The 72,089-nt window shown below is 32.6% G+C and overlaps 5 protein-coding genes and 1 pseudogene across 6 annotated transcripts in view; 4 read left to right on the top strand and 2 right to left on the bottom strand.

Annotated features, from left to right (window-relative positions):
• The first annotated feature begins 230 nt into the window (after positions 1–230).
• Positions 231–1,687, top strand: LOC142644485 (SKP1-like protein 1B; annotated as a pseudogene).
• Positions 1,688–11,715: 10,028 nt separating this feature from the next.
• Positions 11,716–13,798, top strand: LOC142643846 (SKP1-like protein 1B). The gene is made up of 2 exons (XM_075818567.1): positions 11,716–12,011; positions 13,319–13,798. The coding sequence occupies exons 1-2, from the start codon at positions 11,736–11,738 to the stop codon at positions 13,490–13,492; spliced, it is 450 nt and encodes a 149-aa protein (XP_075674682.1). The 5' UTR covers positions 11,716–11,735; the 3' UTR covers positions 13,493–13,798.
• An 8,914-nt stretch (positions 13,799–22,712) lies between these two features.
• LOC142643853 (SKP1-like protein 1B) lies at positions 22,713–24,818 on the top strand. The gene is made up of 2 exons (XM_075818572.1): positions 22,713–23,057; positions 24,330–24,818. The coding sequence occupies exons 1-2, from the start codon at positions 22,764–22,766 to the stop codon at positions 24,501–24,503; spliced, it is 468 nt and encodes a 155-aa protein (XP_075674687.1). The 5' UTR covers positions 22,713–22,763; the 3' UTR covers positions 24,504–24,818.
• Positions 24,819–25,597: 779 nt separating this feature from the next.
• LOC142642454 (ABC transporter I family member 6, chloroplastic-like) lies at positions 25,598–32,751 on the bottom strand. Its single transcript, XM_075816810.1, has 7 exons — positions 32,372–32,751; positions 32,239–32,289; positions 30,220–30,441; positions 28,613–28,735; positions 27,067–27,243; positions 26,291–26,397; positions 25,598–25,997 (listed from the first exon to the last, which is right to left on the bottom strand). Exons 1-6 carry the CDS (start codon positions 32,711–32,713, stop codon positions 26,311–26,313), a joined length of 1,002 nt encoding a protein of 333 aa, XP_075672925.1. The 5' UTR covers positions 32,714–32,751; the 3' UTR covers positions 25,598–25,997; positions 26,291–26,310.
• A 12,095-nt stretch (positions 32,752–44,846) lies between these two features.
• On the bottom strand, positions 44,847–45,700 carry LOC142644486 (S-adenosyl-L-methionine:benzoic acid/salicylic acid carboxyl methyltransferase 2-like). Its single transcript, XM_075819085.1, has 3 exons — positions 45,656–45,700; positions 45,331–45,585; positions 44,847–45,209 (listed from the first exon to the last, which is right to left on the bottom strand). Exons 1-3 carry the CDS (start codon positions 45,698–45,700, stop codon positions 44,847–44,849), a joined length of 663 nt encoding a protein of 220 aa, XP_075675200.1.
• A 24,603-nt stretch (positions 45,701–70,303) lies between these two features.
• Positions 70,304–72,089, top strand: part of LOC142642119 (uncharacterized) — a 7,268-nt gene continuing 5,482 nt past the window's right edge. For both annotated transcript variants that reach the window (XM_075816472.1, XM_075816471.1), the window contains exons 1-3: positions 70,304–70,534; positions 70,854–70,991; positions 71,864–71,945. In XM_075816472.1, coding sequence (XP_075672587.1) covers positions 70,439–70,534; positions 70,854–70,991; positions 71,864–71,945 — 316 coding nt within the window. In that variant the 5' untranslated portion in view covers positions 70,304–70,438. The remainder of the gene's footprint in view (positions 70,535–70,853; positions 70,992–71,863; positions 71,946–72,089) is intronic.

Consider the following 72,089-nt stretch of genomic DNA (forward strand, 5'->3'; position numbering starts at 1 on the left):
AAAAAAATTCTCTTAATTTCCTTTGGGCTAGGGCCCAATGTTTTCCCTTTTTTTTTTTAAATTTGGACAGGGGGGGCCTAGGCCCCCTTGGCCCCCCCTGTGGATCCATCTTTAAGCCTATGTAGTCCCTACGATCCTTTATAAATACCTCGCTACCTTCACTTTCCTTTCCTACACTTTCAAACTCTACAACTCTCTCTTTCTTTGTGTTTGTGTGAAAACTATTGACAATGTCTTCGGTGAAGAAGGTGACGCTGAAGAGCTCAGATGGCGAGATTTTTGAGGTGGAAGAGAGCGTCGCAATGGAGTCACAGACGATAAAGAACTTGATCGAAGATGACTGTGCTGACACTTCAATCCCATTGCCTAACGTAACAAGCCACATACTCTCACTCGTCATCCAGGCAAAGAGCACAAGTCCTCCTCTGAGTCTATAAGTCTTCCAAGTCCAAAGAGGAGCTCAAGGCCTGCGATACCCAGTTCATCAATGTCGATTGTCGACCAGAACATCATCTTTGACCTCATTATGGTTTGTATACAGAACCAAACCTTGTCTTTATTTTCAAGAAATTAAGACCCTTTTGGCCATTCACTCTGCTTTCACTTTTTTTACTGCTTTTCATTGATTGTTTTTCTTTTTGATTGCCATGAATTTTTGTTGTTGTTTTAAAAAAATATTGTTATTTTGTTTTTGGGTTTTCGTTTTTGCTTTCAATTTTGATGTTACTCTTTTTCATTGATGCATGTGTGTGTGTTTTATTTCGGGGTTGCTATGCAATTTTTGCTGTTGTTTTTTATTTTTATTTTTTTAAAAGATTGTTTTTTGAGAAAACAAGAGGGTGGCGACTGAAGAGGAAAAACATGGGAGTTTGAGCAAAAACTGTTTTTTTCATGAATTGTTATGCTTTGTTTTCAAAATTTTGGTATATACTTTTTTTTTTTATAGTGTATGCTTCTTTTCATGAATTGTTTGTCTGGTTGTAGAGTATCTGTCTCCTATTTTTTTTCTTTCAGGGGCAGAGAAAATTTTAGAATATATTGATTAATGTGGGCTTGTTATTTAGGTGCTATTGAGACAGCATGATTTTTTTTATTTTTTTTTGTGGTTTTAATTGATGAATGTAAAATAAACATTTAGAGGTAGAAACTCTGTAATTTATTTTACCTAGACAGATGTCATTTAATTGCAAAAGATTGCTCGCTACAAAAGGGTAACAATTGTTGTTCAATAATGATACCAATTCTCATTGACTCTGTTTAGTTTCTGTTTCTCATATGTTCCCTTCTCTCTTGATGGTTGAGGCAAATTGTATTTAGAACCTTGAAGCTTAACTGATTACGCTCATTGCTAGTTGCTATTTAGTCATGAATCCATGTGGTGTCAAGAAATAAATTTCTGTATTTTATATGTTGTGTTGGGATATTGACTGGTTTCATGTATTTTCACTCTTGTTAACAGGCATTATCATTATCTTATTTAATTTTGTATTCATTTTCTTACTTTTAATTTCAGGCGGCCAACTATTTGAATATTAAGGGACTATTGGATTTAACTTGCCAGACTGTGGCTGACATGATAAATAGAAAGACTTCTGAACAAATTCGTGAAAAATTCAATATTGAGAATGATTTCACTCCAGAAGAATATGAGAGGATTCGAAAGAATGCAAGGATATTTGGCTTTTGAGTGAAAGAAATAGAAATAGAGCAAGTTTCCCTTCTTTCTATATATATTATAGGAACGATGATCTAATGCTAGGGTTCGGCTTTTGTTTTGTCTCAAGAAGTAAAATAGGTTTTAAAGTAGCAAAAATGTGAAACGAACTTTGAAAAGAAAAGGCTAATTTGTATGCCTCTAGGGAATGTTTTATTAGCTTATTTTGTTTAAAATATAAAGTGACCACAATTGTATTACATAATTGTAGTTGAAAATAAGCAAAAATGTGTCTGTTTGACATTGAATTATAAGCTGGTTGTTTATACTTCAACACAATTTTCTTAAAAAATTAAGGGAAATGTTAACAAGCTGTATGCGGTGCTTGTTAAAATTTTTCTATATGGGTCTCACTTAATAAAAAGGACAAAAAGTTGTTGAAAGGGTTATAAAAAATTGCTAAAAAATTATCAAGAAGGACAAAAGGTTGTACAAAAGTTGTTGTTAACGGACACCTTAATTATGGTGTCCGTTAACACAACCCAAAAATTAAATAGACTCTTATTAACAAATTAATGACATTTTATTATTTTATTACATTTTCTTTTGTGTATAGACTTGGACCGTCTCAATGTATCACGCGTTACAAAGGTTAAAAAGTATGCTAGTCTATTAGTAGTTTAGAATAAAGAAAAGGACTATTAAGGAATGTATGTTTAGGATAAATCATATTTTAGTATATGAAGGCAACGAGCTTTATACTTTTGATGCTTTTTTGGTGGGTAGGTTAGATTAATTGGTTGGTCGGCATTTGTGTGTAAATTTTTTGTGTTTGATTTTTATTAAAAGTTCATAATTTTGGTTTTAAATAAATGAACTAAGATGTACATTATAAGTTATTAAAATTTGAGAGAATGTTCATAATCATGATGGTTGGAAGTTGAATGCATTTGTTTGGCCAATCATATATATTTTTTAAATTGCACACAATAAAAAATGTAGCAAGTGCGGCATCCTAAATAATTGTCATGTTCATCATAGTTGTTGTTGGGTTTTTGTGGAGACTAATTATGTTTGATTCGGTTGATGACCCGACCCAACCCGAATAATGTTGCGTGGTTTTTAATGGGAAATCTTCTGAGGCTTAGTCCATGGAGCGGAGGCTTGGGCCGACATACCCAAATCGAAGTGCTCATGGAAATGCATCTTGGGAGTCATGTGCGCAGGATGTAGGAAACATTGTTTTGTGATTAGGGTTTTGTTGTTGTCGCTTTTGAGAGTGAGAAAGATTGTACTGCCGCACTTTGTATTTTTCCCTAATAATAGTGAAATCTCTGCAACTCCGTGGACGTAGGCAAATTGCCAAACCACGTAAATATTGTCTTGTGCGTATGATTTTTTTTTTCTTTAACGTGTGTTTTCTCTATTTTTTTGTTTCTCACAGATTTAGGAATTCATGGAAATTTCCTACAGTTGTCACAATGACATTGTTAGCCAAATTCATTTATTCACAAACTCAAAATGTTTGGTGAATGTACACTAACACAATGGCAAAGATATATGAAATACACACTTAACTCTTATTATCCAATTGTTGAATTGATTGAAACCTAAAATATATAAAAATAGTTCCGTCAAATAAATTTCTTTTGTTAATGTATTGGAAAATAAATGAAAAGATTTCCTTTTTCAAAACCCTAATAATAAAATCTCTTCTCTCCCACTTTATGTCTCTCATCAATTTTAGGCGAATGAATTCTCGACTAAAAAGCAAGAAAATTTTAACTTGGTTAATTTAACTTATTTCAATTTTAAAATTAATAACATTGAGCTAAATATTAATATTAATAATAATTTCAAATATAATATAATAAAATTCACATTAATAATATATTAATATTTAATATTATGATAACAAACACATGTTGACCATGCTTAAAAAAAATCATTACCCCCAACTACATATACAACAATTGGTATTTAATTTGCTTAATTAATATATGAATTAAGAAATACTTTTTTTATATACAAGTTAGAAATTATACTATAATTTAAGTGTATATATATGTGAGTGTGAAGTTCCCTCTTAGAGACTTGAATCCCGACATTTGCCTTCCCTCACCCCACAAGAATTTTGTACTTATGATGTGACCATCACACCAAAAGTGTGTGGTATTATAAATTATGAAATACTAAAACCACAACCTTGCTTATTTGAATATTTTTCTTTTAATTTACATTGATTTGGAAAAATAATGTTACTCCTATCCATTTTCATTTCTTTATCCGCTTAGAACTTTTTTCTTCACGTGTTATATTTTCCAAATCAAATTTAGTTTCAGCATAAATTCTCAATATTTTATCTTTTATTTGTATAGTGTAATACCCAAAAAAAAAAAACTGCGCATATGGAAAAAATGTAAAAAAAGTTATTTAATTTTATCTCATATGTTTAAAATGCAAGTTTATGTTTAACTATATGTTTATAGTTATTTTTTAAAAAAATTTAAAAATCATTAAAGATTTGATTTGTTGTCTCTAGGATAAGGAATTTTCAGAGCTGGTGGCCTTATTCCTTGGCTTTTTTAAAACAATTATATTCTAACATCCATTAATTATAAATATATTTTGAGAGAGAGAGAGAGAGAGAGTTCTATTTACAAGATTCAAAATGTTTAAAAGATGATTGAAGTGAATAGAAGTGAGGCAAGGCAAGGAAGGTATTAGCTATAAAAGGAAGCCTTTGGAATTGTCATAAATTTGTGGCTCTTTGCCATTTAAATTGAAAGATACAATGAAAATTAGTACCCACTTCAAATCTTTATTCAATGATGGTGATCACGTTATAACACTCCCATAAAATATAGATAATTGGTATTAAGTAATTTATTTGGAAGTTAGTCAAATAGCGTTGTAAGCGTAACTGGGCCCCGTGTCCTATTTAAAATTTCAAAGTGTAAGACCTATTATTGCTCTTCTAATGCTATACGTCGATCAACAAGAGACAATGGACACAACTTTTAAATCAATCATAATTCATATTCCTTTCCGAATTGAAAATTTGAAAAAACGTTATAAAATGTTAAAAGGATTTTTTTATTTTAATTTATACAATTTTTCAATATCAGATATTTGCTTTAATTTAAATTTTTTTTTTAAAGCCATTTAATTGATATGGCATAATTATGTTGGCATGACATGAATTACTAGGACTAACAAATAAATATGACAGGCCTAAGTGGCATTCAATAAGGATATTGGCATTGGACATAGACAAAAGAGCTTGTACTCACATATAGTATAATTAAGTGGTTAAAATTTAGCTATCAAGTAACCATATCTCAAAATAAGAAAATAGCCATATAATTTTTTATTATTCTTTTAATCACCCACAAATCTGCTTCTTTGAATATATATATATATATATATATATATATATATATATGTATGTATGTATGTACACTCTTATTCTGTTTCGTTTTGTTTTTCCTTTGTATAATTTTTTTCTTTTAAATGTTTGATTTCAAAAAACATTTTGTAATTTAAATTTTGGATCAAGTAGAAGTTCTCAATATTTTCTATTTTTATATGTATAGATCGATAAAAAAAGGTACACAAATAAAATGAAGATAAACAAGTATTAAATTTATTTCTTATGTGTTTATGTTTAAGTTTATGTTTAAGTTTTTAAAAAAATAATTGTTCAATTCCTTCTTTCTCCATCAAATAAAACAAAATGAAATTGCTTCCAAATTCTTTTATTTTAGCACGAATTCAAGTAATAATATAAAAATTATATAAATAAACAAATACCCACAAGCTTTACAATATCTAAATTTTAAAAAAGGGAGATATTAATATGTATGTTGAAAAAAAAAAAAAAAAAAAAGAGGGGAAGAGAGATCTTACCTCAAATCAAAAGATGACCTTAGTGTAAAAAGAAAATAAAAATGGGTTTGAATAAATATGAAGAGAAGGAAAAAAAGAAAAGAATGGAGGGAAAGTAAAAAACATAAAAATCTACATCCCGCCTTGATGGAAAGAAGAGTCCCACTAGATGAAAATATAAAATAAAATAAAATAAAAATCCGATTTGTTTAGATTAGATTTAGAGCCAGTATTTGTGGGTCATAAATTTCAGCGATAAATTTCAAGGGAAAATTGAGAATTTTCCTCTTTATTTATTGTGTCAAACCATGGACTTGATAAATTCAATCTCCAAAATTCTTACTTCTCACCAAATGCCAGCTCCATATACCTCACCCAAACACATGGAGGAATATTTCTCAAATGTGTTATTTTGGCTATAGTAGTTATAATATGTAAATAGTAATAATCCATAGGTAAGTTGATTTTGAATAACTTTGTTTAATTGGCAACCACGGAGTCACCTACGGCCCTTACAAGTGAAATTTTTAGGAATGTATTTTCGTAGTAGCATAAATTACTTTCCTTTATTAAGAGAAACAAGATTTGTACTCCCCTTCCTTATTGTCAGATAGGGCTGTCCACGGGTCGGTCCGGGTCGGGTTTGTGCCCAACCCGGAACCGACCCGCCGGAATCGGGTGGAGAAAAAACGCACCCGTCGCCGACCCGCCGGAGTAATCGGGTTGGGCGGTTCAGGTCATCAACGGGTGGCGGGCGGGTCGGTCGGAATCATAGATCTGAGAAGACGACGAGTAATCGGTGAAAAAACACACAGTCCGGCGAAGAAACCCAGATTCCGGCGAAATTTTCCAGATACCGGCGATATTTGTCTTAGATCCGGTGAGATTTCGCAAGATCCGGCGAAAATCTCACCGGATTTGATGAGATTTCGCCAAATCCAGTCAAAATCTCACCAGATCTAAGGAAATATATCGCCGGAATCTGGGTTTTTCGCCGGAATCTGGAAAAAATTCGCCGGATTCTGGAAAAAACTTGCCGGATTCTGGAAATTTCGCCGTGATCTGGAAATCTCTCGGTCGGGTCGGTTAAAATCGGTTTCTCAGCCTCAAAACCGCCAACCGACCCGCCGTTTTCGGGTTAAGGAAGCTGAGACCCGCCGCCGACCCGTCACCGACGTCGGGTCGGCCGGTTGTCGGTCCGGATCGGACGGTTTTTGCGGGTGGGTCGGGTCCCGGTTTTGCTTGGACACCCCTATTGTCAGATAACTTCTTTTCCTCGATTGTTTTATTTTTAAAAATGTATTATGGGTATGTAATTTTGATGGAATATTTTGATATATATAAATCTACTGTTGTTGGTATTTTTTTTTAGAGAGTTCCAACCTATGACGTCTGCTCCTAATGATAGTTTTTTATCATCAGACCAAAACACCAATCAATTTTTGGTGTAGACGGAGATTGAACCATAAATCTCTTATTCAACCATTAGAGACCTTACTAGTTGGACTAACTGGAACCTACTCTATTGGTGTCGGTATTTGATTGTGATGAATCAGTTTATGGGATAAAGGGCTATAGACCCTGCATAATTATGATATGATCAGCAGATAAATTACACTAATATTGGGGTTTTCATTTGTTATATTTACCTCTCCTCTAATTTGGCACAAAACACTCACCTCTCCTAAATTGCAGACTACTTACATTGTCCTCACTTGAATGGCTAAAAAAAGTTTTATTTTATTTTTTTAATTTTCTATTTTACCATCTAATTAAACTACTATCCATATATACATCCAATTAAACTACTATCCATATATACCCCCTCTAATAGAAAATTCAGTATTTACAAAAGCCTCTTTTTTTAGGGGGATTTTAAAAGCATTTTTTAATCATCCGTGTTAGGTTAGTGTAAATATTTTACATTTTAGGGGAGATGAGTGTCATATTCCAAATTAGAAGAGAGGTGGGTGAAATAACAAATCCTTAGGAGAAGTTAGTGCAATTTTCCCTATGATCATCACTGAAAGTAAATAATTGTAACAATAAAATATGAACAACTCATATTTGACCAAGAGTAGCCAAATTAAATAAACTATATATAGAAAATATAGGAATAGTATCTAGCACCTGAAAAGTAATAAACCACTTAACCTATCCAAAAATTAAGTTACTCATCTAAAAGCATCACATCTAATTACCACGCAATCTATGCAAAATGTGTTAGTACTTAGTAATTTGACCTTAATTGAATAAATTTGAAATTTAGAAAACTTGATTCTAATTGAACAAAAGTGAAAATAGATTCGGAAAAAAAAAATGTAACTTAGCATTAAAATTTTGTTTTAAATCCTGAACCATAGGATTTGGAAAAAACATGTTCAAATTAAAATCCACTAGATTTAAGGAATACATGATGAGAAATTGCTCCCTTTCTATTTCCCTCATAAGAATTCATCTCAGTCTTTCCGCATGCTCCCTAAACAAAGAGTAATGTTACTGTTATAATAATTTTCACTACATTCAATTTTTCAGGTTTTTATTAGTTCTCATTTGAATCTACTATTCACATTATTTTTTTTATATATCTTTAAGAACTTGTCACCTTGACAATCATAAAATACTTTGTAAAAGTGTTGTATCTCTAAAGTACTTGTAAAAAGAAAAAAAAAAAAAGTAAAACAGAGAGTAGTATTTATGAATTATGAACTCTCTAATGAATCTTATCTTATTTCACCCCAAATATAAATTTATTTATGTACATTTTTTTGAACCCTATCTTTCCTAATACAAATTTTCTTACTTTTAAATAAAATAAATCAATGAACATAAACAAATCTAAATCTAGGACTTGATCAATGATCATCCAAACACACTCTTAATCTAGATTTTTTGGGTCAAATAAATATATATATGTGGGGAGTAAAAAGATCTTAATAGGGATAAGGGCCGTTGGGCCTTGCTAAGGAAGGCCGACCTGCTCTTGGGTTTAGGGCTTGTTGGTACTTTAGGTCGGCCCATATGCCGAGGATCCAAGGATCCAGCCGAGGATCTTTTTCCCTCGGACTGACACCAGAGAACCCGGGACTTCATGGTACAGATTAGGGAATGACACGGTCAAGACCAGTGGTTAAAGGGGGTGAACCCTTGAATGTCCTAGAAGCACCGATGTTGGGAAAATGTCAAAGGTAAAGGCTGCTACCTCCACATTAAAGACCCTGCACCTACCACCCTGGCCGCATTAATAGGGAGGTGACACTTGAACAGTGGAAGGGAAACTTCTAGTTACTGTTCAAAGGCACTAAGAAAAGAAATATCTAGGCTAAGGGAGGAGTTGGGGCAACACGTGTATAAAGTATTAAAAAGAAGAGTATTTAAGAAAGGACCTAGAACAGAAATGGAGGAGGAAAAAAGACGATTTTGTAACTGAAAAGAGAAAAAAGGGAAAAGAAAGAGAGAAAGATAATATAAGAATAGCTCTCGGTTTACATCCGAGGAGATCTATTCACATTACTCCTTGCTGTTTCCAAATACTTGTAATCTTTAGTTTGTCATTTAATCTTCATTCACTTCTAACCTGGGTTTCAAGCCCACGCTCTTACAAATTTTTATTGTTTAAGGCTCATTGGGCCTGAGCCCATAATTGTTCTTGGGTCCAGGTGCAATTGTGCTCTTACAATATATATATATATTTATATTTTAAAGATATTATTGAGATGCATATGCTTAAAGTTATTTAGTTATGTAGGCCTTTTTAAAACTTGAGTTTACTAAACTTGAGATCCAAGTAAAAATTGAGTTTAGCAAACTCCAGTTTCAAGCAGATAACACTAACGTGGATATTCTAATGTAGTATTTTAAAATAAAATATTCCACGTGAAAGTGAAACTCGAGTTTAGTCAATCAAACACTTTATTCAAAACTAGCCTTATCACACGCGCTTCGTGCGTGCGATGAGACTTTTTTTTAGTGGTCTTATTTTGTAGCAAAAAAAAAACGTGTTTTTATTTTATACATATAATTTTTATTTTGAAATTTTAATTTATAAATGAGGCTTATTTTTTAGTGGTCCTATTTTGTAGCAAAGAAAAAAAGACGTTTTTATTTTATAAATATATAATTTTTATTTTGAAATTTTAAATTATAAGTGGATAAATCAATTTGAAAATCAACCGAAGAGTGATTTTATTTTTTAGGCAATGTTTTAGTAGAAGTTAGAATTGTATTTTTACCAAATTATTCTTTAGTTTTGTCTCTACTTAAACATAGGGATGTAGAAGTATTTTAGAATCATGAAAATGAGGAATCTAAATAGGAAAAGCCCTTAAATAATAGCGCGTGCAATAAGGCTTTTTTTATTTATTTTAGAAATAATATGTCCACAACATTTTCACAATATTTTTACAACAAATCATAAGTGGCAGGTTGTTACTGGTTGTTATTGTTGGGGCAAAAAAATAATTTTCATGTTAGGTTCAAATTTGAACCAATAACAACTAACCATCTGTGATTTGTTGTAAAAATTTTGTGGACATAACATTTTTTTTTTTTTAGTGGTCTTATTTTGTAGCAAAAAAAAAACGTGTTTTTATTTTATATATATATAATTTTTATTTTGAAATTTTAATTTATAAGTGATGTTTTTTTCTTAGTGGTCCTATTTTATAGCAAAAAAAAAGTGTTTTTATTTCATATATATAATTTTTATTTTGAAATTTTAATTTATAAGTGGATAAATCAATTTGAAAATCAACAGAAGAGTGACCCTATTTTTTAGGCAATGTTTTAGTGAAAGTTAAAGTTGTATTTTTATCGGATTATCTTTTAGTTTTGTCTCTACTTAAACATAAGGATGTAGGGGTATTTTAGATCATGAAATTGAGGAATCCCAATAGGAAAAACCCTTTAAACAATAGTATAGATTAGGGGTGGCAAAATTTGACACGACCCGTGAACCCGACACGACACGACACGAAATTAGCAGGTTATGGGTTGAAGCTTAACGGGTTCGTGTCATATTCGAGTTGACACGGCTAACCCGTTTAATAAATGGGTTGGGTTAGTGTTGAACACATAGAACCCGTTTGACCTGTCTGACCCGTTTAATTAAATGATATTTTACCAATATACCCTTCAAACTCTTGGTATATAAACTTATTAGTTGTTGTGATTTATTTTCTTTGACATATTGTGATTAATTATTTGTGATATTGTGATATGTTTTAATTTTGAATGATTATTTGTGATGCAGTTACTCGTTAGTTCTGAATTTTATATTAAAAATATTTATTTGTTTGATTTTCATTAATTATTATTTTTCATTTTGATAAAAGCTGATAAACAGGTCGACACGACTAACACGTTTAATAAATGGGTCGTATTAGGGTTGAGGAATCTTGACCCGTTTAATAAACATGTCGGGTTAGTGTTGACCTATGTAGTCGAATACTCATGACTTGACACGACACGAACCCGACACGCGAACTCGAATTGCCACCCCTAGTATAGATAATGTCATGTTAATAAGTGTCTTTAAAGCATTTATTAATAAACAATTTCAGTAAAATTTTTATACCATTTTTATAGAAAATATTGAAAATGTCAAAAGTTAATTTTATTTTACATAAAATATGTTCAAAAATATCTTTTAAATCAATGTTCTTAGGACATTGGTTAACATTTCTCCTTTAATATAAAAACCACAGTCCGTCCTCTTTCTGCAATTTTTCAAGTGGAACTCCCTAGAAAAAATTTCAAGTAGCAATCGGGTTTGCTAACTAAATAACTCAAGCAAAGACTTTTCAATAGTATTTTTTTAATTATAAAAACCAACTATTTTATCCAAAAAAAGCTCTTAATCTGAAGGTTTGTTTGGTTAGCTATTTTGGGAGTTTAAAACAGTGTTTTTAAAATCTAAAACTCTGATTTGCAATCAATTTTAAACTCAAAACCTGGATTTTGCTCCCAAAAATCAAACTTGGAATTTATTATTATTTTTTCTCATTCCCTTGCTTTTGAGTTTTGACACAGGCTCAAACATTTGCGAGTCCTACGCGATATAGGAAAAGGTTCTCCGAGTCCGAACGCAACACAACAAAGATTGATATAAATACCTCACTACCTTCACTCTTTTTTCTCACGCCTTCAATCTCTCTCTCTCTTTTTGTGTTTGTGTGAAAACGATATATTGACAATGTCTTCGGTGAAGAAGGTGACGCTGAAGAGCTCAGATGGCGAGATTTTCGAGGTGGAAGAGACTGTGGCGATGGAGTCACAGACGATAAAGGGCTTGATCGAAGATGACTGTGCTAACAATGCAATCCCATTGCCTAACGTAACAAGCCACATACTCTCACTCGTCATCCAGTACTGCAAGGAGCACACGTCTTCCAAGTCCAATGAGGAGCTCAAGGCCTGGGATACCCAGTTCATCAATGTCGACCAAAACGTCCTCTTTGATCTCATCATGGTATGTATACAAAACCAAACCTTTTCTTTCTTTCTTTCTTTCTTTTCAAGAAAGACCCTTTTGGCCATTCACTCTGTTTTCACTTTTTATGTTACTGTATTTCATTGATTGTTTTTCTTTTTGGTTGCCATGATTTTTTTTTTGTTGGGTTTTCTTTTTTGCTTTCACTTTTGATGTTACTCTCTTTCATTCATTGTGTGTGTGTGTTTTTTTGGGGGGTTTGCTATGCAATCTTTGCCGTTTTTTTTTTTTTTTTTAACGATTGTTTTTATTTGGGGTTATGTTTGGATGCTGAGAAAACAAGAGAGTGACGACTGAAGAGGAAAAACATGGGAGTTTGAGGAAAAACTGTTTTCTTTGATTAGTATGTGTGTTGTTTGTGGGGTTATGCATAGAACATGAAAATCTTTGAAAAATAAAAGTTTGTAATGAGCTGAGAAGAAAAAAGATGGGGAATTTTAGCCCATTGAGTTAAAAAAAGAGATTTTTTGTTGGATGCTATGTTGATTATTTTTATCTCTGCCCCCGCAATTTTGCTATATTTTAAAGTTGTGTTCTTGTTATATTTCATGTAATTATTGGTTGGTGGGTCCTGTTGTTAAGGATTTTGGTGAGTTATGTTTTTTTTTTCATGAATTGTTTGTTTGGTTGTGGAGAATCTGTCTCTTTTATTTATTTATTTTTTCTTTCAGGGGCATTGAAAATTTTAGAATATATTGATTAATGTGGGGTTGCAATTTAGGTGCTATAGAGACAGCATGGTTGATTTTTTTTTTTTTGGGTTTTAATTGATGAATCTAAAATAAACATTTAGAGGTTGAAGCTCTGTAATATATTTTATCTAGTCGGATGTCATTTAATTACAAAAGATTGCTTACTACAACAGGTAACAATTGTTGTTCAATAATGATACCAATTCTCTTTGACTCATTGCTTTTAGTTTTATTTTGTTTGGTTTTTTTTTTGGGTGTTGAACACATTTGGTTTCTCATGTGTTGCCTTTTCTCTTGATGGTTGATGAATTGTATTTAGAACCTTGAAGCTTAACCGATTACACTCATTGCTAGTTGCTATTTAGTAATGAATCTATGTGGTGTCAAGAAATAATTTTTTGTATAATATATGTTGGGTTGTGTACGATTTGAGCTTTAGTATCTTTTTGGTCTTTGTTGTGTAATGCCCTTTGTAGGAAGTATATTGACTGGTTTCATGTATTTTCACTCTTTTTATCATACATTATCATTATCTTCTCTAATTTTTTATTCATTTTCTTACTTGGATTGGTGTTCCCTTTGTTCCAATTTCAGGCGGCCAACTATTTGAACGTTAAGGGGCTATTGGATTTAACTTGCCAGACTGTGGCAGACATGATGAAGGGAATGACTCCAGAACAGATTCGTAAGAAATTCAATATTGTGAATGATTTCACTCCAGAAGAAGAAGAGGAGGTTCGAAGGGAGAATGCGTGGGCATTTGAGTGAAAGAAATAGAGTAGTTTCCCTTCTTTCTATATATATTTTAGGAATGTTGATGTAATGATAGGGTTCGTCCTTTGTTTTGTCTCAAGCGTTAATAATAGGTTATGACGAAGAAAGTTTGTGTTATGATTTTAATTAACCTTAAATACGTAGCTTAATTTACTTTGTGGTCAAAATGTGTTAAGATTACTTATCATAACAATATAGGATTTTGTGTTTGCTATTTGCATGGTCTTCTGGCTTTCCTATAAACACATAGCTTGAAATTGTACTTGGCTGATCGGATGGTGTGTATCTGTTAATTAAGTTAGGCTGCTAAATATATGCTTAAGAGCTCATTTTGATGTCATCTTCTATTATTTGGCTTGCATGGCAAGATCTTATATTTTTCATATGTATTATGCTGATCTAAGTAAATGAAATTTAATTTCGGGTGAGATATAATTTTGTGTGATAGTGTGGGTGTGTCTTCTTTACTTGTGAGCTTATGCCCCATACCACATACCTTGGGTGAGGCCATGTGTGATAACATTGATGGGTCACCGCTTTGCAAGTTGATTGATGGAAATTTTATAATTGTTTCTTTTCCAATTGTGAATTATCTTTTCTTGCTGCGTCCACTTGAGTCCATCTTGCCCAACTTGTTTGATTTTTGCATACACAAATCAACAAGAGCTGAGACGTCATTTGATTGTCAAGGCTGGCAGCAAAATGTTAGATGTACAAAAGATTTTATTAAAATGTTTTTTCCCCTGTTTTGATGATAACAAATTTAACTAAATCCGTCTCCAAGTAAGTTTTAAAATATGTATTTGGTTGTTTGTTTAAGGCATTTTTTTTAGGACAAAATTCTTCTCTAAACCAGTTTGGAAGAATGTTCATCTTACCCATTATATGGCAACTTGAAAGATTATTAAACTTTGTTGTTTGTTAAATTTGATATCAACTTTTCAAGAGATACATGATGCTAATGATTAAATGTGGTGTATTCACTCTATTGACATTATATCCTAATTCCTTCAAATTTAACATAGATGATCAAACAAAACTTTCTTACGGAAGTTGATGCCCAATTTGAGCTCATTGTGATTCAAAATCTCATTCTTACATTCACTTACATTTATTATTGTTGATTGTAAGTTGCTTATCACCTAGTTGGAGTATCATCTGACTAGCCATGCCTATCGAAAGGAAATCCTTGTGCCAATTTCTTAAGACTTGAATGCTTTTGTTTTGTATGCTACTTCCCCTTATTTTGTTGTAGGTCAACTAGAGGCCAATGCATAAGAGGTGTTTGTTATCTTAGAATATTATCTACTTGACTTTCCCATATGTTCAATTTTTGTAAGCTATCTTATTATTCAACAAACTACAGGGGTTTCAGAATATAGATCCCATACCATTGGGATGGTCTTCCCAAATTTTAATGTGCATTTGATGATCTTGTCTGGATATTACCTCTATGTAGAAAAATAAATTGAGGTATAAATCCTCCCCAAATAAATTGAGGGTCTTGTTTTCCATTTTTTAGAAGGAACAGGGTGATTAATCGTTGCAAATCATCTTTGTCTCTGAATCAGTTGTAAGTAAGCTTGAAAAATTGGTGTCAGATTCCAAACCTCAGTGCATGAAATATGTTAAATTATAGTGCTGTGTACTGCTAGGCCTATGCTGTACAGAACACTAGTTCTTTGAGCCTTATCACTTATGCACAAGAAAAAAAAAATGGCATTGCTTTGATGGTGCAACATATGTAACACTCAAAACAACGTCGGTTTGGACACGGAAATGAATCTAAAGCCGCGTCTTTGTAGTCTGTTCATGTAAAATTATGTAACATATTTATCACCAAACAAATAAGTTTTCATTCTCTCCACTTTTCCATCCTCCGAACCAAACACAAATAGGAGAAAACTAAAATTTTTCTATCTCACTTTTTTATCTTCTCCCCATTTTCTATCTTCCTACTTTTCCACTCCTCTAACCAAACAGACCCTAAAATAAACATTTAGAGGTGGAAACTTTGTAATTTATTTTACCTAGTCAGATGTCATTTAATTGCAAAAGATTGCTTGCAAAAAAAGGGTAACAATTGTTGTTCAATAATGATACCGATTCTCATTGACTCATTGCTTATTGTGTTTGGTTATGTTTTAGGGTGTTGAACACATTTAGTTTCTCATATGTTCCCTTCTCTCTTGATGGTTGACAAATTGTACTTAGAACCTTGAAGCTTAACTGATTACACTTATTGCTAGTTGCTATTTAGTCATGAAATAAATTTTTGTAGTTTATATGTTGTGTTGTGATTTGACTGGTTTCATGTATTTTTTCACTCTTGTTAACACGCATTATCATTATCTTCTCTAATTTTTTATTCATTTTCTTACTTCCAATTTCAGGCGGTCAACTATTTGAATATTAAGGGACTATTGGATTTAACTTGCCAGACTGTGGCTGACATGATAAATGGAAAGACTCCTAAACAGATTCGTGAAAAATTCAATATTCATATTGATTTCACTCCAGAAGAATATGAGAGGATTTGAAAGAATGCAAGGATATTTGGCTTTTGAGTGAAAGAAATAGAAATAGAGCAAGTTTCCCTTCTTTCTATGTATATTATAGGAATGATGATCTAATGATAGGGTTCGGCTTTTGTTTTGTCTCAAGAAGTAATAATAGGTTTTAAAGTAGCAAAAATGTGAAACGTACTTTGAAAAGAAAAGGCTAATTTGCATGCCTCTAGGGAATGTTTTATTAGCTTATTTTGTTTAATATATAAAGTGACCACAATTGTATTACATAATTGTAGTTGAAAATAAGCAAAAATGTGTCTGTTTGACATTGAATTATAAGCTAGTTTTTTATACTTCAACACAATTTCCTTAAAAAATTAAGGAAAATGTTAACAAGCACTATATGGTGCTTCTTAAGATTTTCTTATATGGGTCCTACTTAATAAAAAGGACAAAAAGTTGTTAAAAGGGTTATAAAAAATGATAAAAAAAATTGTTAAAAAATTATCAAAAAGGACAAAAAGCTGCAAAAAAAAAAAATTATTAATGGGCACCTTATGGTGCCAGTTAACACAACCCAAACATTAAATAGACTCTTATTAACAAACTAATGACATTTTATTATTTTATTACATTTTCTTTTATGTATAGACTTGGATCTTTTCAATGTATCACATGTTACAAAGGTTAGAAAGTATGCTAGTCTATTAGTAGTTTAGAATAAAGAAAAAGACTATTAAGGAATGTATGTTTAGGATAAATCATATTTTAGTATTTGAAGGTAACGAGCTTTATTCTTTTGATGCTTTCTTGGTGGGTAGGTTAGATTAATTGGTTGGTCGGCATTTGTGTGTAAATTTTTTTTGTTTTTGATTTTTATTAAAAGTTCATAATTTTGGTTTAAATGAATGAACTAAGATGTACATTATAAGTTATTAAAATTTGAGAGAATGTTCATAATTATGATTCAATTGTTGAATTGATTGAAACCTAAAATATATAATAACAGTTTCCTAAAATAAATTTCTTTTGTTAATGTATTGGAAAATAAATGAAAAGATTTCCTTTTTCAAAACCCTAATAATAAAATCTCTTCTCTCCCAACTTTATGTCTCTGATCAATTATAGGCGAATGAACTCTCAACTAAAAAACAAGAAAAATTTAACTTGATTAATTTAACTTCAATTTTAAAATTAATATCATTGAGCTAAATATTAATATTAATAATAATTTCAAATATAATATAATAAAATTCACATTAATAATGTAAGTGCACAATTTGTACCCGGACCCAAAACGAGTGATGGGTTCAGGCCCAAAGAGCCTTATACAATGAAATTTGTAGAATATGAGTTTGAAATCTAGGTTAGGGATATTAGAAAGTTGATAAACAGACTAGAATGCCGCAGTCTATGCAAGTAATAGATAAATGGGACAAAAAACCCTCCTCGGACGTAAACCGAGAACAATTTGTATAGCCTTTCTTTCTCTAAGCAAAAGATTACAATTTTTTAGTTTCCAAAAAGGGAGCCCCCTTTTTCTTTCCTCTCTCATCTTCATATATCTTTCTTCTTCTTCCCTGTTTCATCCACGTGTAACACAGATCTTCCTCCTACATGCTTGTCCCATCCATCACCTTCTTAAAATCTTCAAATAATAGCTCGAAGGCTGAATACTACTATTCAGAGATCATTTCCCCATTAATGTGGCCAGAGAGGTAGATGCAGGGCCTTTAATGCAGTGGTAGCAGCTTTTTCCTCAGATATTTCTCCCATGTTCCTGCTTCTAACGGGTGCTTGGATCACGCCTTTACCCAACAGACCATCCAGAATTCAGTCTCTAAGCCCTTTAGCAAGTCTCATGGCCTTTACTGGGCTTGTCCGAGGAGGTTCTCTACCTCGGACTGCTCCTCGGACTGCTCCTTGGACCATTATAGTGCGGACTAATTTGTGGGCCTAGAAAACTCTGATTGAACAGACTTATACCAACTAACCAGGTTCAAGGACTAAACGTGCCTTCAAGCATTTTTACCCCCCACAAATAATATATTAATATTTAATATTATGATAATAAACACATGTTGACCATGCTTAAAAAAAAAAATCATTACCCCCAACTACACATACAACAATTGGTATTTAATTTGCTCAATTAATATATGAATTAAGAAATACTTTTTTATATACAAGTTAGAAATTATACCATAATTTAAGTGTATATGTGTGTGTAAAGCTCCCTCTTGGAGACTTGAATTCCGACCTTTGTCTTCCCTCATCTCACAAGAATTTTGTACTTATGATGTGACCATTGCACCAAAAGTGCATGGTATTATAAATTATGAAATACTAAAACCACAACCTTGCTTATTTGAATATTTTTCTTTTAATTTACATTGATTTGGAAAAATAATTTTACTCCCATCCATTTTCATTGCTTTATCTGCTTAGAATAAACTTTTTTCTTCACGTGTTATATTTTCTAAATCAAATTTAGTTTCAGCATAAATTCTCAATATTTTATCTTTTATTTGTATAGTGTAGTACCAAAAAAAACGTGTGCATATGGAAAAAATGTATAAAAAAAAAAAGTTATTTAATTTATCTCATATGTTTAAAAAGCAAGTTTATGTTCAACTATACGTTTATAATTATTTTTTAAAAAAAAATTAAAAATCATTGAAGATCTGATTTGTTGTCTCTAGGATAAGGGAATTTTCAGAGCTGGTGGCGTTCTTCCTTGGCTTTCTTAAACAATTATATTCTAACATCCATTAATTATAAATATATTTTGAGAGAGAGAGAGAGAGAGAGAGAGAGTTCTATTTACAACATACATAATGTTTAAAAGAGGATTGAAGTGAAATTGAAGTGAAATAGAAGTGAGGCAAGGCAAGGAAGGTATTATCTATAAAAGGAAGCCTTTGGAATTGTCATAAATTTGCGGTTCTTTGCGATTTAAATTGAAAAATACAATGAAAATCAGTACCCACTTCAAATCTTTATTCAGTGATGGTGATCACGTTATAACACTCCCACCACGTTATTTGGAAGTTAGTCAAATAGCGTTGTGAGCATAATAGGGGCCCGAGTCTTATTCAAAGTGACAAAATATAGTACTATAAGTGTTCCTTTAATGTTTTGAGTATGTCAACAAGAGACAATCGACACAGCTTTTAAATCAATCATAGTTCATATTCCTTTCCGAATTGAAAATTTGAAAAAACGTTATAAAATGTTAAAAGGAAAAAAAAAAAGAATTTTATTTTTTAATTTATACAATTTTTCAATATTAGATATTTGCTTTAATTTTAAATTTTTTTTTAAAGCCATTTAATTGATACGGCATAATTGTGTTGGCATGACATGAATTACTAGGACTAACAAATAAATATGACAGGCCTAAGTGGCATTCAATAAGCATATTGGCATTGGACATAGACAAAATAGCTTGTACTCACATATAGTATAATTAAGTGGTTATAATTTAGCTATCAAGTAACCATATCTCAAAATAAGGAGATACCATATAATTTTTTATTATTCTTTTAATAACCCACAACTGCTTCTTTGAATATATATATATATATATATATATATATATATATATATATATATATATATATATGTATATGTATGTATGTATGTATGTATGTATATACACTCTTATTCTGTTTCGTTTTGTTTTTCCTCTTTGCATACTTTTTTTTTCTTTAAATGTTTGATTTCAAAAAACATTTTGTGATTTAAATTTTGGATCAAGTAGAAGTTCTCAATATTTTCTATTTTTATATGTATAGATTGATAAAAAAGGTACACAAATAAAATGAAGATAAACAACTATTAAATTGATTTCTTATGTGTTTATGTTTAAGTTTTTTTAAAAAATAATTATTCAATTCCTTCTTTCTCCATCAAATAAAAAAAATGAAATTGCTTCCAAATTCTTCTATTTTAGCACGGATTCAACTAATAATATATAAATTATAAAAATAAACAAATACCCACAAGCTTTACAATATCTAAATTTTAAGAAAGGGAGATATTGATATGTATATTGAAGAGAGGAAAAAAAAAAACGAGATATAGGGGAAAAGAGATCTTACCTCAAATCAAAAGATGACTTAGTATAAAAAGAAAATAAAAATGGGTTTGAATAAATATGAAGAGAAGAAAAAAATAAAAAAAAGAATGGAGGGAAAGTAGAAAACATAAAAATCTCCATCCCGCCTTGATGGAAAGAAGAGTCCCACTAGATGAAAATATAAAAATAAAAAAATCCGATTTGTTTAGATTAGATTTAGAGCCAGTATTTGTGGGTCATAAATTTTGGCAATAAATTTCAAGGGGAAATTGAAAATTTTCCTCTTTATTTATTTTGTCAAACCATGGACTTGATAATTAAATTCAGTCTCCAAAATTCTTACTCCTCACCAAATGCCAACTCCAAATCCCTCACCCAAACACACGGAGAAATATTTCTTGAATGTGTTATTTTGGCTATAGTAGTAACAATATGTAAATTGTAATAACCCATAGCTAAGTTGATTTTGAATAACTTTGTTTAATTGGCAACCATGGAGTCACCTACGGCCCCTACGAGTGAAATTTTTAGGAATGTATTTTCGTAGTGGCATAACTTACTTTCTTTTATTAGGAGAAACAAGATTTGTACTCTCATTCCTTATTGTCTGATGACTTGTTTTCCTCGATTGTTGTATTTTTTTTTATTTTTAATGTATGATGGCTATTTAATTTTGATAGAATATTTTGATACACACACATTTTTGTCGTATTTGATTGTGATGGATTATATCAGTTTAAGTGATAAGGAGCTTCAGACCCTGCATAATTATGATATGATCAGCAGATAAATTACACTAATCTTGGGATTTTCAATTATTACATTTACCTCTCCTCTAGTTTGGCATAAAACACCCATCTCCCCTAAAATGTAAACTATTTACATTGACCTTCCTTGAATGACTAAATAAAGTTTTAACCTCTAACAGAAAATTCAGAATTTTTGAAAGCCTCTTTTTTTAGGGGGATTTTAAAAGCATTTTTTTAATCATCCATGTCAGGTTAATAACAAATCCTTAGAAGAGGTCAGTGCAATTTTCCCTATGATCATCACTAAAAGTAAATAATTGTAACAATAAAATATGAATAACTCATATTCGACCAAGAGTAGCTAAATTAAATAAACCATATATAGAAAATATAGGCATATTTCCTTGCACCTGAAAAGTAATATACCATTTAACCTATCCAAAAATTAAGTTACTAATCTAAAAGCATCACATCTAATTACCACGCAATCCACATTATGCAAAAGGTGTTAGTAGTTAGTAATTTAGCCTTAATTTAAAAAATTTAAAGTTAGAGGACTTCATTCTTTTTGATGAGAGGACTTAATTCTAATTGAACAAAAGTCAAAATAGAGACATGAAATTAAATTTTACTCGAGAGAGTGCAGTTTGTAACTTAGCATTAAAATTTTATTTTAAATCTGAAACCAAAGGATTTGAAAAAGAAATGTTCAAATTAAAATCCACTAAATTTAAGGAATACATGATAAGAAATTGCTCCCTTTCTATAGCCCTCATAAGAATTCATCTCACTATTTCCGCATGCTCCCTAAAGGAAGAGCAATGTTACCATCGTAATAATTTTCACAATATTTGGGTTGTCAGGTTTTTAGTAGTTCTCATTTGGATCCACTACTGGCATCTTTTTTTGTTTACCATTAAGAACTTGTCACCTTGACAAGTATAGAATATTTAGTAAAAGTGTTGTATCTCTAAAGTTATTGTAAAAAGAAAAAGAAAAAAAAAGAGTAGTATTTATGAACTCTCTTATGAATCTTATCTTTTTTCACCCCATATATAAATTTATGTACAGTTTTTTTGAAACCACGTCTTTCTTAATACAAATTTACTTATTTTTAAATAAAATAAATCAATGGAAATAAACAAATCTAAATCTAGGACTTGATCAATGATAATCCAAAGACATTCTTAATAAGCCTTTATTTTTTGCCAAGTACTTTTTTTTTTTTTTGGTAAGATATATTATTGAGATGCATTTGTTTGAAATTATTTAGTTATGTAGACCTTTTTGAAACTCGAGTTTACTAAACTTGAGATCCAAGTGAAAATCGAGTTTAGTAAACTTCAGTTCCAAGCAAATAACGCTTACGTGGATATTCCAATGTAGTATTTTAAAATAAAATATTCCACAAGAAACTCGAGTATAGTCTATCAAACACTTAATTTAAAATAAGGTTATGTTAATGAGTGCCTTTAAGGCATTTAGTAATAAACAATTTCAGTAAAGTTTTGATACGAATTTCATAAAAAATATTAAAAAGTATAAAAAAAGTCAATTTTTCCCCATAAAAAATGTTTAAAAATATCTCTTAAACCAATTCTCTTAAAACATCGATTAACTTTTCCCTTTAAAATAAAAACCTCAGTCTCATAATTGGCCAAAAAAAGCCCATAGTCTAAATAAATCAAACTAGAAACTTATTTTTTTTACACTATTCCTTTGTTTTTCTTTTGAGTTTTGACGCCGACTCAAACATTTACGTCGACTCCGATGCGATATAGGAAAAAGTTTCTCAGAGTCCGAACCAAACACGACAAAGATTGATGATATAAATACATCACTACCTTCACTCTTTTTCTCACGCCTTCAATCTCTCTCTCTCTCTCTCTCTCTCTTTGTGTTTGTGTGAAAACGATATATTGACAATGTCTTCGGTGAAGAAGGTGACGCTGAAGAGCTCAGATGGCGAGATTTTCGAGGTGGAAGAGACTGTGGCGATGGAGTCACAGACGATAAAGGGCTTGATCGAAGATGACTGTGCTAACAATGCAATCCCATTGCCTAACGTAACAAGCCACATACTCTCACTCGTCATCCAGTACTGCAAGGAGCACACGTCCGCCTCTGACTCTAAGTCTTCCAAGTCCAATGAGGAGCTCAAGGCCTGGGATACCCAGTTCATCAATGTCGACCTGAACGTCCTCTTTGATCTCATCATGGTATGTATACAAAACCAAACCTTTTGTTTCTTTCTTTCTTTTCAAGAAAGACCCTTTTGGCCATTCACTTTTTATGTTACTGTATTTCATTGATTGTTTTTCTTTTTAGTTGCCATGATTTTTTTTTTTTTTTTTGGTTGGGTTTTCTTTTTGCTTTCACTTTTGATGTTACTCTCTTTCATTGATTGTGTGTGTGTTTTATTTTGGGGTTGCGATGCAATCTTTGCTGCTTTTTTTTTTTTTAAAAGATTTTTTTGGGGGGGGGGGGGGTTGTTTGGATGCTGAGAAAACAAGAGGGTGACGACTGAAGAGGAAAAACATGGTTTTTTGAGGAAAAACTGTTTTCTTTGATTAATATTTTGTGGGGTTCTGCATAGAACGTGAAAATTTTGGAAAAATAAAAGACGGGGAATTTTAGCCTATTGAGTTAAAAAAAAAAAAAAAAAAAAAAGAGATTTTTTGTTGGATGCTATTGATCTCTGCCCCGGCAATTTTGCTATATGTTAAAGTTGTGTTCTTGTAATATTTCATGTAATTATAGGTTGGTGGGTCCTGTTGTTAAGGATTTTGGTGAGTTGTGCTTTTTTTCATGAATTGTTTGTTTCGTTGTGGAGAATCTGTCTCTTTTATTTATTTATTTTTTTTCTTTCAAAGGCAGAGAAAATTTTAGAATATATTGATTAATGTGGGGTTGCTTAATAGGTGCTATTGAGACAGCATGATTGGTTTTTTTTTTTTTTTTTTGGTTCTTGTTGATGAATGTAAAATAAACATTTAGAGGTTGAATCTCTGTAATGTATTTTATCTAGTCGGATGTCATTTAATTACAAAAGATTGCTTGCTACAACGGGTAACAATTGTTGTTCAATAATGATACCAATTCTCATTGCTTTTAGTTTTTTTTTTTTTGTTTGGTTATTTTTTGGGTGTTGAACGCATTTATTTTCTCATGTGTTGCCTTTTCTCTTGATGGTTGACAAATTGTATTTAGAACCTCGAAGCTTAACTGATTATACTAATTGATAGTTGCTATTTAGTCATGAATCTATGTGGTGTCAAGAAATAATTTTTTGTATATTACATGTTGTGTTGTGTTGTGTTACGATTTGTGCTTTAGTATCTTTTTGGTCTTTGTTGTGTAATTCCCTTTGTAGGAAGTATATTGACTGGTTTCATGTATTTTCACTCTTTTTCTCATACATTATCATTATCTTCTCTAATTTTGTATTCATTTTCTTACTTGGATTGGTGTTCCCTTTGTTCCAATTTCAGGCGGCCAACTATTTGAACGTTAAGGGGCTATTGGATTTAACTTGCCAGACTGTGGCAGACATGATAAAGGGAAAGACTCCAGAACAGATTCGTGCAACATTCAATATTGTGAATGATTTCACTCCAGAAGAAGAAGAGGAGCTTCGAAGGGAGAATGCGTGGGCATTTGAGTGAAAGACATAGAGTAGTTTCCCTTCTTTATATATATATTTTAGGATTTTTTTTTTTTTTGAGAAACCTATATTTTAGGAATGCTGATCTAATGATAGGGTTCGGCTTTTGTTTTGTCTCAAGCAGTAATAATAGGTTTTGACAAAGAAAGTTTATGTTATGATTTTAATTAACCTTAAATACGTAGCTTAATTTACTTTGTTGTCAAAATGTGTTAAGATTACTTATCATAACAATGTAGGTTTTTGTGTTTGCTATTTTCATGGTCTTCTTGCTTTCCTATAAGCACATAGCTTGAAATTGTTCTTGGCTGATCAGATGGTGTGTATCTGCGAATTATGTTATGCTGCTAAATATATGCTTGAGAGCTCATTTTGATGTCATCGTCTATTATTTGGCTTGCATGGCAAGATCTTATATTTCTCATATGTATTATGCTGATCTAAGTAAATGAAATTTAATTTTGGGTGAGATATAATTTAGTGTGATAGTGTGGATGTGTCTTCTTTACTTGTGAGCTTATGCCCCATACCACATAGCTTGGGTGAGGCCATGTGTGATAATATCGATGGGTCACCGCTTTATGGTCATGCCCTTCATCTACCTCTCCAGTCTCCTCTACTCCAAATCGCCACTGCTACCACCTTCCCCCAATTGTCCGATTCTCCCACCATCATCTATCGACTTTTTGTGTTTCTTTTTAAAGTATTTTTATTCCACTGAACAAACTGAACCTAGAAGTGATTCCTAGGAACCTACTGGCATGATGCTAGTAGTTATCTTATGCTTTTCATTTTGCTCTCTAGGAATTCCATCAAGTGCAACCAGTACTGTGAGCATTAGTTCCCAACCAATTTCATCAATTCCCCAATCTTTTACAATCCCTAGCCCTAATTCCAAAAACCCTAGAATCTTCTTCGACATACGACTGCTACATCAAAGACTAAGAAGTGCCAGCATACAAATGCATTGGAATGCTAGGTTTCATTGGAGTGTTCCGTTGTAGGAAACAATGATTAAACTCAATATGCTGGAATATGTTCCTCTACAACGCTAGGGAGAGGACATGGAATGGAAGACACCAGAAAATCAAATACTTGAGAGGATTATAGTCCTAGGTATTTATAGAATGATTACAGAATCAACTGTATGTAGTACATGGAAAAAAATATACTGGTTTTCACAAATATCTACTAAAATTAAACATGTGAGACTACAAGAATCAGACAAAAGGCCATTCTTTTTTCTGATCTCAAAAATACAAGCAGGAGCTCCAATCCTCACACACCATTGCAATAAGCTTCCAAGAGCCTTTCAAATAGGAAATCTACCAAGTAGGAACCACTAAATTTGAGGAATAATAAGTGTAAAGGAAGCATGGTGAGGCACATAATTTGACAAGAGCCAACCCCAAGAGTGAAACATTGATTGCCTGCTACTAAAACTTGGACCTCAGTGGTTACAAATGAATCACCACTTCTTTTCGATGCATGGATCCTGTTAAGGCCAATTTAAAATTAATTCCATTAATTTTTGGGTCATAAGGCTCAAGATGTCGATTCTAAAACCACAATTATGATAACATTTAGAATGAAAAATATAGACTAAGAAAGTAATTCAGTATGCAACAACCATAACAAATGAGGCAATGTTTAGGAGCCTTAAAATACATCTGGAGTGCAAAGGTACCAAAGAGAACTGAAATTGCAGAGTTCTTGACTAAATGGGGCTAATAAAAGTATGATGAATTTACTCATACAGAGAGAGAGAGAGAGAGAGAGAGAGAGTACCGAAATCAATTTCCATGCAGTCACACTGCAGAAATTGCTTGATACCCTTTGTCCTCCAGAAGTTTTGCTATCGAACTGTCTCCTGTCCTCAAGATTTTCCCATCCTCCTAAAAACCACGGATTGAAATAATTATATTGTGATTAATCGGGGATTTAGAAACAATTTCATAAGCTGTATACTATTTACAACCTTTTCAATTGCACAAGGACTGCCTTGGCACAGGAACCAAAATCTGATTTGTGACCATATCAATATATCCACTTTAGTGCATAATTTGGTGCATGAAAGTGGTGAATCAATTTATAGATCAACAAAATCATAATAAAATTGAAAAGAAAGCACTAATTTTTCAATTCTAATGGAAATCATTTCTTTCCATGGCACTTGAAGACAGTCCATATAAAATTCAGCCATTGGTTTTATTGAGCCATAATCAAGGCTATAGCAAAAATCAAAGCTAGAGTAGCAATTTTGAATGGTTGAGGCGTTGAGCCAACTTAGAGGCCAACCAAACCTCAAACTTGAGGGATTCTGCCACTTATCCCAACCTTGCACAATTATCTAGACCATAGTTAGGCTCATTTTTAACAAAATTGTGCTAAATTTTCTTAGATACATGCAAGTCAAAGCTTCATATTGAATGCCATGTAAGATTTTATAACTCTTCTTCTTTTTCTACATAATAGTCCCATGCCCTACCCAATCCCCCACATCATGGCAAACCCTAAACCCAAAACAAAGTTAAGTAATTCTTGAAGATCTTCGAATGACTTACCATAACATGTATAAATGTAGGCTTTATGATATTCAAAAGTCTTGCATAATGAGTAATCATCAACACAGAATTCTTTGGAGTCAAAAGCCCATTCACTGCAGCTGCTACATCTCGAAGTGCATCAACATCCAGTCCAGAATCAATTTCATCCAAGATAGCCAAGTCTGCACCCAGAACCTGCATATAAAACAGCATATTAATATGAGAGAGATTGAGTAATTTATATAACTCAAGATATGCAAAAAATCACAGCTTTTAAAAAAAAAAAATTAACACAGATTTTATACTCCTGTGTACACCATGTGCACCTAAGTTCCTTCTCATAATTGCATCCACATCATTTTAGCCTTCCTGAGAATCCTGACCCTAATTAGGGTCTTAATTTCAAACTACTTCAACAGTTATAAATGGTAAAGTTGACTTCATTAAAGCCATAACATACCATCTCCTAATTAATATAATGGCACCAATACTTATTGTCAAAATGTTAAAAAGCGAACAAAAAAATCTAGTTTCCATCTTATAAGGTCAACTTTGCCTGACTAGATCACAAAAGAACAAATTTACAAGAAATCCATAAGGCCCTGTTTGGTTGGGGTGATTTTAAGGGGAGGGAAAAATCGGTGACAAAATGAGGGAGAGGGCTGTTTGATAGGTTTGGGTTCAATTTACACCTAGTGTAACTCTAAGCAATGTTATACCCCCCAATAACTTGTTATGGAATTCATATTTTGAAAATCTCATCGTTGAATTACATATTCTATTTGTTTTTAACAATCATGCCAATTTTTATGTCAATTGGATATTATTTACCACTTGATTCATAAAGTCATCTTTTATGCATTATTTTAAACTACAAAAACTTGAATTTAAAAAATTGATTGATGACATGGCTATTAATCTTTGGTCACCTTAAAATTTTGCAAGCGTGGAGAATATATGAAGATAATGTGTAATCTAACGGTGGATTTGTCAAACGTCGCATTTAATTAAAAAATACTGAGTGGTGTAATATTGCTTAAAATTACATTAGGTGTAACTTGAACTCAGCATATATATATATATATATATATATATATATATATATATATATATATATATATATATATATATTGTATAATGGAATTATGGAAAAGTTTATTAATTTTTAATTAATGATTACGAAAAAATTATTTCTTATATAATGTAATAGAGAGGCATAGGAGTAACTTTATACAAACTATCTTTTCTATCCTCTCATTTTTATTCTCAACTAAACAAAGGAGTTTTCCACCCCTTCATCCATCCTCCAACCAAACACAATAAGGGAAAATTAAAATTTTTTCTATCCCCCCACTTTTTTATCCCCCAACCAAAAGCCTAAGAGAATTGGCCAAGTATGATTATCCTCCAAAAATAGGTCCCACATGGACATAAAGGCAACGGATCTTTTCTCTAACTTCCCATTGTGTCTTATATCAAAGACACAATGGGATGTTAATTCAAAAAGTTAGTAGTCTGGATAATATGACACAAGATGGAAGATAAAATAGAAAATTATTCTTACTGCAAGCTGTAAAATTTCATTCCGCTTCCTTTCGCCACCACTGAATCCTTCATTTACATTTCTATTAAGAAAGTCTGCCTTCATATTCACAAGTTCAAGTTTGGGAAAAATGTAAGCATAGAACTGCAAGGACAAGAACAATGTCAGTGATTCAGTAAGACAGCAACAATCACCCAATTACTTTGAATTTTATCTCATTAATCAGAAACAGGAGATCTATATAGTTGAATAAATGTAAAAATGTACACAGATGTAAAGGTAAACATATTAGTTTATCTAAAAAATCCAAATTCTCATATATAAACGTCTAAGCTCCGTATTTGATCAGCCATACAATCATAATTGGCTTTTCCAAATTGATAATCAGATTACACATCACAGGGAGACAAAACGTCACCCAATTAATTTTCTATATCATCTAAGAGATTTATCCAAGGAGATTCTGATGCAGGAGCATCTGCATTAGTGCTTTGCATTAGTAATTGTAGTTGGCACTGCAGTAGCATGTGATAAGTCCACTAGTAGTGCGGCAGCTGGAGGTTGGTTCGTGCAGTGGTTCAGCTAGGGTTCCCTGGCTGGTGTAGTGCTAATTTGCAGCTAAATAGATAAGTTTTAGTGGTTACAAATACCACTTGTTGTAACAAAGGTAGTTAGGCCGCTGGTTAGTTAGAATCCAGCCAATCAGATTGCTTGTAACTGTCTGTTAATTGTAGCAGCCAATCATATAGACTTGTAACTAATTAGTATTAGTAGTCTGCTACAGAATTGTAAAGACAGGTCCAATTGCATGCATTTAGCCTTAGCCCTGTGCTATTTTAGGGACTGCTTTCTCTGTGCAGGGTTGTTGTCCACCAATAAGTTTCTCTAATCAACTCTCACTAGTCTACACAGCAAGCACTAATAGCCTGCATCATATTCCCAAAAGAATTTCAAAAATAACAAACTATAGTGCCATTGTTATAGCTTTTGTCTTAAGTATCATATTTCCAAAGGAATTCATACTCATCTCCTTCCAGTTAAAATACTAGAAAATTTAGTTCAACTAAACCTTAAATAAACCGGGATTTAAGATATATCTTGTCAACTAATTGGGGCGGCTCACACGCAATACAAGCAATATATACTGATTTACAGGATTAAGTACTACCATCTGATTCTCAAGTCTCTGTAATAGCTTATTTAGAGCTTAAAAGTACTTCAGTATTGTGAGGCAAGGAGTTTAAACAACTTAGTTCTGCAAAACAAACCTTGGCTTATTAAATTGTTAAATATATTTTGAGTAGCAACTAATAACCCAAGTCACAGAATGATAGAAACACTAATTCTTATTAGATACAATAGAATTAGAACCTATGGTGTCAGTTTTATAGGCGATAATTAATTTGGTTCTTGGTGTAGGCGGGATTCGAACTCAGTTTTCTTATTCGATGATGAGAGACTTTATCAGTTGATCTAATTAGCGCCCACAAAGATAGAAACATATTTGTAAGTAAAACAACATGTAATGCAAATGGAATATTTGAATTTTGGTATAACAGTTATAACAATAAAACGAAGACAGAGACAAAGACAAAGACAAAGACAAAGGCAGTTGTTGATAACTAAACCTCAATGGGTCCAAGCTGAGGCAGACCAAGTTTTCTTCTCCGAGCATTATAAGCCATATTGAGAAAGTCAATATTGTTGACACCAGGAATGGCAACTGGGGATTGGAAGCTCATAAAGAGTCCTGCAAGCGACCTTTCCTCCGGTTCCATCTCCAACAAGTTCTCCCCTTTGAACACTACACTCCCTCCTGTCACTTCGTAATCCGGATGCCCAACAAGAACCTGCATATATACATTGTACAACATCTCACTCACACGTTTTCTTTCTTTGTTTTAAAATGCAAAAAGACAACTGCAAAATTAATGTAACAATGAATGTAACCGACCCCACTTTCAACACATAATAAATCTCTAAATTACACAAGACTGATGTGACAATGAACACGATTGATGCCACTTTATAAATTAAAGGGTAAATTTCACAAACATACCCTGAGGTTTGAGGAAATACCAATCAAGTCCATTACATTTAAAAACTGACCATCTCAGTCCTTATCCTCAAACGGCTTGTAACGTCCATTACATCTCTCCTTTCTTTGATCCCTCTCCCTAAAAGTCTCTCTCTTTCCTTTCTCAGATTCTAAGAAGAAGAAAAAAAAATTGAAGAACAATGACTTTCTCAGGAAAAAAAAAAAAAAGCCTTACCACCAACCCAACAAATCTCAAAAACCCAGTGACCATCGACCATAATCAAAACCCACAAACCCAGCAAAACAATGGAATCAGCAAAAACCACAAATCCAACAAAACAATGTCGTCAACAAAACCCACAAAAACCATCAACCCACAAACACCATCAACTTACAAACCTATCAGCAAAACTCATCCACAAACCCAAAACCAGCAACCACAGACCACATGCATCAACAAATTCACAAACATTTCAAACACACAAAATCTTCATCACATCTCCTCTGTGGCTTTCTAACAATCTGCCTCCGACCACCCCACAATAGACCCAAACCAACAATCCAAACCAAAACCTACAAAACTCCAACACACCCACAAAAAATCCATATCCTCTATCACCGATCCAAATCAAAACTGACCCACTACAAAACCCACAACCATGGGGCCACCACAAAGACAAAGAGAGAGGTGAAACCAGTGAACCTACCACCACGATGCCACCGAAAAGACGAAGAGAGAATTAGAAGTTATGAACTGAAAGGTCAGAGGAAGATAGAGAAATTATAAATCAGAGAGAGGCGAGAGGGTCAGAGGAAGAGAGAGAGAGAAGTGAAGAAAAAGAAAACAGAAATCAGAGAGAGGATCAGAGTCAGGAAGAAGAGAAAGAGAAGAGACATGGAAAGATGAGAGTTTTGACAGAGAGAGAAACTAAAAAAATTACCCAGAAAGGTAACGGCATTAACAAGCCGTTTGGATATTGATTTAGAAAAAAACAAAATCCAAAATCACATATAAATCATGCCCACCACGACCAAATTACGAATACCCATCAAATTATAAAAATGCAGCTCAATCAACCAATATCATAGTGTGTGCAATGCAGGGATAACAAATCACATAATACTCAAATTTAAGTACATTTAGGGTCAGCAAAAGAGGTAGCCCTGGAGAAGATGAAAGTGATAGGAAGAGATGTAGGCGCCCATTTCAGTCCAAGACTTATAAGGTGCAGATAAGTTACACTGCAAAAATACCAATGCAAGCAATTTCTGGATGCATTGCATGGTCAGGAATCAGATAGATTTCAAGAAGCTGTGAGAGTTGTTGACATCATACTAAGACAGAATGCAGCAAAGCAGTAAGTTTAAGTGTTTAGTGTTTGTGTGATAGTGATTTTTCATGGCTTTAACCTCAGTATGATTTTGTCTAACTTAATACAGGGGTTGCCTCCTAGTCCGACAGTCATTCTTCCACGATGAAAAATTTGAGGATTAGAGTTAATAACAATGAGTACAAAATCACTAAGACTTGTTTATACTTTCTAAATGTTATGGACTTTATTGGCATTACCCCAAACACCTCAGGGTATATTTGTGAAATTAAACTAACCTTGGCTAATGTGCTCTTCCCAGAACCGTTCTTTCCCATAATTGCGTGAACCTATTCAATAAATAATTAAATGAATGAAAATATTAAAAGAAGAAGAAGAAGAAGAAGAAGAAGAAGAAGATTGGGTACGGACTTCTCCTTCATAGATTGTGAGGTTAACGCCTTTGAGAATTTGTTGTTTGGATTCAGCAATGACGGCGGTGAGGCCTTTGACTTCGAGGAGGAGGAGGAGCTTTTTCTCGTTTTGGATATGGGACGATTCGGGAGAATCGACGGCGGAGAGGGAGGCGATCACGGACGAAAGTGACAGGCGGTGGTGGTGGTGGTGGTGGTTAGAGCGGGGACGGAGGGCAGGGAGTGTAAATTTGAGGGAATTTGGGGGCGAGAATTTGAGAGAAGAAGAAGAGGAAAAGAGTGATGGAGGAGGAGGAGGAGGAGGAGGAGTATAATAGGAGCAGCGGAGGGGTAGAGCCATTGAAAAACAAGAGAAGACGACGCTACTGTGGAAAGATGTTTCTACTTCACCTATTTGACTTTTAATTACTTAATTTATTCTTTGAGCATTTGGTAAATATTGCTAAAAGTAAAGTTTTTTGGATTATAGTCACTGTTTTAAATTATTTGAGAAAATAAAAAGAGAGTAAATTTCGGCAACAGTGTTGCCGAAATTCTAAGAAAAGTATGAGAGGGAAAATGGAAAATGAGGAGAGAGAAATTTTGGAATTTCAGCAACAGTGTTGCTGAAATTTCTGCCCAACCTTGCCCAAATCATTGAGTGCCCAAAAGGGAAAAAAAAATGGTTTGTGGCAATCCCATTGCCGAAAATGGAGGGAAAAGGAAAAAAAAAATTGAGTTATGACAATGGGATTGCCGAAATAGGGGGAAAGGAAAAGAAAAAAAAAACGGTGGCCATGTAGTGCCGAAATAGGGAAGGAAAAAAAAAGAATTGTGGCAATGGTATTGCCGAAATAGGGGGAAAGAAAAAAAAAATGGTGGCTATGTAGTGACGAAATAGAGAAGGAAAAAAAAAAGAAGAATTGTGGCAATAGTATTGCCGAAATAGGGGGGAAAAAAAAGCAATGGGATTGCCGAAATAGGGGGGAAAGGAAAAAAAAAAAAAAAAAAAGAATGGTGCCAGTGGTATTGCCGAAATAGGGGGAAAAAAGAGAAAAAAAAAATTTTGTGGCAATGGTATTGCCGAAATAGGGGAAAAGAAAAAAAAAAAATTTGTTGGTATTGTGGAAATGCTATTGCCGAAAATGTGAAAAAAATTATTAAAAAAAAAAAAAGGGAAATCAACTGTGGCAATGACATTGCCGAAATAGAAGAATTCTTATCTGCCTACTAGTACATAGATTCTAACACGTGAAAGTTATAGAAAAAAATATATATATTGATGTGACTCAAACGGTACTTGAATAAAACTTTCCTAAGATTCTTTGCTGAGATTCTTTGCTAAGAATCAAACTTTGCTAAGAATCAAACAAGACTTGAAGATGAATCTCTGCAAAAAAATATGATTGATGTAACAAAAAGACCAGGACTCAGTTAGCCTTCGTGACAAATGATTTTTTTTTTTTTTATTTCACATCTTTGTAATAAAAGGAAAGCCCTTCCTGAAGTTTTCTCACAAAACACTTCTATCTGATTGTTCAGTTTTTCTTCAGTTTTGCTTCAGCGTACACAATTGTAAGTTTTGGGTTAATGTAAGTTTTTTTACTTTTTGCTTCAGCGATTATGATTATTGTTGTTGTTGTTGTTTTTATTCAAATTTTAGATTAATAAATTTTTTATGGTTAGGACTACAAACATTTTTAGTATTGTTGTTATTTTGTGTTTATTTATTATTATCTAATTGTGTTTTTCTTTTTCTTTTTTGCAAGTATCACTCTATAATTCTCGCTCTTTCAGTTGGTATCACAATTATCGTAAGCATCTCAACTCTCTATCTAATTAAATTTACGTATATGTTTTGTTAATTTTGAAATTATTTAATATTATTTATTGTTATTATTATTAGTAGTATATGACCACAAAAATTGTAATAAATTGTATTATTGTGATCTTCTTATAATCAATTTTACTTTGTTATTATCAGTTATTACATCATTACTTGGAAAAAAATATATTGCATAATATGTTTGTTGATTTATAATAAAGATATGTATGTGTATTTTTTTTTTTTTAGTACAATAAATCGTACATTTGTGTTTCGTTTTCTTTAAAGTTTAGTTGACATAAAAATTAATTATATGCTTTATGTATGGTTATATTAATGTTATTATATTTTATTGTTGTTCTTTTGTTCTTAGAAGATATTTATGATTATCTGATTATGTTTTTTTTTTTCTTTCTTTCTTTCTTTCTTTTCTTGCAAGCATCACTCTATAATTCTTACATTCCTTCACTTCGTATCACAATTGTAGTAAGCTTCTCATCCCCTAATTTAATTGAAAACTATTTGCTTAGTTTATAATTTTTTATATAGATGATTTGTAAAAAATGTACTTTCAGATATTGTAATTTTTTAATCTCAATATTTATATATTAAAGATACTGTGAAAACACATCTTCAAATATGGTTTAACTCATTGTAGCATTTAATGTAGGATATATTTGAAATGAAGCCTAGGTCATTCGATCAGTCTCTGCCAACCCAATAACAATATCACATCTCTAATGTTGGGTCATTCAGTTTGGCCACTAGTGGAGCCAGCCACAGTTCGAGTAGGGCATGTTCTTCTGTTATGGCCTTCTTGCCTACAAAGGCTACACAATGGCCTTGGTTGATGCTCTGTCCCTAAATCCATTTCATTTAGAAGCCGAGTTAATCTTGGTCGACCTTTTGCACGGTGCAACTTCACATTAGGATACAAGACCGAGAAATCAGGCTCATTCCAATGTACATTGCCTGGAACCATGCGAAATCTAGGTGCATAACAAGCAACTTGTTCTTCCAAACAGTAGCAGCGGTCGATATATCGCATTGCAGAGATGCCTTGATATTTACACTTGGCAATGACATGTGAGCACAGAATCTTATAAACCTGCCATTTTTTACAACTATAAGTGCTCTCCCTCAAATTCACCTCATGACGATGATTACCCCTATATGCAGAGTTAGGGTTTATTGGTGTTCTGACTTCAAATAGATCATCTTCATGACTAAACACAGTAACTGAATGCTTTGGTGCCTTTTTTTCCCATTTATTGAATTTATTCTTTGCATAGGCTGTAATGCGTTCACCGGCTGTAATCTCTGCGCGTGTCTTAATATACCGATCGGCAAAGTAGGCTACACAACGGTAGTATGTAAGCTCGACTAACGCAGTTATGGGCAGATTTCTAGCACTCTTTAGAATACCGTTGAAGCTTTCAGACAAATTTGTGGTCATTGCCCCATAACGATGTCCACCATTATGTGCTAATGTCCACTTCTGCACTGGTAATACCCTTAAATACTTATCACATCTGCATTTAATTGAGTAATTCTATCCTTTGTTATTTGATACTTTCGTACAAACCAACATGCTGGATCTGACTCTTTTACACTAAATGTTTGGTTCCTCTGGATGTGATATTGTTTAACAGCAGCTTGTAGTTCATCCTTATTAGCAAAAAGCAATCCCACATAAAACTCTTGGGTAGAGTCCCAAGTACTCTGAATGGGCTTTTCAAATGGTGGGATTGTATCAATTATATTATCCCACGTGTTCTATAAAAAGCTCGATGGAACGCCATTGCTGGACTGCTTTCATGATTAGGTTCATTAGGAAGCTCCTGTTCATCTCCAACATCATCATCAAGGACCTCGTCGTTATCAAGTTGGTCATTACTATCCATGGCCCGCATCCTTTCTGATAATGTATGGACCGCATTTTTAGTAGTAGCAGCTATGTGGTGTGTATCATTGGGATCATTAGCAGCTCTCTGAGTGGCGATTTGGTCATACTGAGCTTCAAACTCTGGTGCAACATGCTCAGTTAGGTTATCATAGTCAACATCATTGGTGTTCATTGGCCGATAAGGAGCATGTTGGTCCTCAGTTGCAACATAGGTATATGGAGCACGATAGTCAGCACCACCAATGTTGATTGGGGAATGAGCCACATCTTCAGAATAATGACCAGTATGAGTGGCATATGGATCATGAAAGTGTCCGCCATGTGAATAACTAAACGGTGCACTCGGTCCTTTGTTGCCATATCGAATGGGAAAAACATCTTGGTGGCTTCTTATGGGCTCCACACCCACGTACAACTCTCCACCTACAAAATCATATTGACAGTTTAACATATCGAATATTGCATTGACACCATTATCATCTTCTACCAAAACTTGTTGGTAATTCACAGAATATGGATGACATTGAAAATGAAATTTATACCAAATATTAAGTTTTGAATCTTCTCTGTTTATATGAAGCGTGGATGCTACTCTATCACATAGATCTTCAAATATCACACCCCTGCTTAATGGAAGCATAGAAGGAGGTGACCCTTGGTAATAAACCCCATTTTTGCCATGTTTAATTATTCCACCGGAATGGATGAGAAAAATGAACAACTTTTCTGCCATTCACACTAAAACATAAAAGTAGTATTAATATATTAACACTACACAGCCATTAAAATGCAATACAAGAAGGTAATCTATTAAAAATATTCAATATTTAAATAGCTAGAGTTAAGAGAATTCTATTAAAGAGGATTGGTTCACTGATAATTTATTATTGTCTATCATAGTAGTTAAAATTATTTAGAATGATCTGTTATGGTTATTTAAATTATTTTATGTTGCTCTTCATTTTACTTCTTCTAAAATAAGACAGATTATATTTCTCATGCATCATTATGATAATAGATAAATATTTATAATATCGTATAATTTTTGTTATTATTATTATAACTAAAACTTAGATTTTTGATTTAGGGGCATATACTAACCTTTTTTTTTTGGGTTTTCTTATAGCATACATATATATTTTAGGCTAACAAAGTAAGAATTTTTTTAAGAAAAATTTATGTCAATTTTGAAATTTATTTTTGCTATATGAAATTTTAGGCAAGACCCATAATTTAAAACATATCATACAAATCAGTTCTTATTGCAAAACACATAATACAAAAACAAGATTTTCATGAACAAATAATTTAACAAAAACAAAATTTTCATACTTAGCTATGCCCCTAAAACATATCAACATAAATATTATAAAAAGAAAAGTAACTACTTAAAGAGATGTAACTCACCTTGTAAAATGATAACCACGGATAGGTATTTGTAAGTGTTGTTCCTTATAATTGTTTGTAGAATGTATGGCACGCATGAATTGAATATGGTTGATAGAATTATAAGGGGAATAAGAGTGAAGAAGAAGGCTGATATAATTTTTAGGGGGAAAAGAGTGGAAAATAAGAAACGTGAAAACTAAAGTAATATTGGTGCTGTTTAAATAAGATGCAAGTATCGTATAAGTTAAATTCTTAGATTTTAAACTGTACTAATAGAAATTGACCAAATACAACAAGGACCATCTCTGCAAAAAATTTCAAAGTGTCCTTGTTTTTTTTTGTTTATAGTGCACATCAATCATTTATAAACTTCTGCAAATCCTACAAAGAATCTCTGCAAAATCCTCAATTTTTTTGTTGTTTACACCGTGCACATCAATCATTTTTTCTTTTTTCCATAAATTTCTCTCATGCATGGATAAGAATCTGAATAAGAATATCTATATACTTTAAACTATACTAATAAAAATTTACCAAATAAACACAGTTCATAAAAAAACAAAAAGCCAAAAAGATCAACTTTGTGAGGAGACTTGTCACAGGGAGGAGGGATAAAAAGTAAAAAGAATCTCTGAAACCAAATTTTAGGCATGATATGGTTTTATTAGGAATGATGAATGGAATCATTTCAGGCAGAAAATAAGAATGAGAGGAAGAGGTGAATATTTTCACAACAAATTATAAGTGTTAGGCTGTTACTAGTTGTTATTGTTAGGGCAAAAAAATATCTTAGCGTTAGGTTCAAATTTGAACCAACAACAACTAACCACCTATAATTTATTGTAAAAATAAAAATATTGTGTACGTTTTTTTTTTCCTTTTATTTCGGCAAAGCCACTGCAAAGAATCTCTGCAAAATCTTCAGTTTTTTTGTTTTTTTGTTGTTTACACCGGCACATCAATCATTTTTTCTTCCATAAATTTCTCCCATGCATGGATAAGAATCTGAATAAGAATATCTATGTACTTTAAATTGTACTAATAAAAATTTACCAAATGCAACACAGTTCATAAAAAAACAAAAAGCCAAAAAGATCAACTTTGTGAGGAGACTTGTCACAGGGAGGAGGGCTAACTGAGTCCTGGTCTTTTTGTTACATCAATCATATTTTTTGCAGAGATTCTTCTTCAAGTCTTGTTTGATTCTTAGCAAAGTTTGATTCTTAGCAAAGAATCTCTGCAAAGAATCTTAGGAAAGTTTTATTCAAGTACCGTTTGAGTCACATCAAAATTTTTTTGTTCTATAACTTTCACTTGTTAGAATCTATGTACTACTTGAATTTGTCTAGGCAGATAAAAATCCTTCTATTTCGGCAATTTCATTGCCACAATTGATTTTCCTTTTTTTTTATATAATTTTTTTCACATTTTCGGCAATAGCATTGCCACAATACCCACAATTCTTTTTTTTTTTTTTTCTTTCCCCCTAATTTGGCAATACCTTTGCCACAATTTTTTTTTTCCTTCCCTATTTCGGCACTACATGGCCACCATTCTTTTTTCTTTTCTTTTTTTCCTTTCCCTCCCTATTTCGGCAATCCCATTGCCATAATTCTTTTCTTTCTTTTTTTTTCCTTCCCTATTTCGGCACTACATAGCCACCATTCTTTTTTTTTTTTTTTCTTTCCCCCCTATTTCGGCAAACCCATTGCCATAATTCTTTTTTTTTCTTTTTTTTCTTTTTTCTCTTCCCCCTATTTCGGCAATACCATTGCCACAATTTTTTTTTTTTCCTTCCCTATTTTGGCACTACATGACCACCATTTTTTTTTTCTTTCCCCCCTATTTCGGCAATCCCATTGCCATAATTCTTTTTTTTTTTTTTTCCTTTTCCCTCCATTTTCGGCAATGGGATTGCCACAAACGATTTTTTTTTCCTTTTGGGCACTCACTGATTCGGGCAGGGCTGGGCAGAAGGAATTTCGACAACACTGTTGCCGAAATTCCAAAATTTCTCTCTCCTCATTTTCCATTTTCTCTCTCATACTTTTCTTAGAATTTTGGCAACACTATTGCCGAAATTCACTCTCTCTCCTCATTTTCCCAAATAACTTGGAACAGTGACTATAACCCAAAAAACTTCACTTTTAGCAATATTTACCCAAAAGACTCTCTTTCTGCAAGTCAAAATTAGGATAAATAGTACGGCAATCTTGGTGTAATATGGGCAAGAGCTGGATTTAAGTCATAATTTTATCTTGCATGTATATATAAAACTACAATATGTCATAATTTTGATTTTGATTTTGATTTTTCTATAAGACTTCTTTTGTCTTTTGAACATTATTTAATTTATCTTGTCATGTAATTGTTAATGTGTCTCACTCTAACAACTTTTGGTTTTTTTTTTTTTTCCTAAGAAAAAAATTTTCTTTTCTCCTTTTCACTTTTTAATTTTAATGAAAAAATATGTAATAATTTCATTAAAATTCATAATACAACATACATAGAGTGAGATAATCTATAGTGAGATAATCATTATCAATTGATTTCTTCTCAAGAAAATAATAATTAATTATTTTTTGTGTAGGTTAGGTTTGAAATTGACTTTAACAAATTAGCTAACTATAATCTACCATTCAAATTTTACAATCTATGCAATGTCTAAATTGTTTTACCAACTTCCGTTTCAAAAAACAAAAACAAAAACAAAAAAACTTTTTGTTTTACTAACTTTTAACATGTTATGATAAAAAAAATTGTTTTTGTAACAAATGTGCCACATAATTGGCCTCTAGTGTACGTGTAAAAACAACACATATCTAAAGAAAACAACTTTCAACCTTACAAACTATTCTATTACTTATCTTATGAGCAGAAATCGTAACGAATGATCAATTGAAATCGATTGAATTGGGCATCTATAACATGATCAATCTTTCATTTGACTCTATTTCCTCTCCATGTCTACTTCAAAGTAATAGATCAACATTGGCACTCAACATTATGGACAAACCTCCACCTTGACAGTGATGTAATATTCCAACAACAAGTTGACAAATGTGTAAGTTGTAGCAAAGTGTGTGAGAAAGTATGTGTCCTTAGAAGAGTTGAGATTTAAGATCGTGTAAAGTCTCCTATCCTAAATTAGGCAAACAAGTTTCTACAAACCTTTTAAGTAGGTTCAATGATTCATTTATGTGTATGGAAGGATTATGTTATTGATGTCATTTTTATTATTCTAATAACCTATTACATAATGATGATATGATAATCTATTTATGAATATTATTTAGATAGCATCATACTATTATCATATCAATGTTTTCAGAAATTGGGTTTCAGTCATCAGTGGGTAAATTTGATAAAGCAATGTGTCAAAACAGTCTCTTAATAGTATATTAATCAATGGTGCTCCAATGGAAAGATTCAATCCCACAAGAGGAATCAAACAAGGTGATCCTTTATCTCTATGTCTCTTTATCCTCTGCACAAATATTTTATTGTTCCCATAGAGCATCAAATGCTAGTGTTGGAAGTAATAATTTGTCTTTACAAGCTTTTAATTTGAACTAAATAATAAATTAGTTTTTCAATCATCAAGTAAATTTTTTACTAGATTAGTCAACCCAACTATGCGAACCAAACATCATATGTATGGGTCAAGTTAGCTTTAGACTATAATCATGATTAATGCAAGTTAGCTTAAATAATACTCATTTTCGAGTTAGCTTAATTACTCCTTCGGATAGGACGTCCCAAGTTTGCTGGGTAAAACTATGTCCTCTGTGACCTAAAAAGGTGCATTGGGCAGAGGTTTAGCTTATTTAGACAATTATAACTCAAAACGAACATTTGGCTTTAGCTATAAATGAAAGATTCCTTCTTGGAAAGTTAAATGAAATGGGTGGGCTGCTCGGTGTACTATGACAGCTTTGTTGAAAATGACAATTGAGAGGAAAATGTGGGGAGGTGTCATGCACATGGGGGAACTGAGTTCTCCATTGATTCATGCATTCCAAGCAAATATATGAACCAAGGGAAAGCTTCAAGATCCTCCTTTTATCGGGAATCACTCCCCTACCAACCAAACCATTCCTCCCTTACTATCCACTCGGGATTCCACGGGCTTGGACCATGGGTTACAAAGATTATACCAGTTTTCTTTTGTTGGATTTTTAATGGCTTTTTTTGCTGGAAATTTGAACATACATAGGGCCTTGACGTTGTTTTTTTTTTTGTTGCATGTCCTCTAGTCTGATCAAGATCCTTGCTGCATGTCCTCTGGCTGGGATCCTTGTCCGAGATCCTCTTCTTTTTTTCTTTTTTATTATTTTTATTTCTTTCTTTTTCTTCTTTTTGGGATTTTAGGCCTTCATGGTCCTTTTTAGCTTCATGAATTGGGCCTTCTTTTGTTAAAGCCTATGGTCTTTCCTTACTTTTCATGGAATGGGCTTTTCTTGTGAAATTTTGGCCCTCAGCAATGTTCTCATTTATGTCGATGACATCATCATCACTGGGTCCTCCTCTCAAGCCGTTGACTCTCTCATATTAGCTCTTGGATCCGACTTTGCTATCAAAAATTTGGGTGACCTACACTATTTGTTGGGCATTGAGGCCCACCGTTCACAAGATGGGCTATTTTTATGTCAAAAGAGGTATATTCTTTCTCTACTCAAAAGGACCAACATGCTTCATGCCAAACCAATCAATTCGCCTATGTTTACAGCCCATCAGCTCTCGTTATTTGAAGGTAGTCCAGTCTCTGATGTCACTTAATACTGCAGCACCGTTGGGGCTCTCCAATATTTATCTCTCACAAGACTTGACATCTCTTTTGTTGTTAATAAAGTTTGTCAATTCATGCATAGGCCACAAATCTTCATTGGATTGCGGTCAAATGCATCTTGCGCTACCTTAAACATTCCTTGGATTATGGTCTTCTTCATCGTTGCAACCCCTCTCCTCAACTCAACGCCTTCTCTGATGCTAATTGGGCTGGTTGCCCCGATGACAGACGCTCTACTAGCTGATTTTGTATCTTTCTAAGGCCTAATCTCATCTCCTGGAATTCAAGGAAACAACCGACTGTGGCTCGCTCTAGCACTGAGGCGGAGTACAAAGCCTTGGCTAATACTACTGTAGAATTGATTTGGCTTCAATCTCTACTCTGGGAACTTGGTCTTTTCCTTCCCAACTCGCCCATTCTCTGGTGCGACAACATTGGTGCCACTTACCTCTCCTCTAATCCCATGTTTTATGCCCACACTAAACATGTGGAAATTGATTATCATTTTGTCTATGAAAAAGTTGCTCGCCGTGATCTTGATGTTCGCTTCTTATCTAGTAAAGATCAACTTGCAAATGCTCTCACAAAGCCCCTGTCTTCCATCCAATTCTCCTTTCTTCGCTCCAAGCTCAACGTCTAGCCCCTCCCGTTGAGCTTGCGGGGGAGTATTGAAGATATTTCGGAATCAAGGAGCCATGCATCAAGCAATCACACCAAAGCAGCTGGCAGCCAAAGTCAAATACGTAACAAATAAAGGAAATCCCTCATTAGGATATTTACATTTAATATAAATATTATAATCCCTCAATGTGATATTTAAATTTAATGTAAATATTATAATGGCAAATTTGTTGTCTTTCATTGTGTACAAATTCAATATATATATATATATATATATATATGAAAGTCCCCGGCACACATTGGTCGTGTGTGGGAATTCAGAATCACTCTGTTTCTTTACTTCAGTACTACTCTATTTCTATAGAAGAAAGGGTAGTTTTAACTGTTTCACATATATGATATAACAGTTTTCACATTCTTTCATGTGAATTCTTAATGTGAAGGAGTGGACATTCTATTAACTCATTTAGAAGTGTAAAACAATAAATAGTCTAAAAAAATAAGGATTATTTTGTTATTGATAAAAAGTTGGTGTGATTTTGCACCTAAAATACTAATTATTGTAGAATGCTTCAAAGTTATCTAATAGTTTTTGCACTTAGCATCTTATCTTTGATTCACAAACTAGCATAAATTTTATCTTTTTGAGGTTACCAATGATTTCATTTCTTTATTAAACTGAAAGTTCATCTTTACAAAATATTTTTACAACAACCCAAAGTTTCTTTAACATTTTCATATTCAGTACTGTTAGCATACAAGACCATTTTATTGCACTTAAAAAAAGAATTACAATTCAATAGGTGTAATGAGGGATTTGAGGGGATTTGAACTCTAAATGTCTCAATTGAAAACATCAGAATTTATCAATTGAGTTACAAAACTCATAGCTATTGCATTCATATATGTCCAAAAATCATTAGTCCTTTATATGATTGAAGTTGGTTATTTTGGGTGATTTTTGGCAAGGTTACCAGACTAAATGATTCTTTGGAGGACCAAAATGATTTTTGACAAGGTTACCAGACTAACATGATCAAAAACTTGAGACTTAAATGACAAATAATTTTTGGGCAAAATTAAAGGACTAAAATGATCAAATTCAAACTTAAAGAATCAAAATAATTTTTAGGCATAATTAGTGGGCGTAAATTTATATTTTTACCTAAATTTTTATACACATCAACATACAATGAATTCATTTTCAATTCTAACAAGGACCATAATATCTTTTGTTCCATGAATTATCTAGTATTTTGTTCTCACAACAACTATTAAAATGAAAGGATAAGAATATCTTTTACTTATTCTTTCTGTAACCTTCCCTCTCCTTATCTCATCTCTCTAATACCTCATACCCTTCCTCTTCTCTCATCTCTCATTTACTTTTTTGCATGAAAGTGATAATATTGTTGCTTATTTCCATAATCTTTAGTTCCTCATGTCTTGTCTCTTTCTACTTTTAAGTAGAAATCTTATGTAAAAAGAAGGTTTTTTTTTAAAAAAAAAAATTATAAAAGGAATATTGGTTAATTGTACCACAATTCTTGTGACTTCCCATTACTCACAATCAGTGGAAACTCAGCAAACATTGCATTTCCCTTTCTTCTCAAGATAGTTGACCTCTTTTTTTTTAGAGACATTGCATGGAAATAAGCATTAAGAACACTAATTTAACATTAAAACAACTTACAATGATCACAAGGTAAACTAGGTAAGATCACACACACATAAAATATATGTTACTGACTACACAGTACACAACCATACACACATAAAGCACAACACTTAGTTTACTATGCAGAGTCATAGACTCATGGTATAGCTACAAGCATACAAGAAACAGTTTATTAAAAACAAAAGCTAGACTAGGCAAAAGCATAACATCTGGTAACTAGTCCAACAAGATGATGCGTCCCAATTTGCATCTTATTTATTCAAGATACATTGTTTCATGGATTTATTCATTTCCTTGCCATTGAAACTACGATGTTGAAATTCTCTGTCTTCTCCATGGAAAGATGCTCACCAATACGCTTTGCGTACCTCTCAAATAAATCATCTATAATTGCCTCTCCAAAGTGATCAGCAAGCAAGGATTCTAAAATCGCTCTAATGCAATGTGACACATTTTGACCACATGTAAACTTGTCGAACACGTAATTTTTGTTTTCATCATTGTCATTGGCATCCAAATTGACTTCAAATGTTTCCAGTCGATCAATAACAAAGGATCCCTCTTTTTCAACAATGGTTTTTACTTCTTTGATGAAAGGATCGTAGTAAGGCAAATTGAACGTATCGATATCAGCCTCTTCAATTAGCCCCTATACACATAAAATTGTGGCCATTATTTTACTTTTTAAGTGAGATAACAAAACAAAAAATTATCCCTTAATTAGAAGAATTAATTTTAAATTTTAATTATCAAGATGTTAAAGAACTAACTTCAGCAGCCATGTCAAGGAGACACTTTGCTAGCAGCTCCCAAACGAGGCAACAATCTCTACTAGTGGGATCTTTGATACTCCTACCAATAAAGGTTAGAATCATTTGCCCTCCAAGTTTTATTTCATCAGCACAAGAGCGAAGTAAAAGTGAGAAATCACTCTGAAATTGCTCCAAGTATGCCTTGAATACATTGTGAGGGCTTGTCTTCCCCAAGTATATGTTCCCCTTATTATTGTTAATCCCTTGAGGTACCTAATAATTATAAAATAAAATAAAAAAATTTAAAGAAAAGAGAGAAAATGCCAATACCAAAATGAATTACGAAAATTTGGGTATGAATTTTATCACCTGTACACTTTGTGTGCATTATAAAATTGATAATTATTTGTTTAAATGTGACAATATATTCTCATATTCTACAAATAGTATAAATTACTTAGCACTTCGTATGAGCATCGCAAATCAGATCAAAATCCTCTCCATTTCACGTAAATGGAAGGGAAAATGAAGAAATGATTTATTTATTTTTTTGTGCTAAAAAGTCATGTTTTCCGTTTGATTGTATATTTGTTTAAAGGAATGAATGAATTTCTTTTTGGCAGTAAATAATGTTTTTTTTTCACTTATTGAATTTGATTAACGCCTTTTTTAAAATAAAAAAAAGGGTAAATTAAATAGCCAACATATTGCTTAAAATTATGTCGTTGAATATTTCGGGGATTATTTACTAAAGATTGTTGTGTGGTGTACACGTTAATGTTTAGATTAGTTTGTTAATCTTTAGACAATGCTTTTTATTTTAAAAACAAATTGTTGTGTGTAATTAATCTTACATTTTTTTTTTTGAATAAATCCAGATTAAACCATTTGCAAAACTTTGCATACATCTACAATTTCTTTTGTAGTCTCACTTTCTTCTTATTCACTGTATTTTAAAAAAATCTGTAGTCGATCTTCCTAAATCATTCTACACGGCTGTACTTGGTTCATCCCTTTATATTTGCAATAGTTCAAATGCTAGAACTGTTCAGGTCTTTGATATTGATCTCTATGCAAAAACTGTCAAAAGCCGTAGTTCTATACCAACTACTGTTAGCCGATATCACCCTTATACCATAGTTCACGACTTCAAATTATATGTTTTGGGTGGTTTGGAGTACCCCTTTCCCAAGGAGGAAAAAGTAAAGGGTAATTTTCTTTGGATGGAAGTTTTTGTCCCTGTTTCAGAAAAATGGTCATCCTTGCCCAATCCTCCAGTGGATATTTGTCCTCATTATATGGTTACGGCTCTTTGTAAGAGCCAAAATCAGATTATTGTTAGTACAGTTCTAAGTTCCCCTGAGGATTGTTTGTTGTTTGCGTACAATATTAGGTCCGGTTTTTGGACACATCTGTATCCGCCTATTCGCAAGCTTTTTGGTGGGGGTAGTTCTCCGTCTGCCAATGGAGCTCCACTGGTAGATGGGGTTCTTTACTGGGTTAAGTTCGAGGATGGTATTGATTTGGCTGTCGATGGTTACAATCTTCATAACAACCAGTGGTTGGAGGGCAGGCTGAATATATACCAAGAAATACTTGGGAAGCAAGAATATCTCAGCAATGAGTACTGTCCTCCTCGAGGACTCATCCATATAGCGATCACAAATTCTACCTTAATCTGCAATCCTCAACAACTAGGTATGACAGGGAATGCCCGATGCATTTTGTGTATTGTGTTCTACTTAGTATTTCTCTACTATCGGATTCAGAGGAGGAGGAAGTGAGCTTTGAGCTTCTGCTGCCTGACTTTTTCATTCCCAAGAAGAAATTGAGTGTTTATTCTCTCTATCAAGAAATATCCAATGGATCATAACATATAAATCTTGGATACCCTGTTGCTGTAAGTTTCTAGCTCCTCTAATAAGAACAACAACATTAACATGATTGTCAGTAGATTCTCACTAATAACCTCTGGCTTGCAGGAATGAACCCTCAATGGATGAACAGAGGGTGATTGTAGCAATGGATCAACTGGGGACGATTGGACCAACTTATCTACAGGATATAGAGGGAGTGGATGTGAATCTCCAGGTATTCTCTGTTCCACCTTATGCGCGCACACACACAAGATCCACGTGGCCTTCTAAATGTAAACATTATTATCAATCATTTATGTGTTATCCCTGACTTGCAGGGAGGTCGAAGCTATAAAACATCTTTTAAAGAAATTTTAGATATGCTTACCCAGGTTTCGTCATGAACGCTCAAGGTGGATCACGTATTCAGGGAAGCAAATAGATGCGTTGATGGGCTTGCGAAGAGGGGATGCACACAGCCAATGGATTTTGTAATCTTCAATGAACCCGCTTCCCCTGATTTTGTTAATTCGGATATTAATGGTCTGTTCTTAAGACCTGCTGCCAATACTCTACCTCTTTTAGCTAGTTAATTGCTTAATGAAGTTTCCTTTTAACCAAAAAAAAAAAAGATTAGTTTATTGATGTTGCTTACTTAAACATGTTTTTGTTTTGAAATATGGTAAATAGAGTGTGTTTATTTCTGGTTAGATTAAAACTAACCATGCAGTAGTATCTGATAATCATAAGGCTGATGTGTCTACTTCAGAGTCAAATACTGCCAGCCAAGAGTCCAAACATATTGCCATAAAAGAATCCAATTCAAATTCAAATATTTGCCAAACATAAGTCAGCCAATAAGTCAGCCAATATCACATCCCTTGATTCTCTCCTCCGTAGCACATCCCTTGATTCTAGCTGATTCTCTATTAATGTAAATCTGTTGTAATTATATTCTCTACAATGTAGGGAAGTTTGTCTATAATCTTTTAGTATAAATACAAAGCAAGACACGCCTCACTTGGTGTGGTTTTTCAACCCAACATAAACTCTATACTATCTATTCCTTTATGGTATCAGAGCTATATGTCCAACGACCTTTAAAAAAAACACACACACACACACACTATTTTTTTTCCAGCTTTTCTCTTGTCTTTGCTTTAACCAATCTCAATGGAACACACCAATTCTTCAACTGGTGTTGTTGTACCTAGTCATTCAGGGTTCATGTCAATTAAACTAGACAGAACCAATTATCCTCTTTGGCTTGCTCAGATTGTTCCTATTTTGAAGAGCAAGAGTTCGATGGGATTTGTAGATGGTACAAATCAATGTCCTCCAGAATTTAAACGGGACAAAGATGGAAAGGAGACCACCGAAGTGGATCCATCTTATATTACTTGGCATCAACAGGACCAAATAAGATCAATTTTTAGGCTCAAGTGTCCCTGCAAGAGGCTATTTATAATAGCGTATAACAAGTAATATTAACTATCCAATTTCATTGAGAGTCACCTGTAAGCAGTTCGGTAAAAATGCTAAAGACATAATAACAAAAAAATTGTAACGTAGACAAATAATGATAGTCTATAATAAGAAAATGGGTCGAACAAAATGGATAATGGACTAATAGGCATTGTCTACCTTTGGCTTAGATGCACCATCATCATTTCTGCTCATATGTTTAATAGACTTCCAACTCGTGTCTTAAATTATCTTAGTCCTTATGAAAAAGTATTTCAAAAATCTCCCACTTATGATAGTCTTCGAGTGTTTGGTTGTGCATGTTTTCCTTATTTGTGACCCTATAATACATATAAGCTGCAATTTCGTTCTAAACGGTGTGTGTTTTTGGGTTACTCTCTTCATCATCAAGGATATCGATGTCTTGATCCAAGCACTGGTCGTGTCTATTTATCCCGTCATGTTATTTTTGATGAGTCTTCATTCCCATTTCAAGAGACCATTAACACTGTTTCTGCAGAGAAGGGCCCCCTGGAATCTTTGATACCTACACTAGAAATGATTCAGCTACCTTCACTACATAGACCACCTTCTTGTTCTAGACCTCCACCCACTTCTCCTACTATACCTCAAACTCCTCAAATACCTACCCCACCAGACCCACCTATAGCTTCTCATCCCAACCCCACTATACCACCTACTTCTGCATCTTTCATTCCAAATCCATTACCACCTAATCCCACATCACAAACTCTCCCAGAAAATTCCTCCCATTCCATGGTCACTAGAAGAAAAGATGGAATTTGCAAACCCAATCCAAAATATGCAATGAATGTGGTATATGATTCTCATTTGATTGAACCCACCTATTATAGCCAAGCAATTAAACATGCAGAATGGCGTCATGCTATGGGGGCTGAATTTAATGCCTTGCAATGGAATGGCACTTGGTCCTTGGTCCCTCCTCGCTCAAATATGAACATCTTGCCTAATAAGTGGGTGTTTAAAATCAAGAAACGATCTTATGGTACTATTGAGCGCTATAAAGCGCGTCTTGTAGCAAATGGTTTTCATCAAAAAGAAGGGCTTGATTATACAGAGACTTTTAGTCCAGTTGTGAAACACTCCACTATTCGCATTGTTCTTGCTTTAGCCATTCATCAAAAATGGCCTATTCGACAATTGGATGTTCAGAATGTATTTCTCCGTGGCCAATTATCTGAGGAAGCAAATAGATGCGTTAACCTTCGGGTTCATTGATCCTAATTATCCACACCAGCCAAGTTTCATAAGTCTCTCTATGGCTTAAAACAAGCTTCCCCTGATTTTGTTAATTCGGATATTAATGGTCTGTTCTTAAGACCTGCTGCCATTACTCCCTCTTCACATTTCGTAAGGGTGCTTTGATCATTATTCTACTTATTTATGTTGATGATATTTTGATCGTGGAATAGTTCATCTCATATACAGTACCTTGGGAAACTGTTTTCTATGAAGGATTTAGGTCCTTTGCATTATTTCCTTGGTCTTGAGGCCATATACAGTTCTGGTGGTTTATACCTAACTCAAACAAAATATATCATGGATCTATTACATCGCACAAAGTTTCAGGATGTCAAGCCTATTTCTTCTCCTGCTCATACTGGACATAAATTAAGCCTTTATGATGGAGATCCTCTTCCTGATCCTACTGAATATCGAAGTGTTGTTGGGGCGCTACAATATTTGACACTCACTCATCCTGATATCGCTTTTGCAGTAAACCAAGTGTGTCAATTCATGCATCAACCTACCACAACTCACTGGATTGCTGTCAAAAGAATATTGCGTTATTTGAAGAGCACTCCTACTCATGGTCTGTTTTATCAACCTGGTTCTCTACGTTTAGAAGCCTATTCCGATGCTAATTATGCCGGAAATCCGGATGATCGTCGCTCAACTGGTGGCTACTGTATTTATCTTGGATATAATCCCATATCTTGGAGTGCCAAGAAACACCGTACTGTATCTCGCTCAAGCACAGAAGCAGAATACCGTCAATTGGCATATACTACAGCTGAGATTTCATGGCTGCGATCATTGTTCAAGGATTTGGGTGTCTCTCTTTCAACTCCACTTATTTGGTGTGACAATATTAGTTCCATCTCTTTAGCCTCAAACCCGGTGTTTCATGCACGCACTAAACATTTGGAAGTAGATTACCATTATGTGCGTGATAAGGTTGTTCGCAAGGAGTTGGATGTTCGCTACATTTGTACTACAGATCAGGTAGCAGACGTGTTCACCAAAGGGCTTTCTTCTGCTCGTTTCAAATTATTGGCCAACAAGCTTATGGTACGCTCTTGTCCCATTAGCTTGCGGGGGTGTGATAATCATAAGGCTGATGTGTCTACTTCAGAGTCAAATACTGCTAGCCAAGAGTCCAAACATATTGCCATAAAAGAATCCAATTCAAATTCAAATACTTGCCAAACATAAGTCAGTCAATATCACATCCCTTGATTCTAGCTGATTCATACTACCAGCCATAAGTCAGTCAGCCAATATCACATCCCTTGATTCTCTCCTCCATAGCACATCCCTTGATTCTAGCTGATTCTCTATTAATGTAAATCTGTTGTAATTATATTCTCTACAATGTAGGGAAGTTTATCTATAATCTTTTAGTATAAATACAAAGCAAGACACGCCTCACTTGGTGTGGTTTTTCAACCCAACATAAACTCTATACTATCTATTCCTTTAGTATCTACACAGTCAAATATTGACCCCTTATAGTGGTTTGAGTTTATGATTCATATGGTAATTATGAACTTATTACCACCATTGACGAATGTTATTTTTCTATGCCGTTAGAACTTTGATGATCATTGTATGATGTTTGAATAGTCTTTTTTTCTCTCCATGCATTTGATTTTTTGCTACCTTTTTTAACATATATATTCTTTTTTTGTCAGCAGGGATGACTGAAGTTCTTGCTCTTGGCTAAACTTCTCTTTGCTATTTTGTTTGTGTAATTAAGATCTAGGCGAACCCTTTTTTGCGTAATTAAGATCTAGAGAAGGAAAGGGCTACCTCCTTTTTGTAATTTACTCAGGAAAAGAAAAGGTGTGACTTGGAACTTATATGGAATCATTATGGGTATCCATATTATAAGACTTTGTTGAAACTTATAATTGGGATTATGTTATCTTATTGTCTTTTGTGTTGTATGCTTTATTGAAACTTATAATTCAGACTATGTTATCTTATTGTCTTTTGTAATTTTCCAGTGTAAGAACTTTTAAATCATCGGCTGATGTAAGATCTTTGACTGATGTAATCTTTGAGGAAATCCTTGCACTTGTGCAAGCAACTTCTTCGGCCTCAATAGGTTGCCAGTTTGGTTGACACTATGGAAAGTATGATAAAGCCGATTGAGAGGCCTTCCTTCTTAGTCTTAGTCCTGCTCCACCACATCCTTTTGTGGAGATAATAATAATGGTGGTGATGCAACTACTGTTGGTGGACCATTAATTATGGTTGTTGATATGGAAGAGGCTGTAGGAATTGAAGATTAGCATGACTTTGTGTGTAGGTTGCCATTTTTTGAGATGCAATGCCTTTTAAATTTTAATACTTGGTCCCCTTTACTCTCTAGATGTGGAAATTATGTTGACCCATGAAACAAAGAAAGTTGCACATTTTCTTCTCATCTCCTCTCCTTTCTCCTTCATTTGATTGGCCTTTCTTCTCATCTCCTCTCCTTTCTTTGTTTTTCCCAATACCATCTTGATCACCCTTGCAATCTCGTCATGTTTGGTCTCAGAGTTGACCCCTCTTGCAACCTCAACGCAAACACCAACTTCATTTTCCAGCATTTGGGAGTTAAAGCACTGATCTCCACCAAGTGGCCAGCCTATGATTGGTACCCCTTGACTCAAGCTTTCTAGAATTGAGTTCCAACCACAATGGCTAAGGAACTCACCTATGAACTTGTGAGATAAAATTTTCTTGTTGGGCAGCCCATTTATGTGAGATAAAAAATCAAGGTCTCTTAAGAGACCTTGATTTTTTTTTTTCTCTTATTCTTTCTTTAAAGCCATCAGGTAACCACTCAACTCTGAAGTCTTCATTTGGATTGAAACCAAATGGTGGCCTAATGACCCAAATAAATGCCTTGTTGCTTGCCTATAAACCTAAGGCCTCCATCCGATCGAAACACATTCACACACACTTGCAATCATGTAAGTAAAAATGATCAAGAGAGTAGACTCACTGTTGAGGTATTATTAGAGCTTCCAAACAAACTCCAACAAGAAGAGCCAAATTCCTTGAAATCCATGAGGATCATCATGTAGGTGTAAACAGCGTTGGTAATAACAAAGTGACCAACTCCTATACACCTTTCCCAGTAACTATACCTTTGCCAGTGAGAATTGGTTGGGACTGAAACTAAAAAGAATGCAAGACGCTCAATCCAAAAAGGGTATTCACGCATCTGCATACATAATCAAATCAAACCTCCATTAAAAAGACATGCAAATAAATCAAACCCGAAATATACATATATTAGATTCAAGTTACACTACACCTAGTGTAATTCTTTGCAATATTATATAAATCCTTAAGTTTTAATTAAACAACTATTTTGAAAAGTCAATTATATACTAGGTTGCACCGACACGGCATTTTTGCTAACGTACCGGTGTCCGACACATGTCAAACACCAATACCGGTACGACTCGCCGGACTCCGGTGTCCGAGCGGTCTCTTTTTTTTTTTTTCGCTTCTCCGACACGGCCCCGACGCGGTAGACACGCCAACAGTGGGAAAAAAAAAAAAAAAACAGAAACCCACCGGTGTCCAAGTTCCCTCTACCCGCTGCCCTCTGTCCCTCGCCAGAGCTACATCAGACCGATCGACGAGCTCCCTCTGTTCCTTCCGATCTCTCTCTCTCTCTCTCTCTCTCTCTCGGCAATGACAAATTCGATCTTCTCTTCTTCTTCCCTCTGTTTCGCGATTTATTTTTTCTATCTGCTGACTGACCCTTCACTTGGTGTACTAGCGTGTTATGTTATTATTTATAACATCAAAACCTTTTTTTTTTTTTTTAATCTCACTCACTGTGTTATACTTTACTGTATATATATATATATATATATATATATATATTTTTTTTTTTTTTTTTCCTTCTTTACTCAACCTTGTCTTATAAATTATAATGTATATTATGAATTTAGTGATTTTTGTTTTTGTGTGTCTTGCTTATTTCGTTTTATGTTTTTAGTTTGATATTGAATGTAGTCTATTTAAACTTTTGGTTTGTACTCTAAACATTTTATGTGTATTATTGTACTACTTTGGGAGTTAGTTTACTTATCTGTAATTAGTACATAATTTAAATTCTGGATATAAAACGTATTTTAAGTCTAAAAATATTTAAAAATATGCCTAACTATAAAATTTAATTAATTATTTAATTGCCGTGTCCACGCCGTGTCGTGTCCTTATTTTTCAAAAATTGCCGTATCGTCGTATCTGTGTCCATGTCGTATCCGTGTCCGTGTCCGTGTCCGTGCATCATAGATTATATATTGCATTGAGATACTCTCCATATTTACCAAATATAAAGACGATTGGAGATCTATAACTATCTCATAATATTATAGTGTTCCCGAAATATTAATCTAATAAAAAGTTATGAAGTTACACCAACTTTAATATAATGTGAGAAACTTTTGGCACATGCAAACTCTAAAGCATACAAGTACTCACAACAAATGGGAAAAGAGAAGCAACATGGTCATCCAAGGTGATGCAGCACACGGTAAAGTAAACCAAATTAGCAATAAGGACACATAAGACTAAGAGAGCCAAATCCTTAGCTTCGGGAATGAACAGTGCAACAAGGAGTGCAAAACGCTCAAAGAAGAAGAGTGTTTTTTCAACAACACCGAGTGATTTTCCATGGTCTGCCATTGTTGCTTGCACAACAGGGTTCGAAGCCTTGGACTTTGAACTACATTATACGTATATATAGCTAAGAATCCAAGCGAGGATATAGTACGTTTGACTTTGTTTAGGAGAACCATACGTAGTTCAGTTCCGATTTTTCCCGAGTTTTGTCACTTCACAATTTTTTTTTTTTTTTTTTTGAGGGGCTAATTTGTAGTAATTGATTGTTATAATAGTTTGTTACGTTTATCATGGAAACTAGGATTAACAAAATAAAGTTTGTTTAAGTTTTATTATATTAAAATTACAAAATTATCAAATAAAAAAAATCAAAATTTATGAATTATGATCTAAATGATAAATTTTATTTTAATTCGATTAGTATTTTAAATTTCTTTAAATTTAGGTAATAGAGTTTTACCCCAAATAAACAATTTTTAAAATTAATAATATAAAATAGCCTCTAAGCACGTACTCACGCGCATGCAAAGGCTCTTCTATTTTAATTATGTGATATGAGTAATTGCTCAGAGGCTAGTGTTTTTTTAATTTTATATGATGTGAGTAGTTTTTTTTTAAAAAAAAAAATTATGGAAGTTTTTTTTTATTGGAACCGTTGGTATTTTTTTTTTATAGGAATCATGGGTGGGTAGCCTTTCTGTCTTATTTTTGGTTAGAAACATGGGATAGTGGGGCTGGGAAGTGTGAGGGTAGTACAAAAATTTTAGTTGATTTACCATTTTAACTTAATTTCTCTTTTTTAGGAATAAGAATAGATTAATTAAATTAGAAGTATTTTTTACAGTAAAAAAAGTAACAACTAACTTTTTAAATCCTCTTAATATATACAGATAAATACAAGTTATTAGTTTGGTATTAAAGTTTCATCTTAAATAAATTATTTTGGAGTGATTTTTTTTATTTAGATTATTTTGGATTGACTTTGGAATAATTGAGATGGCTTTAAATTGATTAGTTGAAATTTTATTTTGATGTGTCTTAATTTTATTGGTCTAATTGCTGGAATTGCACAATAAGCAATCATAGATGATATGCATGAAGCTAATATAAAGTTGGTTAGACGTAAATCCTTGGAGGACGCAGTGGGAGCTAATTTATTGGAGTCAGGTAATTTGTTTTGTTTGGATAATATTCCAATTGATATTATGGTTTTCATGAACTGTGCGAAATAATAAATGATAAACACGATAGAAAGTAGCCTTTAGTGAGAATATGATTTTGAATATAATGGAATATATGATATAAGTATAAACTCAATTAGTTTATTGAAGATCAATAACAAGATCCCAGATAGTTTTGGGTTCAAAACTAATTTGTTCTTGTAGGAATAGCCCTTTGGAATTAGTTTTTTTTTTTTTTTTTTAATTATCAAAGGTCCATATACTTTAAATATGGCATGATTTTGCGCGTCCTGTTGACTGACTTACAATTGCAAGACATTTATTTGAGAATGATACAAGAGCATGATTTTTCAAGTAAGCAATGTGATGACAAGCATAAAGATCCAAAACTTGAGTTTTGATTATTATCGTTGGCAACTTGAACCATATTTTTATATATATATATATATATAGAGAGAGAGAGAGAGAGAGAGAGAGAGAGAGAGAGAGATATTATTAGGGCCTATATGAAGGTAATAAGAGATCTAATGGTTGAATAAGAGATCCCTGTTTATTCCAAAAACTGATTAATTTCTTAGTTTAACGATACCGATTAATGTCTTAGTTTAATGATAAAGAGTTATCATCAGAAGAGAACTCTCTTAAAAATATATATATATTATGTATAAGATAAACACTAGTAATGGCAACAGTAGTAATAGTAATAAATTTGTCACACTTAGAAAAAAATTACTCATAATTGTCAAAGAGTAGCCAAAGTAAATAAACCATATAAAAATAGAGAAAATCTAAGCACATTACCTAGTGACTGAATGTAACAAAGCAATTAAAATGTCAAAAAGTGACTCCATAGTCTAAGCAGCACGTCTAATTACTACTACTAATAATGAAAACTAAAAGCAGGAAAGAGTTACTGAATAATATCTAAATTATGCAGAAGGCTTTGGTAAAGCTCAGATGACGCATTAGCTGTGCGAAGTTTGACAACGAGCTCGTTTTTCTCTTCCTCCGAGACCCTGCATTTTTCTTGACACTCATGCAAAAGTTTTGAAAAGTATTCAGCTGATGAAGCTTCCACGTTAACTTTCACAGTAAGAAGAGCAGTCTTGTCCTTTAACCTGTTGCAAACTTGTTCAGACTCAAGCAAACGAGCTTTGTAACTCTCAGAGGACTCATTTGCAGCAACAAGCTTTGCTCTAGCAGTGTTTCTTTCTTCAAGCAAGATGCGGTTTTGCTCATTATAATTATTTGCAAGCTGCCCATAGTGGTAGTACCAACAGTTTATATTTGTTAGCTTTGCTTTGAGTTCATTTCTCTCTTCCTCCCATTTGCCGCGTTGCACCTCAAATTCATTTGCAATGCCTAGGTACTTCTCCAGTGACTTAGTTGCCTCATTGAGCTTTGCAGTGATCATGTTTTTCTCTTCCATCAACTTGAATTGTTCATGTTTAAACAAATCTATATCTGTAACATTAGTCTTTTCCAATAAAACATTATTCTCTTTCATCAACTGTAAGTTATAATCAGAACATTGTTGAGTAGAAGCAGTTGCAGCAATGAGCTTTTCAGTGAGATTTTTTTTCTGTCCCTCCCAGTTGAGTCTGTCTTCTTCATAAGCATGAACCTTTGCAGCAAGTGTATACTTGTCATGCTCCAATTGATTAAGCTTTTCCATCAATGCATGGTGAGTTTTGATATGTTCAAATCCCTTATTCTTTATCTCCCTCTTGAAGATTAGTCTCTCCCATATATTGTCTTCTTTTTTTTCCAACAAATCTCCATATCCTTGCTGCCTATCATTGCCACTTCCACAGTCAAATGGATTGCCATGGCTATCAGATTCACTTTCAATTGTAAGAGAATTATGGCTGGTATCACTGCTATTATCCAAAAAATATGGTAAAGAGAATTCATCTTCATATCTACTGCTATTATCCAAAAAATATGGTAAAAAGAATTCATCTTCATATCTATCAATTGGGTTACCATGCCTATCAGATTCACCTTCAGTTGCAAGAGAATTATGGTGGGAATCACTGCTATCATCCAAAAAATATGCTGAAAGGAATTCATCTTCATATCTATCAATTGGGTTACCATGCCTATCAGATTCACTTGCAGATGCAAGAGAATTATTGCTGGTATCACAGCCATCTTCCAAAAAATATGCTAAAAGGAATTCATCTTCATATCTATCATCAGCTTCCCTCTCTGGCATTTTAAAATCCAAACCATTCTTTGACCCCAAAAGTTCTTCTTCCCTTTTATTATTTGCTTCACCTTCTGCAGAAGCTTCTTGGTCACCTTGAGGCAGCTCATCCTGCTTGGTAGTTTGCCCTTCCAATGGCTCCTCACCCTTGTCACTTTCCTGATCAAACACAAAATAATTTATTTGGAAACAAAATTAGTTTGCCATAGTTATCTATATACAGAATGGAAAACGCTAAAACTACTACCCATTTTACTATAAAAACTTAAAAACAGGTGTGACAATAAATATTATAGGTGATTCAATAACAAAATAAATAATTATCCAAATTACTTTTTTATGATTGATGACAAACTTACATTTAGGCATGCATATTAAGAAAATGATACTTACTTTAGTGCTTAAACCATGCATACATATGTTTAGGCATGCATATACTTAAAAGGAATTAAGAGCACTCACCTTTGAGTTAGTGCTAAAAAATCTTGTAGCAAGACCAACTATCGTCTGCAGCTCTCTCACTCTTGAGTTAAAAAATCTAATAGCAAGACCAACTATCGTCTGCACCTCTCTCACTCTTGAGTTCCTAGTCAAGTAAAAAAGCCAAACCATAGAAGATAAAGTATAGAGACCATAAGGTAGCGTCCAAAAGAGTACTGATCCATATATGAAAGAAATTCCCAAAAAAGCTATGCTGATTCCGTCATGATAATGTACCACATAATGATGCTCCTGATCATGATAAAAAATCAAATGCAAGTCTTAGATTCGAATCTATGTTCTAATTGAACAGAAAAAAAAAATGAAATTCAACCAAAATGTATTATCTGCGCGTGAAATCTTAAATATAAACACTCACAATTGGGAAGGAAAGTGTGTGAAGGACATATGCAAGATATAAGATCATTGAATCCCAGTTTAAATAGAAGGGGGTTATCACGAGAATAAGAACTGCAACCACACGAAACGATGACTTTGATAATTTTGATGTGATTTTGCGGTCTACGGCTGCTTGATCTTCCTTCATTACACTTCTGTCATTACTATCATCATCCTTATTTTCTGTGTGTAAATCGTTCTCCATCTTAGCTTCCCCTTCAATCAATTCCTCCTCCTTGCTATTTTCCTGGTAACAAAACGTATTTTATATGTAACAATGAATTGATTCAATTAATACTTTATAGTTATCACAAGCAAGAGAACAGAAATATTAATCCTAAACACTGCTGAAACATTGAGCTGCCAAAGTATATATTATTTCATTGAAGAGCTACAATTTTAAGTGGTAAGGTGAATTTCTTAACTAAGATAGAAATCAATGTAGTGTTAATGGTTGTTTTGCCTCTAAGGAATCCACCAACATTGCTTTGTCCCTGCCTAAGCAAAAAAGGAAACTAAGCTTCTAAACTTTTCAAGCCAAATTATATGCACAATTGAGTAGCTTGTCTGCTCCATATTCTTATATGGTGACATTTTGTTGTAACAATGTAATATTATCTTATTACTTTACACCACTCACAGTTTTAGAATACATGACACATGTAAAAGGGCCTAATAGTCTAATATCAAACTTTGCAAAACAATTTTACAGAAAATACTGAAATCGACAAAGCTTACACACACATGCACATGCATGTTAGTAAAAAGGGATCAAGAGAGAAAACTCACTGTAGGGTTATTAGTGCTGCCAAATATGAAAAACTCCTGTGATTCCATCAAGTCTTTGGTGTAAACCAGGTTTGACAAAACAAAGAGACCAGCAGCTATACGCCTAACCCAGACTCCCCAGTAATAATGGGGTGGGACTGTAGTTAATTAAAATGAATGCAAATCGCTTAATCCAAAAAGCGTATTCACGCTCCTGCATGCATAACCAAAATCAAACATTCATTAAAAAGACGAGGCAAATAAATCAAATCAAGATCAAATATTTAAAGTATAAGTTTTTGTAATTTAAAATTATGTATAGAAGATTTACTGCAGATTAAATAGTAAATAATGTTACTTTAACATGAAGATTGGCATGAATATAGAGTATATGTAATCTAACGGTTGAATTTTCAAATAAGTTGACTCATTAAAAGTTATTAAATGGTGTAACTATTTGCAATGTAATATGAATCTATAAATTTTTATGAAACAAGTATTTTGAAAAATTAATTACATTGCCTTGTTATACTTTCCATACTTACAAAATATATAGATGATAACAATTAATAACTATTTCATCATTCTCAAAAAAAAAAAAAACCATTTCATTATTAAAGTGTTTAGATTACAAATATTTTTAACTTTAAATATATAAGAACAACATTAGTGTATGAACCACAACATAATATCTAATTAATATTGGGAAATTGGCCTACATCTTATGAACAAAGAAAATACTTAATTTCCTCAACAACAAAAAAAAAAAAAATACTTAATCTAAGAATAGAATTCTTAAAATATTAATCTAATAAATAAAAAGTTATTAGGTATAACTCTTTAAAATATTAGACGAATCCATAAATAATGAAACAAGTATTTTGAAAGTTTAATTATATTACCTTGTTATACTTTATATACTTACCACATCACGAAAATTGGTCTATATCTTAAGAACAAAGAGAATGAATAGAATTCATCATAAAACATTAATCCAATATGTAACTTTAACACATGCAAACTCTAAATTAGGAGAGTTAATTACGTACTCACAAAAGGGTCATAACCAGGAACATGTTCAGGACGATAGATGAAGAACAGAAAAAGGCAAGCCAAATGATAAAAAGCGAGAGGAAAGAGAACCCAAATTACAAGTTTGGGATTGAATAATAGAAAAAGGAGTTTCAACCGCTCGACTATGAACAGTGTGATTGTTATATGGGAAGGATTTAGAACACTATATATAGTTTGATATTGTTTAGAAACATACGTAGTTCAGTTCCAGTCTTTCACAGAGTTTTTGTCACTTCTGAATTGCTTTAGTAGAAGTCTATTAAAATAGGAATTCGAGTTTTAAGTGATAGAGTTTTATCAGGAATAAATCATCTTAATAATAATAATATAATTTTAACGTTAAAGTTTTAAAATAAATTATTTTGTGGTATTATGATATGTAACATATAGGTTAAGTCGGCACAATCACAATTTTTTATATGGCTTAACTTTTATTATTTAGTATATTAAATAATATGATATAACTTTAATATGGAAACTTACCACTGTTTAAGATTCAAACAATTGAATGTATGTTACGGCTTTAGTTAATTAATTATTAATTCATAATAGTTTTTGAGTAGGATAAGAGATCAAATAGAAGGTTAATTCTATAATATCTATAAAAGAATATTATGTTAATATTAATTATCTTAAGTGATAAATAAAAGAGTAGTTAAAGTTCTATCATGTTTCACATATGCTTGTCGTATAATATAAAATGGGTAAGATGTAAATCCTTATGGGAGCTAAATTATTGGGGGTTCAGGAAATTTGATTGGATGATGTTCCAATCCAAATTGGATTGTCCAATGGGTATCATGGTTCATGTGTTTCAAGACCTAGGTTTCTTCACCCGTGTATTATTATAAACCCAGGCACCCACCCCCTTCCACTCACATGTTCTCTGTCAATTCCATAGATTATTATTATTATTGTTGTTGTTGTTGTTGTTCTAAAGAACAATAGGATCAGGAATAGAGAAAGTTTGTTTAGTGAGAATATGGTTTTGAACCTAATAAAATGATGATAGATAAGAATAAACTCAATTAGTTTATTAAAATTCAATAACAAGATCCCATTTAGTTTTGGGACTAAAAATTTTTTTGGAAATTAATTATATCTTCTATACTATTAATAACAAGATTCCTTGTTTGGGTTTCAACATTATATTTTTCATACTAAAATACCCTTACACAAATTCTTAAACTTTCTAAAATATCCATATCTTTTAGTTAAATAATTTTAAATTAAAAAACACAAACGTTAAAATAGTAATTTATTGTTCATAAGTTTTAGACTTTTTCTTTATTCTTTTTCATTCAGCCTAAAACTTAGGACGCTATCTCTATCTCATTTTTAAACATTATTCCACGTTACTTTACCTTTTTTTTTTATAAAAAAAACACACATTTATTTATATATTACTTTTGAACATTATAACACTAAAACAAAAAACAAATAAATAAAAAAGAGCATTATTACAAGCGCAAACCACGTGTAATGAGTCTAGTGTGTGTGTATATATATATACTATCTATAAGAGGATTTTTCTCTTTGGACTAGACTTCTATATGATTCAAAAATACTCCTAAACCTTAGATTAATTAAACATGAAAAAAACTTGAGGACAACCAAGTTAAAATATATTTCCAGTACCACTTAAAATATCTACAAAATAGAATACTCTCCTACTAATCCATGTCTTTAAAACAAACTTATCCAATTTTTTTTTTTAAAAGAGAAATTATGACATTAGACCAAGAAAATGCCTCATCGCACACGCAAACCGCATGTGATGAGGCTAATTTTGTACTAATTGTTTAGATTTATTTTTAAAAATAAATGTTTTAAAATATGTTTTTTATAAATAGATGATAATAGTCCAATTAACGTATTAAATTATAAATTATATAAAATGTTAGATTCTTTTACTAATGCATGTATTTTTTTATAAAATATTAACTAACAATACATGCATCTATAGAAAGAAGTTATCCAAAATTTAAATTGATAAAATCATATTTAAGATTGACTAGTGATATTACCAATTGAAATGAAAATTTAGGAAACTTGAACACAAAAACTTATTAGTAGCAATCTTGCATCTCAATAGGGAAGATTTTTTTTTAAAATGGAAAATATCAAAACATAAATATTATTTAATTAATATTTAAAAATAAGAGAAGACTCCACTATAAATTGTCGCCTTATATGTCCAAAACTATGTTGAGGTGGCCATAGATTGACCCTATTATTGTGGACTGCAAATTTGAGCAAGGTTTGAACGAATCTATTTAAAGCTATTTGAGGTATTCAACATACACAACTCCATTTAGAATTTACAAATTTTAAAAAAAATTTATTTTATATTTAAAATACATTATAAATATGCAGTATATTTGGGGCCATATTTTGCATGGAATGCATTTAACATGCCAATAACAAACTTAATATTTCATGATTTTGGCATGATCATTCTGGCATTAGTAGAAAGGAATCAATTTAATTGAGGCTAAAGTTATTAAAAACACACAAATATCATAATGATAGTTGAAATACTAGTTGCAAAAAAGTGTTCAACGATTACCTCCATTAGGATATTGGAAGAAACTAATAGTTCCAATGATTTTAATATATTTATAATATTACCTGCCATTGTTGCTTGCACTAAAGGAATTTGAAGATTTTTGAGTGATTGTTATATGGGAAGGACTTAGAAGACTATATAGAGCAAAGAGAGGATATAGTTTGATATTGTTTAGGAACATACGTAGTTCAGTTCCATTCTTTTACAGAGCAAATGAGTTTTTGTCACAGAGTTTAGGAACATACTTAGTTTTTATCATTTAGTATATGAAATAGTATGATATAACTTTAATATGAGAAACAATTGAATGTATATGTAACCACTCTAGTTAATTAACTATTGATTCATAACAGTTTTTGAGTTGGAGAAGAGATCGAATACAAGGTTAAATCTATAATATGTATAAAAGAATATGATGTTAATATTAATTATCTTAAGTGTTAAATAAAAGATTGTTAAAGTTCTATCGTGTTTCACATATGCTTGTTTAATTAAGAGACCAATTCAAGGTCTGAAGGGAAGGGAAAAGGTGCCAGTCCAAGGGTTTACATAAAACCTAAAAGGATAGGTATAATATAAAATGGGTAAGATGTAAATTCTTATGGGTGCTAAATTATTGGGGGTTCAGGTAATTTGAATGGATGATGTTTCAATCCAAATTGAATTGTCCAATGGGTGTCATGGTTCATGTGTTTCAAGCCCTAGGTTTTCTTTACCTTTACTAAATAATAAATTATTGATTATAAACAGTTTAAAACGATAGAAGTATGTTGGACATTGAAATCTATGTTGCTCTTATAAACCCAAGCACCCAACCCCTTCCAGTCACAGGTTCACTGCCAATTCCATATATTATTATTATTATTATTATTATTATTATTATTATTATTATCATTATTATTATATTTATTATTTTAAAGAACTATAGGATCAGGAATAGAGAAAGTTTGTTTAGTGGGAATATGGTTTTGAACATAATAAAATGATGATAGATAAGAATAAACTCAATTAGTTTATTAAAGATCAATAACAAGATCCCATATAGTTTTGGGACTAAGTTTTTTTGGAATTTTATATATATATATATATATATATATATATATATATATATACACACACACACTTAACTCCAAAATAATAAAACAATTAAAAACAGTAGTATATAAAAATTGGTCAAATGGCTCAAGCTCATGCAAGAGGTCTAATTTGGATGACTTGGTTGCCAGAAAGAGCATTTCATTGAAACTGTTCCTTTCTAGCTCCAAATTATTCTATTTTAAACCCTCTTCACAACTTTCTTATATGAGTATTTGAGTTCTTCTAAATGCACAACAAAATTTCATAATATTTTCATAACAAGTTGAGAGATCAATTCAATCTATCACAATTCAAAACAATAATGTTGTGAAAATATTGCAAGATTTGTTGCATCACTAAACTTTCTCCTTCCCTTTTTGTGCCCTTAAGCTCTTCATTACTATTCCATTTTCTGTCTCTTCAAATCTTTACTTTCTTCTTTCCTCAAATCCCCATGCATACCTAACCTTCTCTGTTGTTGAGTTCTCTTGGCTAACAGTGCTGCTTACAATAATGCTACCACTGACATTGTTCTACACAAATATAAAACCATAAGCAATGGATAATACCAATTAAATTATGATCAATTAATATAAATTAATGAAATACAAAGAGAAACAAATCTTAAACAAAAGAAATGTGTGTGATTTAGCTAAAGAACTAAACTAACACTTGGGTTAGGGCTAGGGTTTTCATGATTCCCTTGCCAATGTATTTTGACATGGCAAATTTCTGAAAAGCACATGAAGTATATGAGATTAGAAATAATCAAAAGCAAAATCGTTGTAAGCCAAAGATCAATATATTGGTAAAGTATATGAAGGAAGGCAATCCTCTCAATCCAAAATGCGAGAGCCATAGCATCCATTGTCACCTTCATGCTTGCAATAAAAAAAATTTTAATAATTTTTTTATTAAAAAAAAAAACTTGAAGTTGGAGATTAATAACTTGCACATCCCACTACATATAATATGTGCAATTAATAACACATTACCTAGAAATAAGTGAAATACTTTGAACATGAGTCACAAAAATAAGGCCTATGGGATTCTTTTCGGTGTTCATTGTATATCCTGGATTTTTATAGATATTTAGATATTGTATTATTAATTTGAGAAAATTTATGGATACAGTAAAATTTCCTAACATCTTTCACAATACTCTTAATTTGAGTTATAGTGGGTTTTAGGTATAATTTATTTTATTTTATTTAAACCTATAATATTGTCAAACTTTGGCTCGTTGGAAAAAGGTTCAATTTAATGAAAATTAATAATTATTATTAAAGTGAGAAGTCAGAACTAATAATTGTGGGTACCTATGAATGCCACATACAGTGTAATTAGAGGGATAATAATTTTCCAATTTTGTTCTATGATTCATATGAGAGGAATACGTCTTTTTTGTATGATTAATGGAAGGAGTGCATCTTTACACTCTGTTTGTTTCTCTAAAAAATCTTCTACAAAATAGTTTTTCATATTTAATTTTTTTTAACTACAATTTTTCTTATTATTTATAATTGTGTGGTTCAAATTGTTCAATGGTTACGTTCTTAGCCTAAAAGAGGCTTGAATTTGAATCCTAACGACAACAATATGACATTGGTTTAATTCAAAGACTTTCACCTCCTAAAATCATTAGTTTCCTAGGTGGATTAAGTTCAGGTTATGACTAGCTTCTCAAAAAAAAAAGTTCAGGTTATGACTTAACCCACTTGAACGGGCCACATTGTTTCCTCCAGCCGACATGGGTGGGGCTGAGATAAGATTTAATCCATTATTTTTTTTAAGAAGGTAGATTTAATCCACTTGATAAAATTTGTATGACCCTATGACCCCCTTATAGTGGCCTTCCTTTGGCTACAAAAAATGTGAAGGAAATAATTTCCCCTACTATTACTTAATTGATGGACCACTTTGCAACCCCACATTATGAACATGCTAAGGGCCTTTTTGGCTATTTATTTGATTTTTTTCAAGAACAATTTCATTAAAAAGCTTCATTCAAAACTATTTAGGTATTTAACCTTATTTGGAACTAGAGTTTTTGAGAGTCAAGTTTCAATGTGAAGAACTCGACTCCCTTAAACTCGAGTTCCTTAAAAAAAAAATTGGGAACTTCAAAACATTTCTGCTCAGGTTTTTTATCTATGAGTCTCGAGTTTTTGAAAATTGAGTTCTACTTAAAAAAATGAGGCTACATAACTAAATAGTTTTAGATGAGACTTTTTAATGAAATTGTTCTTAAAAATCAAATAATAGGGCAAAACAACCCTGCCTAACACCATAAGAATTTGTAGATGAGCTAGTGGTGGGTTGAAATAAAGTTATTTATCCGCTTATTTAGTGTATACATTTCTTTTTAAATTATTTTGAGGTAATGTTGAACAAGATATTTGCTCAAATCCAATTATGAATCGATTTAAATAAACTTTCTCAAATAAGTTCTAAGCATTTTTTTTTCTTTTGAAAAAAATATGAGAACTGAGCATGGTTATTACTTATTAGTGTGCGTTTGGGTTAGGATTAAAAATTAAAATTATTTCACTATTTAGCTTATTTTTGCTACTATTCACGGCCCCACTGCACTTTTTGGCACTATTCATGGGCTCCACTGTATTATTTCAACTAACTTTTATCTTTATCTACAGTATTTTCAGCAATAACTTTTTAGTTTCAGAAAAATAAACGGTATTCAAACACACCCTTAGTATCACAGTTGGTTACTCAAAAGGAAGGATGAAATTATATCATACAGTTGGTTACTCAAAAGGAAGGACGAAATTATTAATATGATATAGTAGTTTGTTTAATTGGGGTAGGTTGCAAACTCAACATTTTTTGAAGAAAAGTCTTTTTTTTTTATGAACTAGAAGAAAAGTCTGTTTTACAATAGCATGCAATTTATCTATGAATTGAATGCTTAAAAGGATGAAGATGTATCCATTATATTTTACCATTTTACTATTGTTCTACTCTATATATTAAGTTTTGTTTTAGGTTTTTGCTCTAAAATTAACCGCATGACAATAATTAATTTTAGAATGAATTACCAATACTATTCTTGTGATATTCCATTCAAATATAGTCATATTGAGCTTTATTTTTTTATATTTATATTTTTTTGTAATTAGTTTTATGCAAGGACGGAGGTATCATTGGACTCCCAATTTTTGTTTTATTATTATTATTATTATTATTATTATTATTATATATGTACTAATTTTAACAATTTTGTTCTATAAAATTACATTTTGTTTCTCTTAAACAATATCATTGATTCTTTTAAGCATAATGTTATACTCACAAACTTTTTTACAACATTTTTATAAACTTTTTTGTAGCAAATTATTATTGGTTTGCATAATGGGCCCACTACTCACATTATTTTTTTACTTAGCAAAAACCACTTATTATATCAATAATTCATTAAAAAAAACTTGTAAAACTAAAAAAATAGCTCAACAACAAAATTACCCGTAGTAAAACTTTTTAAAAAAAATTAAGCTTAACTAACCAATTTTATCCAAAATAAATAACTCTACCCTTTAAAAAATTCTAAACAAAAATAATTTTGTTCTTACCCAGACCAAAAAAAAAAACTCAATAGCTAAGCCTAAGTAGTTGCAAAGTCAAAAGTTGAAACTGCCGCACACGGCTAACAATAAAACCACCCCTAACTCAAAGTTGTATCCCCTCCCCCGTTTTATGAGGCATTTTTATTAGAATGATTGAAGTTTGATGATGTGACAAGTACAAACAACGTCTATTAAAAAAAATTAAAAGAAAGAGATTATTCTATCCTAAATCTTATGTTGGTCAAGTGATTGTGAGATAATAATAAGCTCATCACCTTAAATAGTTTTTACCCCCAACTTTTGAGTAAAACAGTCTCTATTCTTTCATTCATTTCTGAATAGCTGATTTTGTGACTTTACCACATCATCAAATTCCGTTAAATCTAACACCTCATAAAGCCAATTATATTAGAAGTAAGTATCACACTATCACCAAATAAATCACATGTAAATTTCATGATTTAAGGATAATAATATTTGTATATTGTATTTTTCCAAAAAAAAAAAGTAATAAGCCTAAAGAGTAAGAGATACCAAAAAAAAAATCCAACTACCGAAGTGACAAATTATTATTAATAAATAAAATATAAGAATAATAATTATTACACCCCACCTACCCATATTATCATATGGGCTGAAATCATGTTTTAAAAACACAATTTCAAAATGAAGTATAATAAGTATGTTATAAGTTTTTTTTTTTTAAAATAATATTAATAATGATAAGCTTGATGAGAACTAGTAAAAAAATTACTTTTTTGAGAATTAAAATGAGTAAAAAATTGTAAAGTTAAGTGTAGTAAAAAAAATCATATCCTTAACATTACTAAAAATAGATAGAAAATAAAATAAAAAATAATAGAGAAAGTTCGGATTTTTATTTATTTAAAATAACACTAATTTTCAAACAATTTTGTTAGTTAGCACGTTTTCAAAAGTATTTAAGAAATAACATCTCGAGTGCAATAAACTCGATTTCGGTGTTCTAAATCGAGTACAATGAACTTGATTTCAACATTGGACCATCATAGAATTCCAGCCTATTGGACTCAATTTCATTTAAATTTCAGAATTCAACTTCAATTCTTACCTTCAACAAACTCCAGCAAAACCCAAGTCCGATCCAATCCAAGCAAAACCCAGGTCAACTTTGATGCGGAACGAGAGATATTGAACAAGACAAAGTGAGAGAGAACCACCAATCCGATCCAATCAACTCCAGCAAAACCTTCCTCACAGTTCCGATCCAATCCCAGCAACTGTAGCAAAACTCAAGTCCAATCCAATCCGAGCAAAACCCCAGGTGGGTCTTGGGTTTGCTTGGGTTTGTTGATTTCGTTGTTTCTCTTTTGTTGTTGTGTTTGATTATTGAAGAAGAGTTTTTGGAAATGGGTTTGTTGTAGCAACTCATTTGTCGTTATTTTTGGGTTCTCTAGGTTTGATGTTATTTTTGCTTCTTCAATGTTCTTCATTGTTTTTGTTTTTGTTGAGTGAATACCGAAATCAATTCTGTATTGACAGAAAACAAGTCTGATGGACTCGAGTTTAGCATTCCAAAATCAAGTTTATTACACTTGAGATATTAGTTTCCTAAATAATTTTGTAAACGCTGACTAACGAAATTATTTAAAAATCAAGGTTATCTTGAAAAAAGACCCGAGAAAGTCCTCTCTCCCTATTACATGGAGTTGAGTTGAGTCTTCAGTGACTTAGTTGACTAGTTGCTACAAATAGCCAAATACTACTAGGTAGGACCCACAAGTGAAACATCATCAACGTTGATTGGCCTTTAACACCCCCCAGCCAATCTCGTATCGTCACGTAATCAATTTAGTCGCATTTTTCGAGGAGGTGGTATATAGTGTTTTCGATACATGCATCTTTTCTCTCACATGAGAGTGAGGTCCACCCTCATGTGAGAGAGAAGATGCATGCACCGAAAACATCATATATTTTCTCCTTTCCGAATCACCAAACAAAAGAAAATGAAATCAAAATTCTCGGGAATTTGGAATCCAAAATGAAACCATAAGATTTTCCAAAAAAATAATATCAGTAGAAGTAGTGAGCATATGGTATAAAAAAGAAAAAGAAAAATATATTTTTTGAGAATTTTTAACTACGGTGAAAAAAAAAATCATATCTTTAAGACTTTAACGTTACTACAAGAAGTAAAAAAATTAAAAACAAAGAAAATAAAGAAAGTCCTCTCCCACTGTGACATCACATGGAGTTGAGTCTCACTCACAGTGACTCAGCTGACAAGTAGTTGTTACCCGAAGATACTGTTAGGTAGGACCCACAGGTGAAACATCCTCAACGCTGATTGGCCTGTAACACCCCCCAGCCAATACCATTCCGCCACGTAATCAATTTAGTCACCCTTTCCGAGTCACCAAGCGAAAGAAAATGAGATCAAAATGCTCGGGGAATCTGGAATCCAAAATCCCAAGATTTCAAATTCCTAAACTAAAATGTCGTCTTCTTGTCTGTAAAACCAGAATTTACGCAAAACCCGATATTTCCGGAAACTCTCTCACACAGCTTCCGATTTTTCGGCCGATACAAAAATGGCCGATTATCTACCTCTACCGGACTCCGAAACCGCCGATACACGCCCCGCACGTGTCGCCTCCCTCGACGTCTTTCGCGGCCTCTGCGTCTTCGTAATCTCTCTCTCTCTCTCTCTCTCTCTCTCTCTCTCTCTTCGATTTCTCATTCGCTTCGTTGTTTTTATTTGTTGAACTCTGTGTTTTTGTTGTTTTTTGAAGCAGAGCAAAATAGTTCATCTTTGTTTTGCTTTAAATGCAAATAGTCAACGGCATTTGTTGACTAAGTTTCTGTTTGGTTACCCAGAATATGTAGCACAAGAAACTTTTTTTATATATATATATATAATAAAGTGGTTGAATGTTAATTTTAGCTAGAAAATTACAGTGCTTGGTTTTTATTTATTTATTTATTTATAATTGATTTATTTTGCAGCTGATGATGGTAGTTGATTATGGAGGATTTATGTTTCCAATAATTACTCATTCTCCATGGAATGGTCTTCAATTGGCTGATTTTGTAATGCCTTTCTTTCTATTTGTTGCTGGGGTTTCTCTTGCACTTGTTTACAAGGTACTCTCGTACACTTCTCTACCAATAAAACTTGACTATTTAATTTGTTCTTTGTTGTTTTATTTTTATCTTCAATATGTTTATTGGTTACTTTCTTGCACTACAAGTAATGTTACTATTAGTAAGATTAGAGTTATTTTGTTTAACTGATTAAGTCTCTTGTTGTCAAGCGAGGGACTTGGGTATGAGTCCAACCTACATCGAAAAGAACCCAATTCGTGTTAATTGCCTTTTAGGGGTGAATGCCCCTGGATTACCTGGCAACTGGTTTTAGCCGGTGGGGTTAATAGCTTTTAGGTTTTACTATCTAGAAACAAGTTCAAAGGGCTCTTCTTTAGAAAGGTTCCCTATGTTAAAAAAATAAAAAATAAAGATAAATCAATATGGGGTGCTGTTAAAGTATTGGGTTTAATGTTGATATAATAGCCCGAGAGGCGCAATTGTGTTGTAAGTCCATGTAGGGCTAACCCTAACTTCTAGTCTCTATACATACCCTATTAAGAGTTCATTGTAATAGTTGACTTGAGTATATAGTAAAGATGTAGCTGCTGGGGTTTTATCCAATGGATGTAGGTTGTTGGCAGAACCACGTAATTCCTAGGGTTCTTCTTTCTTTCTTGCCTCCACTTCTCTATATTATTTTATTCTTGTCTTTAACAAGTTCAAATCCTATTGTATCTATCTAAAAAAAAAAACGAGGGGAAAAAAAATTACTTTGCTTAGTCTACAAATATATGGGCCTACAATGTGTTTTGACCATAATATCTTTAACCATCCAAATGCAAGATCTACTTGGTTTTTATGGTTCTTGTTTATTTAGTGCATTTAGAGTTTTTTAGTAATTAAGGGTTGCTTTCCATTTTCAATTGCAGAAAGTAACAAACAGAGTGGAGGCTACATGGAAGGCAGTGTTTAGGGCAGCGAAACTTTTTCTTCTAGGCGTTTTTTTACAAGGTAAAATCCCTTGGTAAATATTTGTGTAAGCCCTTTCGTTACTCATATTGTGGCCTATTTGAACCTGCATTGCTTATTGGGCATGCTGAATTCTAAAAGCAACGTGTTGGGGGTGAGAGATATTATGTTAATTGTTCTTTTCAA

The sequence above is a fragment of the Castanea sativa genome, chromosome 7 (assembly GCF_040712315.1).
Source record: "Castanea sativa cultivar Marrone di Chiusa Pesio chromosome 7, ASM4071231v1".
Classification (NCBI taxonomy): domain Eukaryota; kingdom Viridiplantae; phylum Streptophyta; class Magnoliopsida; order Fagales; family Fagaceae; genus Castanea; species Castanea sativa.

Coding starts and splice junctions, on each gene's coding strand:
- LOC142644486 (XM_075819085.1), bottom strand. CDS start 45,700: ATGCACACAAAGTGTACAGGTGATAAAATTCATACCCAAATTTTC. Junction 45,586..45,655: donor AAATTCATACCCAAATTTTC/GTAATTCATTTT, acceptor TATAATTATTAG/GTACCTCAAGGGATTAACAA. Junction 45,210..45,330: donor TCCTTGACATGGCTGCTGAA/GTTAGTTCTTTA, acceptor TTATGTGTATAG/GGGCTAATTGAAGAGGCTGA.
- LOC142643853 (XM_075818572.1), top strand. CDS start 22,764: ATGTCTTCGGTGAAGAAGGTGACGCTGAAGAGCTCAGATGGCGAGATT. Junction 23,058..24,329: donor TCCTCTTTGATCTCATCATG/GTATGTATACAA, acceptor TTCCAATTTCAG/GCGGCCAACTATTTGAACGT.
- LOC142642454 (XM_075816810.1), bottom strand. CDS start 32,713: ATGGCTCTACCCCTCCGCTGCTCCTATTATACTCCTCCTCCTCCTCCT. Junction 30,442..32,238: donor GGAAGAGCACATTAGCCAAG/GTTAGTTTAATT, acceptor GTATATATGCAG/GTTCTTGTTGGGCATCCGGA. Junction 28,736..30,219: donor CTCAGCTTGGACCCATTGAG/GTTTAGTTATCA, acceptor TTGTCCTTGCAG/TTCTATGCTTACATTTTTCC.
- LOC142643846 (XM_075818567.1), top strand. CDS start 11,736: ATGTCTTCGGTGAAGAAGGTGACGCTGAAGAGCTCAGATGGCGAGATT. Junction 12,012..13,318: donor TCCTCTTTGATCTCATCATG/GTATGTATACAA, acceptor TTCCAATTTCAG/GCGGCCAACTATTTGAACGT.